The following is a 72,089-nucleotide window of genomic DNA, read 5'->3' on the forward strand; positions in this document are numbered from 1 at the left end:
AATAGTAGAAGAAAATCATTTAGGGTATTTAAATACCTTTAGTATACTAAAAATTACAATAAATTAAAAAATAATAGTAATAAATATTTCCGACTTCAAAATATTATTGTTGACTTAAAATCACATAAAAGTGCTACATATCCAATAATAAGAATATTTTAACCATTAAAATTCACCCAAAACCCTAAAATGGCAAAATGGTAATGTAAACTTAAATTCGCACACAAGGGGGAGTTAATAATACACCAATAATGCATTACATATAATTTCATCAGAGCATCATTTGGTTTTCAGACTCCCTTCAAAGATACTATAGTTGTCACCATGCAACACAAGATGAGGACATTTCAGGCTCCCACCCATTGAATCCTGAAGGGAAATAGTCCAACTAAGTATCGGAGGCGATACAAAAGGAAGACTGTACTTCTTACTCTCTTGTCTCTTGCTTCAAGGGATTTGTGTGCGACTCTCACGAGGTGGCAAATGGTAGCACTGGAGGCCTTGCTTCGAGAGCACAACCACATTGTTGTTGGGGGGGTGGGGGGGGGGGGGGTGGTTAGGGCCGCGAAAGATCGAGGAAGAGAAACAGTTGCTGCCTTCGGTGTGCGCGGTGGACGTGGGTCGATGGTTAAGCATTTGTTTCCCATTATGTTTAAGGAGCATTTTACATGTAAAATGCAAGGTGTCTACGGAGATACTTAGAAAAATAAATCGTTTATTATTAAGCAATGTTGCTTATTTATATATGAAAGATGCTTAACTATGCACCTCTTCTAAAGAAATAAGCATTGGTGCTTAAAAAAAACTCTGATTTATATTTGTAAGCATCTGTCTAAGCACCCCACATTGTACATGGTCAACTTGGCTGAGCCGGTGCTCAACACTCAGATCTTTAACCAGGCGTAAAGCTTATAGTATATCCTCTGCCATTTCATTGTTACTTTGAATAAAAATAATTGATAATGATGATAAAGTACTCTATCTTTTTTTTTTGAAAGATCCAACAAGCCCACGCTTTTGATTTATCAGCAGTGAAAACTTGTACAACAGCGGTCGCCCGAAGAAATGACAAAAAATCAGGGCGATGAGCCAGCCATCTTCATGGCACTGATTCGTCACCCCTTGAAGCACAACAACACACATGCCTCATGGCACCATGGTCGTAACTCGTTCGTAGGTCACCGCCTTGGCACAAACAACCGTTCGGGGCCGCCACCCTGACATCATTTGTCCTCGTTGGTGAAACTACGCTACACAACAACTAAGACTCCCACAAAACACAGAGGACTTCAAGGTGGTGCCTTTGAGAAGATAGATACATGAACGCCACCACGCCAACTCCAACGGAGTTTGGGTTTTGACCCGAATAAACCTTGCCCTTTGTGGTGTAGGAGTGGCAGATTTCACGATGATGCCTTCAGGAAGGAGTAGCGACGCCCGAAGGCGCCATCATCTTCAACAACAGCCCAAGGCCAGCGTGTGGCATTCGCCTGGAACATCAACACCCTATTGAACTCCCCGGGGAGTAAGATCCTCACTACCGACCACCAACTCAGGCAAAGACCACGGCAGCTGTGCCAAACCAGAGCACCTACGACACCACCGTTCCGGGGACGCCTCCCATAAGCAAAGATGATCTAGACACCAAAGACACAACACCTAAAGCATACCGTCTAAGATGTTTCGCTGAAATAAGAACGACACCAATTGCTACAAAATGGATGTTGATTCCCCCTGTTATTGCCAGACAGTGTGCCTTGCTTCCAGACCAGCCGTTTGAATCTAAGCTATTACTAATATATTTTGAGAAAACATGAAACTAAGTTAATATAAAAAAGCAGTGATGCTGAAAATATGAATATATGAAATAAGAACATGGCATTTCAAACTCGTGCATGATGATACTAAGAGGAATACAAATTCACGGATAATAGAAACCGTACTAGGAAACGATAACTCCAACCATAAGCTACTGACTGCGAAAGCAGATACGAGATACCAACTAAAAACTACAATAACAGGGCAAGACGTGCATGCCTTGAAGCTACTTATTACTGCTCCTGAGCCCTTCCATCAGGCTCTGCGGTTACTGCTAGCACACCGAATTATTGGCCGACAATGAAGCTGGCACCGGTGCAGGAACTCCTGAACCCTATACTCTGCTAGGTCAAATACTAGAAGCAAAGCTGCAAGCTAAGCCATTAGTCGTTCATGATCTTCAGGTCTGGATCGTAGCGGCTTTGGTTCCCGGAAAGGGACCAGCCCACAGGAGCATATGAAGCGTGAATGGGATGGCCTGCGTTGTTTAACGCGCTGCCGTTAGGACTAGGTCCCATGGGGCTCCCTGGGTCATCAGAGTGATCACTCGATGTTCCATCGGATGCAGGACTAGCAGCTGAGGCTGCTGCAACAAAGCCGGCTGTCTGCATCGGTGCTGACGTTGGCTCACGTTTCACTTGTTCTTCCTTGGGCTTTTTACCTTCAGCAATGAAGCTGCCCACCACAACCTGAAACACATGGAAACCTGTCAACGGAGGCCTCTTGTCATGCTGATTTCAAGGAAGATGCCAGTTGAAAACAAAGTGCAAAGAGGAGATGAATTCAAGAACCTGGACGAGCGTGGCAGCCATAAGCATTCCAGCAACACTGCCTCCTACAATACGTCCATCCCTTCCAGCCAGTGCCACGCTCAAACCACCGGTCCTGCTACGAGTGTCACCATCCTCGGCAAGCAGATATGAGCCCGACAGAGAGAGAATTTCATAGTGGCCCTGTGACAAATAACAGTACTGCAATTCATATGTTTTACATATTGAATTTGTATGATAGAAAACTGTAATTGCATTACAAAAATTCCAACAAAATATTTGTGATGTGACTTTGTATTCTGACCATATGGCCAATAAACTATCACAAGCTCTAGAATGAATACACCCCAAAACCTGATGCTCTTAAAATCATATTTAATCATTTGCAATGTATGAGAGAGCAAGGATATTAAAATTTGACATCCGTTTTCATGTTGCATGCCAAGCTGGGATGTAACATAGAACAACATATTAGCCATTTCTTTTTCTATTCTCGGAGACTACATTGTCAAAAAAACAGACGAGAAGTGAACGCACTCCATACTGGGTTCATAACGAGTAAGCAAACAGAGACACTTACTGGCAAACCAATGAAGTAGCAGACCACAATGGAAATAGAATATAACAAAAAATTTAAATCAATGCATATGTTTAACTTGGTATTTGGTACTACCAAATAACAAACAAACATTTTATAGACCATATGCAACGGCTCTCAACAGAGTAATGCAAAACCAGACTATGATGCTATGGTAGGTCTTTGAGCTTGAGCAGGTACATTACTATTTCACACAAAAATAAAAGGCAAAAACTAAACATTGCTCCAAGTTCTTGGCATGTGCCTGAATGTACCTCGTATGTTACTATCCCACCAGAGGTTGCTGGTTGACGGAGTGTTGCTGTGCACAGCGAACCAGTTGCTGAGATTATACATGTAGTGCGTGGACCTTGTTGCGAAAAGGACAATATTTTTGAAGCAACATCCTGAAAAGAAAATGAATTGATGCATAAATGCCAATGCGTGCTAGATAGTCTGGATTTCAGACATCAGGTACAAGCAAGGAATAGGCTCAAGAATTATCTACTATTAGTAGGTAGTAGATTGATGTTGCAATTGTTGACAATTAGAAAATATAAGACTAATGGTAGATGAATGAATCTATGAAGCTATAATTATTTATTCATGCGAATGAACAATCTCATAGATTTGTAAGTACATCCTGTAAGCATTTTTCCATGCATCCTACAGATCAGCAGTACTCCCTCCGTCTCAGATTAACAGGCACGCACGCAGTTTAAGACAAAGTTTGACCATAGATTTGATCAATAAAATATAAATTTTATGTCTATAAAATCTATATCATTAGATTCATATGCAAAAAAGTTTTCCAATGATATAATTTTTTTGACATATATTTTATATTTTATTGATCAAAATAATGGTCAAAGCAATTTCTTAAACTACGTGATGGAGGTAGTAAGTTGGATACTGTAAAAATAAATATGCAGTAATGGCATGGAGAACATAAGAGGACCAGCAACATTTAATTAGACTCTGTAACAAGAGAAAAAAATCAAGAGGATAAAATCATCAAAAGATGCTACTTCTGTTTTCTGTTTGTTCTAAGAGGCACATGGAAGTGATTTTTGTCATTTTGAACCCTATCAGGCATCCATCAACAAATGATTTGCGATTCACCAAGGGGTAGTCAAAGATTTTCAACATAAGGCAGCATGTTCATGAATATCTAGTTTTGTTCTGAACCAATACTGTAGCTAGCAGGGCAGTCTATTTAATTTTTCCACGGAATAATTCTCCAAGTGCAGCTTAAAAACAATCAGACCAGGCGAGCATATACATCATGGATGTAAGCAAAAAGACAGCAGAGAGGATACCTCATTTGGCTTCACGGTTATTATGTGAGGAGTAAATGATGTCCCGGAAGAACCTGCAAATCAGCAATTAGAATATCACAATGATCATTCCGCAGTCGCAAAAAAAAAATGGTTCGACAAAGGTAGCAAAATTAATTTGGTTCAAATAGGCTCATCAAATTATTATTTTTCATCAGATAGAAAGGCACCAAACAGCCTTCAAAACGTGTCTAATACGGCAAAGAGAAACTTTTTAAAAAACTGGGAAAGATAAACTTTAACCAATTGATACACCAAATCATTTAATGCCCTTTTATGCTGCAAAATGCAAAAGTTACAGCTTGAGGCAAGATAAAAATATGAGCAAAGTAATATATACATTCATAGAAAAATCTTATTACTAGAAAAAAAAAAGCAACATATCTACTGTCTAATATTAAAAGACCAAGCTCATGTTTGACTTCCACTTCTTATATTTAAAAGCTGCTCTGTGCATAACTAAGAAGTCTAAGATAAAGCATATGTGTACTTTTTAACTGCCTGCATTATTCTAACCTATTTAATTCGTTGAAAAATAATTTAAAATGTGGAGACACAATTCAAGCCTGTCCAAACATGACCTTTGAACATTAAAAAGAAAAAGACATGCCGCCTTATTGAGAAGGTTGACACTTGTGAATTCAGAGCAATGCGGATGCAGCCAAAATTACCTAAGGCGTCGAGTTGTTTCTTTTTCCCAGACCCAGGGGGGCGCCCTCTGCGCTTCCCGTCAGGATTCGAGTTCGACTTCGAACCTGCACCGCCGGACTGCCTGCCCGCCTCGGTGGCAGGTTTCGGCCCCATGCCGAGGGTCCCGTCCGGACCATACTTCCTCGGCCTCCCCCTCTTCTTCTTCACGAGCTCCCCGCCACTGCCGCTGATGACGATGGCGCCAGCGCCGCTGCCCGGATGCTGTTGTTGGATGCCCGGCTGGCCGGAATCGGGCCGGTACATGGCCACCGGCATTTCCGCCGGCTTCATCGCCGGCGAGGCGGTGGGCGACGCCATGGGGTTGAAGGCGAGCGGCATCCCTTGCATAACATTCGCGGAGCCCGGCGACATGGCCGGCGCGGGGCCGTAGGCGTTCTGCGGCATCATGACGCCCGCGGTCGCCGGCGGCGAGCCCAGGCGCGGCGGCTGCGGCGGCGGTGGCTGCTGCTGATCCCGTCCGTCCATCTCGCGGCGAAACCCTAGCTTCCCCCCGAATCCGACGCGCTCGTCGCCTGCCTTCGGTTGCTCCGGGCAGAGCGCGCGCGCGGTTACGGCGGTTGTACGTGAGCCTCCCTCGCTGCACGCAAAAACTAATCCGGGGAATCGAATAAAATACAGAGGAAATGGGGAAAGCGGAGGCGGATTTGTGCGTGCAAAGAAAAATCAAATCAATTTGGGAGATGAGTTACCTGCCTGCCTCAAGGGTCGGATCGGATCTGTAGGCCACACGAGGACTCGCGTAATAAATCTGCCCCCTCCTCGTGTGTGCTCTTTCGGTTGTGGATGGACAAAACTACCCCCAGCTTCCTTTTATACCGTCAAACTTTGCTTAGTCGGTGGAAAATAGATCAGGCATGGGCAGCCCGGCCCAGATGGCCCGAGTAAGCCCTGCCCAAAATACCTGGGCTGGGCCAGTCACGGGCTTACAATATGCGATATTTAGGCAAGGATTGGGCTAAGTGCGGGCTTACAAAATGCGATATTTAGGCAAGGATCAGGCCAAGCTGGGCTTTCTTCTCTTGCTTGGGCTGGGCTCGGGCCTGATTTATAGGCCCAATAGTGGGGTTGGGTATGTTTTTAGCATCGGGCTTTTCGTGCCATTTGGGCCGGGTGTACTGTAAAACTTTAACCATGATCATCCATGGTGATTTTTTTTCCCTCAAAAAAAAAATCCATGGTGATTTTCTTATTTATAAATATATATGTCTACCGAGAATAGGTCTTCATCTTCGTTGCCGATGGAACGTCGTGATGCTAGCTATGTCGCACATACTCCTCAGCCTTAGAGCCAAGGAGTCCTTATAATTAAAGCAGGGAAGTCCCCCGACGTTTCGTGGAGACGCCAGCCACGATGATCCGAAGCGCCGAATGGTGACCTATAGAAGAATAGAAGGCCCAACGAGGAGCCACATCAACACTGAAAAACATCGCCACATGAACTTATTGACGAGACCACCAACACAACCATGAACCCAACACGCACATCATGGGTGATCCACCCCCTTTGATTGATCAGGATTCTCACACACTCCACGTGCAACAGCGAAACCAACACTCTACAACACGGAAATTACCAGAGTTAATGTTTCCAGTGTGTTGCCGTCTCCACCACCTAAAAGAGCATCATCAAAACACTGAAACATAAGGACTCCCTTGAAGTGCCGAGAACCATGGTCATCCCCACCTCCCGCATGGAAAACGCATGTTGGGTGCGAGGGAGACTACTGGAATCAGCTAATGAAAAGATTTTATGAGCTAGGCTTTCTGAAGATGCATCTAGGATCGTGTGGGGTTTTGGATGATTAATCATAAGGAAATTGAGGTTTCATCGTCAAAAAATCATATGGAAATCGAGGATCTAATCATTTAATCATAAGGCAATACTTTTTATTATCAATTAATTCTAAGCATGTGAACAACCCACATTTTAGGGGAGTGTTAAAATGATGTGTTGCATCATCTCTATATTAGGATGTGATGCCCATTTAAATATGAGTCAAACACTACATAGAAGTTGCATTGCATATATCTTAGCTAGAACTTATTTTGTGTAAACATGTGGATGAAAAAGATGTCAAGTGAACACATGAATCCGGTCCATTTTTTAACATAAGAACAAACATTTAGATTTCTGCATACCATCAGCTTTATTAAATATTTTTGAAAATGCAAAAAATAAACATCCATTGCATTTACATATAATTTTCTTATATTATTTTCATTGTCAACCTCACATTCTAATATACTGTGTTACCTGACAACCACCATGGTTAAGTTGGGGATATAAGAGAACTTTTTCCAATTTTGCATGCATTGCTTAAAGAAGGAGCTAATGACCTAGAGAGTCCTTGTGTTCAATAATCAACACCGAGTCATTCATGCTGGGACTGGCTATCCTTTACCCGGGGTGGGACTGGCTATGCGCAAAAATACATACACGAAGTTATGTAACATTTTTATCTCAACAAATTAAAGTATGTTTAATATTTTCATTCTAGTTGATAGCGAGTAGACTTTTCAATTTTTTTGGGTGCAAATTAATAATTGTATGGCTTTCCATTTCTTTTTGGAAATGTGAAAGTGCATGGAGCCCCCATGTGTGGTTTTGGTAATTAATGACAATCCCTATGGACTAATGTTTGCGTTGAGTTATATTTGTAGGAGTTGTCCATAGGCAATGCTTGAACCATATGTTGGCTTCAAGGTTGCAATAAGAAGAAATTGATGAAGGATATCAAGTGTCAAGCATGTCTTCAAGATGGAGATGAAGAGTTGTCCATAGGCAATGCTTGAACCATATGTTGGCTTCAAGGTTGCAATAAGAAGAAATTGATGAAGGATATCAAGTGTCAAGTATGTCTTGAAGATGAAGATGAAGTGAGCCCTCAAGTTATCTCAAGACATCAACATGATGAAGAATGAAGAAATGAAGTGCAAGTTCAAGATGAGCCAACTCGAAGAGATCATATGCTTGAAGCTTGCCATCCATATGGTGTTCATGGATATGTGAAGATGCACCGAAGAAGTAGCTCTCCCATAGTGGAGTATGGGGGAGCATTTCGCATGACTTCATCAAGCAAGCACAATCAAGAAAGGCGTTCCATCTTGTTGCGGTCAAGACCGTCATCATCAAGCTCAAGTGGAATGCACAAGGTTAAGGTTTGCTCTTGATAGGGTTTCTTTCTCACCGGTCTCATGGTGTAGTTGGAGACCGGTTTATAGTTTAGTTGCCGTACTATCAAGGGGGCTCTCGAGTGAGTAACTTGATCGTATCCTTCGGAGAGCTCAAACCTTTGCATCCTTGCATCATCTTTCTTGGTTGTTATTTGGATCTTATCCATGTGATGTTTTAGAGCTTGTGATTATTCTCATGACAAGCTCTAGTTCATCAAGAATGGTTTTTGTTTGGGCAACTTGTTGCATTTTCGAGGTTGGAGGTTTTACCGGTATGTCTTTCTTAGATAGGTCAAACCTTTCATCATTTGTTTCTATACTCCTTTGCTGGACTATGATGGTTCCTGCATGATCTTGTAGAGCTTGTTACTAGCTTCGAAACGAGTCCAAGATCATCAAAATCGGAGTCCGGATACTCAAGTTATGCTTTCTCTAAGTTTGCCCAAAAAGAGGAGTTTGGGCTGAGCGGTAGTACCGCCCGAGCACGAGCGGTAGTACCGCCCGTGCACGAGCGGTAGTACCGCCCGAGGTACCGCCCGTGGTACCGGAAATAGGCCATGCCTCACAGTATGTTTCCAGGGTATTGGGACATGCGGCCGGTACCGCGACCGGTGGTACCGCTCCGGCCCGGCCGGAGGTAACGCTCAGCCACGGCCGGAGGTACCGCTCCCCCTCCGCGCGCTCAGCACACACGGGCGGTAGTACCGCCCCTTGCTGACCGGTACTACCGGCCCCAAGTCGACTGGCCAGCCCCAACGGGCAGATTTTGGGGTCTCCTTATTTAAGCCTTATTTCCTCTCTCTCTCTCTCTCTCTCTCTCTCTCTCTCTTGGCACTTCTTCTTCAACCTTTGGCTCTCCACCATTGTTGCATCTTGAGAGATCCTCCTCTCCCCCAATCCCTCCATGATTCTTGCTCAAATTTGAGGAAAAGAGAGAGGTGGTCTAGATCTATATTTGCACCAATCAAATTCCCCTCTTTGTGAGGGAATCTCTAGATCTAGATCTTGGAGAGAAATTTTGTGTTCCTCTTCTTATATTGTTCTTCCTCTCTTATTCCCACAATAGCTTTAGTAGCTTTGTTGGAATTTGAGAGTGGAGGATTTGGGCATCTTTGTGGTGTTCTTGCCATTGCATTTGGTGCATAGGTTTGAGTTCTCCACGGTGATTCGTGGAAGTGAAAGCAAGAAGGTTTTTACTCTTGGGTTCTTGGAACCCTAGACGGATTCTAGGCCTTTGTGGCGATTTGTTGGGAGCCTCCAATTAAGTTGTGGATGTGTGCCCCAACCTTTGTGTAAGGCCCGGTTTCCGCCTCGAAGGAAATCCCTTAGTGGAATCGTGACCTAGGCCTTTGTGGCGAGGGTCACCGGAGATTTAGGTGAGGCGCCTTCGTGGCGTTCGGTGTGTGGTGTGAGTACCGCATCTTGGGGTGAGGCCTTTGTGGCGTTGGTGTGCATCGAGCAACCACACCTCAAGGTGAGCCTCTTGTGGCGTTCGGGAGCACTAAGCAACCGCACCTCTCCACCGGAGATTAGCACTCGCAAGAGTGTGAACTCCGGGATAAATCATCGTCTCCCGCGTGCCTCGGTTATCTCTATACCCGAGCTCTTTACTTATGCACTTTACCTTGTGATAGCCATTGTGCTTGAAGTTATATATATCTTGCTATCACATACTTGCTTGTATTGCTTAGCATAAGTTGTTGGTGCACATAGGTGAACCTTTGCTTAGAATAAGTTGTTGGTGCACATAGGTGAACAATAGTATATAGGTTTTGGGCTTGACAAAGTAAACGCTAGTTTTATTCCGCATTTGTTAAGCCCATCTCGTAAAAGTTTTAAATCGCCTATTCACCCCCCCCTCTAGGCGACATCCATGTCCTTTCAATTGGTATCAGAGCAAGGTCTCTCATTCTTAGGCTTCACCGCCTTGAGAGTAAAGATGTCGGTTAGGGGATTAGCGCACAATAACTTGTTTATATTTGATGGCACAAATTATGATCTATGGAAAATTTATGTGCTTAATATTTTGCGTCGTATGTCCCCGGACATGGAGCGATTTCTTGACATGGGTTTTTCTTCTCCTAAGGATCCACAAAATTTATCTCTTGAGGAGGAGAAAAACTCTTGTCTCGATGCTCTTGCTTCTCATGTGTTTTCCATTGTTGTGAGCAATGTAGTTACTTCTTCAATCATGCCTTTTGGGAGCGCTCATGAATTATGGACAAAGCTTCAAGATAAATATGATGTGTCCACTATCATTGAGGATGATTGTTTTGCTTCCACTTCCGGCCGTGATGAGTTCTCATCTTCATCCACTTCACCAAAGTGTGGTAAGACACAAGGTAATGATATGGTGAGTGGTGATGAAAATTGCAATATTGATATTGAGCTTACTATTGATGATTCTTCATCTCTATCTCATTGCAATGCTTCATCTTTGGACTTAAACACATCTAGCACTAGAAATGATTTACATGCTTGTGTTGATAGTCCTTGCATATCATGTGTAAGTTGCTTGAAAAAATCTAATGATGATATGCTTGCATTGTCTTGTGGCCATGATAAAAATGATTATATTTCCTCTAGTTGTTGTGTGTCTAACAATGTAGAGGAAACCAAAGATTCTATTGGTCAAGACAAGATCTTGAAAGGAGCCTCAAGTAACTCCTCATCTTTATCTCACGGTCCTCATATATGCCTTATGGCCAAGGGTTCCACGGTACCTCCTACCATGAAACCTAATATTTCTCGTGGTGATAAGGATGAGGATGAATATGAAGAAGAGGATTGGGTTGCCTCTCTACGCGATAAAGGTGAGAGTGTATTCAAGGTTCTTTACAAAGATAAAATTGCTAGCTCTCACTTCTTTGAAATCTTGACTACCGCTATTGAGAGCCAAAAACTTATTTGGATGCATGAGAACACCATTGATAAAAAGGGTGCTCTTGAACGAGAGTATGCCGATGATGTAGCATCATTAAAGAATGAACTTGAAGAAGAACAACAGACCGTAGCCTCTCTTGAAGAGCAACTTGAAACCCTTGAAGTGTCTCAAAATGAAAAGTTCAAAGTTGGTGTTGGTCATGATAAACTTGTTAAGGATCTAGATGATCTAGACAAGGCCCACAAGGCCTTGGAGAGCGAACACTCTATCCTCACCAAGTCATATGAGCAACTACAAGCTTCATATTTAAAAGAGCATGCTATGTTACCCTCTCTTCTTGATATGTCTTGTGATGATGCTTGTGCTACTAACTCTACTTCTTGTGAAGCATCTATCTTGAAGGAGAATGTTGAGCTAAGGGCTCAACTTGATTTGCTAACTTGCAATTATGGGAAATTGGAAGAAAATCATGGAAAGCTTTCTAGCTCCCATGAGGATCTTCTAGCCTCTCATGATAGGCTAAAGTTAGCTCATGAGGCTATCATATCTAAGGCAACACCTTGTGAGCCTCATGTGGATACTAGCACTACTACTCAAAATGCTATATTGCCATGTGCTAGTCCTTGTAATTCATCCACTCATAGTATTGCTAAATCTTGTGATGAATTATCTTCCTTGCCTTGTTGCTCTAACAATGAAGGTTCTACTTCCTCTAGTACTTGTGTTGTTACTAACCATGTAGAGGAAATCAAAGAGCTCAAGGCCCAAGTCACTTCCTTGAAGACCGACTTGGTAAAGAGTCATGAAGGGAAATGCAAACTTGACACGATGTTAAGTGTGCAACAATCTCCCAATGACAAGAGTGGACTTGGATTCAAATCCAACAACAAGAACAAGTCCAACAACAACAACATGAACAACAAGAAGAAGGGCCAAGTACAAGCCAAAGACCCAGCCAAGATTGTTTGCTTCAAGTGCAAAATTGAAGGGCACCATGTTAGATCTTGCCCTTTGAATAAGAAGCAAAAAGGGAAGCGGCCTCAAGCTCAAACTTATATTCAACCTCAAGTTGAAGAAATTCCACTTCCCAAGAAGAATCAAGCCAATGCTCCCATTGTGGAGAAATCTAGTGAGAAGAAGGAGAAGAAAAGAACTTGCTACATATGCCGTGAGAAGGGCCACATCTCCTCCTTTTGCACTATTGGTACCTCATCCAACTCTATCACCATTGATGATGTTTATTCTCTTCGTAAGGATGAGGGTGGCAATGTGTTTGCCAAATTTGTTGGTGCCCAAAGTGGTGTCAAGAAAAGAACCATTTGGGTTGCCAAGCCTATTGTGACTAACCTCTTAGGACCCAACTTAGTTGGGGACCAACAATCCAAAACTTGATCAATAGGTGCTTGTTGGAGGGCATTGGAGACTTGGCTACATCATGAAGAATTAAGGGATCTTCATCATTTATTTTATCTCAAGCCAAGTCTTTTGGTTATCTTGCTTCTATCATATATTCAATGTTCCTCCTTGCGGTAACATGTTCTCAACTCATTTATATTGAAAGCTACTCGCCCCTTTGCATGTGTTAGTTTTTGTTCCTAACATGTTTGTATATGTTGTGTTTCCTATTTGCTTTTCTTGAGAAATCAAGTCTATGCATGTTGGGTTGCACACCATGTATTTGTGTTTGTGTTGGAGCCACTTTGCATCTTGTTGTATCTTATATGGCTCTTATGAGCGACTAATGGACTATCCCATTTTGGGGGAGTGATATTTCTTTGGGAATTTCATGATCCTAACAATGTGTGTACATGAGGAATATCACTTAGAATTGATATTGCAAGATTATCTAGTCTCTATGTGGTATGTCATCTTCATGAGAAATTCAAATTCTAATGTCCATTAATATCTTTGTGGATCTTATTTGTGAAAGTTTTTCTTGGCATGGTTTTTCACAACGTGTCCTTTCAACGTGTCCCTCAATACATTTTTGGAAAACCATGTGCTTCAAGTCATACTATTAATTGCTTTGCATGTTGGTATGAATACTATTAATTGCCTTGCATGTTGGTATGACTAAATGAAGCTATCAAGAAACTATCTTTGCATGATGGTTAACTCTTATCTTTTACCATATGCTTTGTTCGTTGTAAATATGATCTTATGTATACTTACAAACTACCACCGGGAAATATTTCCTAATACCTCTTGTCCTAGGACAATTGGTAATCATTATGAGGTAGATATTTATTGATCATATCTACATTGGCTCTTGTGTTTAAATTTCCTTATTTATTGCCATGAATTTATTGTGCTTTGACTCCCATGTGTCTTCCTTGCATCTTATGGATCTAAGTTGTCTATTCAAACTTTCTTAGCATTTTTAGAAAATATAGGTAGCGTGATGATCCTAGTTTTGTGCATTTTGTATTCATATAAAAAATCCTAGATAATGCACCAATCTTGGGGGAGCTCTTCTATATTTATTAGAATGCTTAACATCTCTTGATCTTTATCAAAAATTTGGTTTTGGGACATAAAATTTTCTTTTTGGTACTTTGTGCCATCATAAAAAGTTTTGAGGGTTTGGTTTATTTGTTGGAACATTGCTCTCTTAGGAGTTGGTTATCTCATTCCTTTGTGCTTAGGCTTAATTAGCTTCTTATTATGAAATAAGTCTTTGGAGTAAATCTTGTGTTGATTTGATTCTTTGATATAATTTGGGCAACCATTGTCTCTTGATTTATTTGGTGTTTTGTCCAAATTGTATCTTCCTTTGGTTCTTGAAAGTATTGTGCATGCATATTTAATATATGTATATCTTATGGCATGTGTTACTTTCTTTGATCCAATATATAGGGTAAACTCCATCAAATCCTAATTTGATTAAGATGTGCATGAAATTCAATTTCATATCTATATGCACATAGTATTGTGGAGTTTGTCCTATATGTTGTAGTGTGTCTAACTACTTCGGACCCAATTAGTTTGGAGACCATTTTGTACTTACCTTTGTGTTAGGTACAATGGATATGCATTGGATGCTTGTCTCACTCTTGGAAAGAAGTGGTGACTCAATGGTAACTTGAGGCAAGCTAGGATGGTCAACGAACATATATCTACTACATCCACACCAATGCTATCTTGGTAACAAGTATCTTTTCATGCATATTTTTCTAGCATCCAACCATGTGGTTGCATCTTGGCATGAATCTCTTGATTTGCAAATGTTGTGCTTCTTGCAAAAGTCTTAATGAAACCTCTTTACTGTGAATGTGAGTAATTTGAGATGAGTGCATTTGTTGGGAAGTATTTTAAATCATGCTCACGATTCATCCATCCCAACTATGCCTATCTAGCAATTTTATTGCATATCAATTCCTCAAGGCTCTCACATGTGCAATATAGATGAAAGTGCAAATTTAGTTACTTCTTTTGGTATCCTCGTTTGTGATACTTGTTGTCTTTTCTCAAATGCATCCCAACTATCTTCTATCCCTTGTTGATATTTGTGATGTATTTTAGTTGTTTGTGGTTGAAGTTCATGAATGTACAATAAGATAAAATTGAGCCTTTGGCCATGCTATTAAGCAAAAATTCTTATTGGTATATTTCATGACTTCGTCTTGGATATCATACTATATTTCTTGCGTATCTATTTTGTGTGTGCATGTTTCTTTGTGGATAAATATCTTTGTGATATTGCCCACTTAGAGAAACTTATACACATAAGAGATGATACATCTCCTTTTGATATCTTATTTATTTATTGCGTGTTGATTGGTCATGCTAAGCATATAATTCATTGAAGACTATGATGATGCTTTTTGCTCATCCTTGTAATAGTCTTATATTATGCTTTATCATGTCTTTCACATATCCTCTTGGTTGAGCCTTTTTATTATGGTGCCTCTTACTTGTTGCTCAACTATTTGTTTGTTGCAAGTGTTAAGCTTATTTGTTCTATCTATGATCTATTGCAAATGTTTGTGTTTTAAATGGTAATGAGGGAGTGAGGATTCCATGTTATGCATATTGTATTCAAATACAACATTTTAATTTATGCATGTACCTTGGGGAGCTTCCTCATTTGATTTAGAACACTATCTTTTGGTGATCATTAGAGTTTGATTCACTTGGTATCTTTTGTTTTTTTAATGATATTATGGGAGTGATGATTCCATGTTTGTGCACTTTACACTCCAATGCAAGTTGTCAGGTTTTGTGCACAAACCTTGGGGAGCTTCCTCATATTATTTAGAGTAATCTTCTTGATCTTATCATAATATCTATCTTTCTTTTGGTATCTTCTTTGTGGTTCATTTGGTTGCTTGCTTCATTTGTTGAAGCTTCTAGACTTTGTTATCGTTTTGCAATCTTTGATCCTATCTATAGTGTGATTCCTTCCGAATATTCGTCATTGGATACGTGCATTTGATTCCACTCAAATTATGAGAAATGCACACGCTATGGAGGAACTCTCACTATATTGACCTTCTAAATTTTTCACCCATTTCGGCAATTGGTGCCAATGGGGGAGAAGTTTGGAGGGTTTAAGGGAATTTGGTTATGTCTTTGCTTTGTGCTTAAGCATGTGCCTTTATTGCATTGCATCTTGTTGCTTTGCATAGTTGAATAGTTAGAGGAAACTCCACTAGGCTTTGAATGCCAATATATGCAATGAAAGTCAATATCATTCACACACGCATATATTATGGGAGAGTTTGCTCTATATATTCAACTTGCTTGCTACTTAAATTCCTTATATAAACCCTCTCAAAGAGATTGTCATCAATTACCAAAATGGGGGAGATTGAAAGTGCATGGAGCCCCCATGTGTGGTTTTGGTAATTAATGACAATCCCTATGGACTAATGTTTGCGTTGAGTTATATTTGTAGGAGTTGTCCATAGGCAATGCTTGAACCATATGTTGGCTTCAAGGTTGCAATAAGAAGAAATTGATGAAGGATATCAAGTGTCAAGCATGTCTTCAAGATGGAGATGAAGAGTTGTCCATAGGCAATGCTTGAACCATATGTTGGCTTCAAGGTTGCAATAAGAAGAAATTGATGAAGGATATCAAGTGTCAAGTATGTCTTGAAGATGAAGATGAAGTGAGCCCTCAAGTTATCTCAAGACATCAACATGATGAAGAATGAAGAAATGAAGTGCAAGTTCAAGATGAGCCAACTCGAAGAGATCATATGCTTGAAGCTTGCCATCCATATGGTGTTCATGGATATGTGAAGATGCACCGAAGAAGTAGCTCTCCCATAGTGGAGTATGGGGGAGCATTTCGCATGACTTCATCAAGCAAGCACAATCAAGAAAGGCGTTCCATCTTGTTGCGGTCAAGACCGTCATCATCAAGCTCAAGTGGAATGCACAAGGTTAAGGTTTGCTCTTGATAGGGTTTCTTTCTCACCGGTCTCATGGTGTAGTTGGAGACCGGTTTATAGTTTAGTTGCCGTACTATCAAGGGGGCTCTCGAGTGAGTAACTTGATCGTATCCTTCGGAGAGCTCAAACCTTTGCATCCTTGCATCATCTTTCTTGGTTGTTATTTGGATCTTATCCATGTGATGTTTTAGAGCTTGTGATTATTCTCATGACAAGCTCTAGTTCATCAAGAATGGTTTTTGTTTGGGCAACTTGTTGCATTTTCGAGGTTGGAGGTTTTACCGGTATGTCTTTCTTAGATAGGTCAAACCTTTCATCATTTGTTTCTATACTCCTTTGCTGGACTATGATGGTTCCTGCATGATCTTGTAGAGCTTGTTACTAGCTTCGAAACGAGTCCAAGATCATCAAAATCGGAGTCCGGATACTCAAGTTATGCTTTCTCTAAGTTTGCCCAAAAAGAGGAGTTTGGGCTGAGCGGTAGTACCGCCCGAGCACGAGCGGTAGTACCGCCCGTGCACGAGCGGTAGTACCGCCCGAGGTACCGCCCGTGGTACCGGAAATAGGCCATGCCTCACAGTATGTTTCCAGGGTATTGGGACATGCGGCCGGTACCGCGACCGGTGGTACCGCTCCGGCCCGGCCGGAGGTAACGCTCAGCCACGGCCGGAGGTACCGCTCCCCCTCCGCGCGCTCAGCACACACGGGCGGTAGTACCGCCCCTTGCTGACCAGTACTACCGGCCCCAAGTCGACTGGCCAGCCCCAACGGGCAGATTTTGGGGTCTCCTTATTTAAGCCTTATTTCCTCTCTCTCTCTCTCTCTCTCTCTCTCTCTCTCTCTCTCTCTCTCTCTCTCTCTCTCTTGGCACTTCTTCTTCAACCTTTGGCTCTCCACCATTGTTGCATCTTGAGAGATCCTCCTCTCCCCCAATCCCTCCATGATTCTTGCTCAAATTTGAGGAAAAGAGAGAGGTGGTCTAGATCTATATTTGCACCAATCAAATTCCCCTCTTTGTGAGGGAATCTCTAGATCTAGATCTTGGAGAGAAATTTTGTGTTCCTCTTCTTATATTGTTCTTCCTCTCTTATTCCCCCAATAGCTTTAGTAGCTTTGTTGGAATTTGAGAGTGGAGGATTTGGGCATCTTTGTGGTGTTCTTGCCATTGCATTTGGTGCATAGGTTTGAGTTCTCCACGGTGATTCGTGGAAGTGAAAGCAAGAAGGTTTTTACTCTTGGGTTCTTGGAACCCTAGACGGATTCTAGGCCTTTGTGGCGATTTGTTGGGAGCCTCCAATTAAGTTGTGGATGTGTGCCCCAACCTTTGTGTAAGGCCCGGTTTCCGCCTCGAAGGAAATCCCTTAGTGGAATCGTGACCTAGGCCTTTGTGGCGAGGGTCACCGGAGATTTAGGTGAGGCGCCTTCGTGGCGTTCGGTGTGTGGTGTGAGTACCGCATCTTGGGGTGAGGCCTTTGTGGCGTTGGTGTGCATCGAGCAACCACACCTCAAGGTGAGCCTCTTGTGGCGTTCGGGAGCACTAAGCAACCGCACCTCTCCACCGGAGATTAGCACTCGCAAGAGTGTGAACTCCGGGATAAATCATCGTCTCCCGCGTGCCTCGGTTATCTCTATACCCGAGCTCTTTACTTATGCACTTTACCTTGTGATAGCCATCGTGCTTGAAGTTATATATATCTTGCTATCACATACTTGCTTGTATTGCTTAGCATAAGTTGTTGGTGCACATAGGTGAACCTTTGCTTAGAATAAGTTGTTGGTGCACATAGGTGAACAATAGTATATAGGTTTTGGGCTTGACAAAGTAAACGCTAGTTTTATTCCGCATTTGTTAAGCCCATCTCGTAAAAGTTTTAAATCGCCTATTCACCCCCCCTCTAGGCGACATCCATGTCCTTTCAAAATGACATGTATTTTTTTGAGACGGATGCAAAAGCTTTAGCTCATGTCATTACAGATTAAGTACTTAGAAAGTTGTTACAACACCCAAACGAGCAAAAATTTAGCGGACACAAAAGCCTACTCTCACGGCATAATTGCACCCAAGTGCTTTGCACCTGCCCTACTCCACGACGCCCCCCTCTAGCTTAGATCTTGGAGAACACAATGGCCGGCATGGATGACGTCACCTTTGGTTTCAAATTTCCCAAGTGGTGAGCATGATAAGAGATGCCAAATATTTGTGCCTCGTGTGACGGACGTTGAAAACGGATTCCCACCACTCTTTGACAGAATCAAAGGTTGGGAAAATCGCCATGTCGATCGAGGAAAATCCAAGCCAACGGATGATCATGTTCCAAACTTGCTACAAGTAGAGGTGATGCGCTGTCTATCTCTGGTTATCTTTTGCATAGTTTATATATGCCATGGATGATGAAATCAGCCCCTCAAACTGGGCCCTATGGGCCGATGCCACCGAGTAAGTTCGGAAGTCGCTGAAATTTCAAACAATATCATCTTGACTGCCCTGAATAAGATGCACCTCGCTCATCTTCTTCCAAAGGTCAACAAACTCCATGATGCGGTGAGGAGGTAAACCGGAGGTGGTGATGATATTCGAGATCAATCATCTTGGAGGGCCTTGTTTTAAGAGTAACCCGGAGGTGGTGTTGGAGTACAAGGTGCCCATGTATAGCTTATACTGCATTTACATGCTCACATTCATTCGCCAACCTTTTCTAATTCAAAGCTCATTGTTGAGCACTCAAGCTCACTTTTTTTTGGTCTGAAACACGGAGTATTGGGGCATTATTGGGCCAAAGGTGTTCTTCCATTAACCAAACCCAATGGGAAATTGAGAAACATGTGATGCGTGCAATGATTTCCGATAGCCACATCATATGCATCCACATCCAATCCTAGAAGAAAGGCAGGGGCCATCACGTCGTGCACGGGAGTACTGGAAGTGGAAGGCGATGGAGACGCAGACAAAGCAAACACCACGGGCGCATGGGCCAACGACTCAGACAGGCTCACAGAGGCAGGTACGCACGGCGGCACGGGCGATCCGGCAAATCAGCATTTCCGCCGAGCGCGCGATCGCGGGATCGGAATCCAAATCCGTGCTGCGTCAGCGCGCCGCGACGACGCAAGCAGCCGGCGGCACGCACCGGGGCGCTGATCGAGATCGAAAACGAAATCGTGGTGTGTCACGGCGTTCTGGCTCTGTTGGTGCTGCTACTGTCCATGGGGTCAGGCCGAGCGGAGAAGACGGGGGACGAGCGAGGGGAAGGTGGTGAGATCCGCGCTCGGGGCTCACGCTCTCCCGTTGCGTGCACGCGCATGACGCACGCCAAATTTGTTTCCTCGGCCAACGCATAGACGAAACCAGTTACTCCTTTCATTTCTTCATTCATTTCTCGAAACAGGCTTTTTGTTTTACTATATTAATATAGCAACCATACGGTGCTTGAGCCTCAGCACAAGCAAGCTCAAACGAAAAGGAAAAAGGGGAAAAAAGAAAGGAATGTCAACAACATCAGATCGACGATGACCCGCCACCGTTGCGTCCTACGAATTCCCACCGTGATATTCTCATTCCGGGGCGCCGCATACCAAGCAACACAAAGGGATGTGATGATGACAACGATACTGCCCGGACTGATCCCAGGGTTTAGCCAGGTACGCGGAGGGGTGTGGTGAAGGGTACGTCCGGCGCCTTTCAAGAAGGAATGGCGACGCCCGCGGGCGTCACCGCGTCGGTGTCAGCCATCCGACATGGATTTGCCCCGACTCCTAAAAAACCATGACCCTCCATCGCGCTACACCAAACTCGTCGCCCACCAACTTGCGCCACCACGATCTTGGAATCACCACCCCGGTCTCACCGTGAACAAGACCGACGAGATTGAGAAGAGATAGTCGTGACCGGGATGCGACTAAACAATGGCCACGTGGGAGGGAAAAACCTCCTCCGCCAATGGAGGTAACCGACCTAACATAGCATCAGGCCCTCCGGGCCCAACCAAGTCCGAGCAGGCTCATGAAGCTCCCTCCATCGCGTTGCAGTAGGTGCGCCGCCGTTCAAGCCACCCCCAACCGAAGTCATGCCTCCGACCACTAAAGATGGCGTCGGCGCGCCCAGGGCAGACCCTCCCAAACCTAGATGGGGCCCAAAGGGCCCAGATCTAGGCCGGTAGCATGCCACCACCACAGCCACCGCGCCATCCCGCCGCCAAGTAGTAGCTTCTCGGCCATCCTGCCACCCATAACGCCGCCAACCTAAGCACACCGGCACTGGCCGAGGACAGCCCCGCGCATCCCTCCAAGTGCACGGGTAAGGGCAGGTTGCCTCTGCCGGCACCGCGCGGGCTTTATCCAGCGGCCTGCGTCGACAGATGTGACAGGGAGAGGAGGAGGAGGAAGGGGTTGCTGGGAGCTAGGTTTTTCGTCGCCCCGACCCTGCCCACGGGGAATGGGACGGGAACGCACCGTTTTTTCTCTTCTCCTTGCTTGTTTCATTCCTGATAGAAATATTTCAAAATCAATCCCTGCTTCGACGTCATTAAGAATGAGGTCAAATTTATACATGTAGGCACCAATTCAACACGACGCCAAAACACGTAGATGCCAAGCCACATGGCACTGAAGTCGGTCGGCACCACCAAGGGCAATGGCGCCGAACCGGTAAGAGTGCTTGTGTGCTGTTATTCCTTGACGCCGACCTACACCATTCGGGCTTAATTTTCCCTGCAAAAAAATCCCGCTTCATTTCCAATGCCTCCATTCTTAGAGGTCATGTTTGCAAACATGCGAGACAAGGAATTAATTTGGCCGGGTAAGAATTGTCAAAAAAAAAAAAAAAACTGTTTACGCATGCGCCTAGGGTTGGGTAAAAGACGCGTGATCACTCACTCGTAGTGTTGGCCCAATACAAGAGTTTGGGCTATAGTCGCCTAAGTGCCCGAGGACCAAAGTTCGGACCCAGCAGGTTACTAGGCCCGTTAGTCACAGAGTTCGGGCGAAAGCAGATGGGCTTATGAAAAAAAACTTTCCAGCATAAATTTTCAGCATTTCCGTCTGCCGTCATCATAAAACGCTGTCAAAAAGCACTTTGATGATCATATCATCGACTTTTGAACCGTCAACGTTTTCGTCTAGGCACATCAAGTATACGCAAATTTATCTACCTCTCTGCAAGTTGACCCGGCGGCCAGCGGTCAATCGCAGCAGCAACCCAACCACTTCGGGAAACATTGTTGCCGAACCACGAGTTTGGATTGACAAAACCTGCGGCTTGTCGTCACTTCGAGTCGAAACACCTACGCGAAGTATACTTCCCAACCCGTTTCTGGACCGTTTTTTCTCAACCATCAGCTAGTGAACCACCTCCAACAAATCTCCACCTGAACCTTCTTCCTCCTGGAGCCGCGCACATTAACCCCCGATCGAACCCCACGTATCAGCGCAGTGCCCAGCATTTGCTAGTACTCCAGCTAACAGCAGACAATTCATTGAGGTCTTAGGTCCAGCATAGCAGAGTCACTCCCGGCCATGGGAGAGACCAAGGAGGAGGAGAAGAAGTTCGAGCTGAAGACGGCCGTGTACAAGGTGCACGTCCACTGCGGGCAGTGCGCGCGCGACATCGAGACACAGTTCACCGAGTTCCACGGTGCGTGCCCGTGCTTCCCAGTGTCTGTAGTACCATTCTCTGCACTGTATTTTTTGTTTGCCTGACACGGGCTGGCGTACTGCAGGTGTTCAGGAGGTGAAATTGGACGCCGGGTCAGGGAAGGTGACGGTGAGGGGCGTCGGGTTCGACGTCGAGAAGCTCAGGGTGAAAGTCTCGGACGGCTGCCGGAAACATGTTGAGTTCATTCCTCCCCCAGAAGATTTGATCACCGAGATCAAGACCAAGGAGGAGGTAACGCACTCTCTCTGAAAACCACCTCTTATAAAATGTAACACGTTACCTTCATAAACATGTCGTTCTTCTACAGTTGCCCTGAATCTGAAACTAATGTTACCTGAATGTCGATACAATATACCAACAATTTCTGTCCCTTCCCTTCATAATGCTGCAGGAGCTGACGATCATCACTCTAAAGGTTGGATTGCATTGCCCTGACTGCGCAGTCAGGGTCAGAGAGATCCTACTTGAGCACACGAGTAATTTCTCCCTCCCTCTTAACACAGTCAATATGCTATTTCGTACATGCTGTGCTCTAGCTAGCCTGAATGCCTGATCCCAACACTAATATGCCCGTGTGCTAATAATCAATGTAGGTATTTACGCCGCGAAGACCGACTTCGGCAAGAGCTCGTGCGTCGTCGAGGGCGTCATCGAGGAGACCAAGCTCACCGAGTACATCTACCAGCGGACGCGCAAGCACTGCACCATCGAGAAAGTGGAGAAGACGGTGAGGATCATAGAGGAGAAGGTCGAAGTGAAGAAGGAGGATAAGGTGGAGGAGGTCGTGGAAGTGGTCGAGGAGGTCATCGAGGAGAAGATCAAGGAGGTAGTTGCCCCCTACTTCATCCCCTGCACGCACCCGCACTTCATCGACTACTCGCACCCTTCCTACCGCGGCGGCGGCTGCGGACGCCGGCGCTCCCCGTGCGGCGGTGGCGGTTACGGTTATGGTTACGGTGGTGGTGGATATGGCTATGGTTGCGATGACGGCTTTGGTGACGGCTATGGATCGTACACGCACTCTGAGCTCAGCGGGTACCAGGAGACATCCTTCTTGCATTGCTCGCACCCTGTTGATTTCCTCAGCTACGAGGACCCGAATGCATGCTCCGTGATGTAGAATCTTTGTATTTTGTAGCTAGGCAAATTTACGGCGAATACTGTTGAAGTTTTAAATAAGAACAGTAGTACTAATTAAGTACGTAACGTTTTTACGTGCTTGAGTTCAGATTTTATAATGGTTGCCTTGTAGACCGGTACTTCAAATGCAACGAATCTGAAGTCGAATGTATAGTGTACAACCTACACCTACAAGAACACCTTGACCAAATGTCACGAGGAACCAAGGGATCACGCCATCACGGAATGCTTGAAGAGCTGGTAACTATTAGTCATTCCTGGTGATGTACTCGGAAGTTGAATGGGATGATATTAAAAATTGACTTTTAAAAAATCTATAATAAGGTTAAGTGGTCTTTCCTCCATCAAACTCTTGGAATGAAAGACTTTTCTGATAAGGGACGTGCTTTAATTCATAACTTTGTTTCGGAAGGAAGTGTTGCCATCAAAGTCAATCATACCCATTGGTAATTACTTTCAGACTAAGAAGAGGCTCAGGCAAGGCGACCCATTATCATTACTGCTATTTAACATAGTGGCTGATATGTTTGTTGTCATAATTGAACGCACAAAGTCCGATGGCCAAATTGATAGTGTGATTTGTCATCTTGTTGACGGTGGATGGAACATGACATCAAACAAAGCAAGAAACGTGAAGTTACTTTTGGCGTTCGAGCAATTTTCGAGTCTGGAGATACACTTCCATATGAGTGAGTTGTTTTGTTTCGATGAGGCTCGGGCGCGCAGATATGCTGAATTATATATTTGGCTGCAGGTAAGACCGGTTTCCTATTAGGTATTTGGAAATTTCAATTCATTATTGGAGACTTACAAACGCTGAATAGAAAATGGTGGAGGAACGACTAGAAACTATATTAAGTAGCTGGAAATGTAAATCCATGGAAGGAAGGTTGGTTCTCATTAATTCAGTACTAAGAAATATGGTACTTGATGACTCACAAGTATAGGGGGTGTATCGTAGTACTTTCGATAAATAAGAGTGTCGAACCCAACGAGGAGCAGAAGGTGTTGACAAGCAGTTTCGTTGAAGGATTCACTGTAAATGCTCACAGACAAGTATTTAGGGGGTTTTGATATAGCAGATAAATAAAATACAAGTAAGTAAAATACGAGAGTAATAATTGCAGCGAGTGGCCCAATCCTTTTTAGCACAAAGGACAAGCCGGTTTGTTTACTTATGATGACCAAACGTTCTTGAGGACACACGGGAATTTAGTCTAGTGCTTTCGCTTCATATAGTTGATTAATCTTCATTGTTTTGATAAGTGGTGTGTGGGTGAACCTATGCTAATGCACCACCCTTCCTAGGACTAATACATACTTGTGATTAAACCCCTTGCAAGCATCCGCAAATACAAGAAAGTAATTAAGATAAATCTAACCACAGCCTTAAACTTTGAGATCCTGCTATCCCTCATGCATCGATATACCAACGGGAGTTCAGGTTGCTGTCACTCCGGCAACCCCACAATTAGCAAACGAATACAAGATGCATTCCCCTAGGCCCATAAAGGTGAAGTATCATGTAGTCGACGTTCACATGACACCACTAGAAGAATAACACCACAACTTAAATATCAAACCATTAAATATTACTCAACATAGTTCACTACTAACATTTAGACTTCACCCATGTCCTCAAGAACTAAACGAACTACTCACAAGACATCATATGGAACATGATCAGAGGTGATATGATGATGGATAACAATCTGAACATAAACCTTAATTCAACGGTTTCACTCAATAGCATCAATAACAAAGAGTAATCAACACCGGGAGAGTTTCCCCTATGAAATAATCAAGATTCAACCCTAGATGTTACAGCGGAGACGAGGTGCAGCGGTGGAGATGACGGTGTCGGTGGTGGAGATGATGATGATGATCCCAATGAAGTCCAGCTCGATGACGGTGATGATGGCGACGATTTCCCCCTCCGGGAGGGAGTTTCCCCGGCGGATTTCAGCCTGTCGGAGAGCTCTTTTATCTCTGGTGTTTTCCGCCCCGCAGAGGCGGCTGTGTCTATTCTCGATCCTCCTCCGCACCTTAGGGTTTTGGGTAGATGAAGTACGCGAAGGGGATATGGCCGAGGGGGGTCGTGGGCCCCCTCCCCACGTGGCGGCGCGCCTGGCCTGGTGGCCGCGCCGGCCTATGGGGAGGGCCCACGGCGGCCCTCCTCGGCCTCTCCTTTTGGCTGGCTCCTTCTTCTGGAAAAATAAGAACTTCGGTATATTTTCCGTCAATTGTTGATCTTCAGAAATATTGTATCCTTACGGTGCTTTTTCCAGCAGAATCTTGACTCCGGTGAGTAATTCTTCAATAATCATGAAACATGCAAAATAGGTGAAATAACATAAGTATCATCTCTAAATATGAAATATATCAATGAATAACAGTAAATTATGATATAAAATAGTGATGCAAAATGGACGTATCAACTCCCCCCAAGCTTAGACCTCGCTTGTCCCCAAGCGAAACTGAACTCAGTAAACAAGACCACATGTTTGTGGAGTGACAAGGTATCAACTTGTCAATGCCTATGGATTGTAGGCTAGGGTTTAGTTGGAAGTAGAGGGCAAGTAGATCTCGAAGGTTTCAGCCGAAAAGTACTCGACGATTATGAAGACTAGGGTTTGTAACAATGATTCGATGATCTCTTCGTCCCTCGACTCCCCCTTTATATAGGAGGCGGAGCCGAGGGTTTCGTTTTGTACAAGTTACAGAGTCCGGGACGGTTTCTAACTCATCCCGCCAGATTACAAATAACACTTCCTATTACAACTCTATCTTTCCTTAATATATCTTGGGCTCCCGAATCTTCTTATTCTTCGGGTAGTGGGCCTTCAGTAAACCCCGGGTACTATCTTCGGCAGGCCCATTTGGGATGCCTATGTTAGTAGCCCCCGAGATTTTGCTTGAATCGTAGAGTCAAGGAAAATCTCCACTGTTTATTTTTATTCGAGAGCTTTAACTTTTTTATATTTCTTCACATAAAATTCTATATTGTACAGGGATAATGGTAGTTGGGGCTAGTTCATCTGACGGATCAGGTACTAGTTAACTGCTCTAGTGGCAATCCGCAAAAACCTACTTCAAGATCACGTCCCTGGACATGATCTCGGGATACTGGTGTAAACTTCGACAGGCGCCGCTTAAGGTCTTACCATTCTGTCGAGTCCCAGTAAAATTTATCGGGTACCTAACGCGTCCGTTATGATTTTTCTTCGTATCTGTTGATACGGATAAAAGTAGCAGAGCGCAGTCTTCGGCGATGCCACGCCCAGCAGAACGGATCTGGGGTCTTACCTTCGCAAATTTGCGGCATTCAGAAATTGATCGCAACTTTGGCGTTCTGAGAATATATTGTCGAGTGCTTTTTCGGCTGTTGGAATGGCACATTTTATCGAGTCAAAGATGACTTATATTGCTCTCCCGATGGGAGTATATGTAGAGTTAATTATAACTCGAAATATACTCTTTTACTTTTCTATCTTTTTTTTAATTTCATCGGGCACGCGAACAGCGTTCCCGATGGGAGTAGCCCCCGAGGCTGCAGCCAAGGACTTGTGCTTGGTTGTAGGCTCAACATTTTAGTCCACCTTGTCGCTATATTGTCATTATTTCCCGATATGATCTTCTTTTCATCTCTCGGGTGCGCGAACAGCGCTCCCGATGGGAGTAGCCCCCGAGCATTTGGGCAAAAACTTGTATTTGATCAAAGGCTCCCGAAGTATTCAATAACTTCTCCTGTCGCCAATCTTCTTTTATTTTCCTTGTCGGCATACTTCCCTTAGTCAAATTTACTTCATCTCTGTTAATAGTCGTGATTTTTCTGCCTTGTGGGCCCATTGTTTCCACCATATTGACACGTCGTGCAAGTGGGGGACACACGTCCTCCGCTTTTCCTGGCGCACGTACTGTAACGCCTGTTCTATTCCATCTCAGTAAAAATACCTTTTTACCCTTTATCTACAAGATCTTTTTTCACCACACGATTTCTTCATCCAACGGTTCATTGCTTCGCCCAATTCCTATATAAACCTTTCTTCAACCTCCGTTCGCACCTTCGTTTGCGCCGCACATCTGTTCCTCTTTGCAAAAACTTCCACTGCGCCCAACTCTCTTTGATCCTACCCACGCACGAACTCTGCTTTTCCAGTGCCGTTGATGCCACCGCGCACGCGACTCACTCGCCACAGTACTCCAGAGTCCAAGATGGCCGCTGAAGATCTTGAGTGGGAGAGATCTAAAATCTCTAACCAAGACGTCAACATGCTGAAGAGGCTTGGCCTGATGAAGAAAGAGGACGCCATCCGCTTTCCCAGCGAAGAAAGCTACCCAAACCCTCCAATGGAGTACCGGGTTAGTTTCGTTGATCACCTCATCCGCGGCCTTTCTGCCCCAATTCACGATTTCCTCCGCGGCCTTCTTTTTGTTTATGGGATTCAGCTGCACCAGTTGACCCCCAATTCCATCCTCCATGTCTCCATTTTTATCACGCTGTGCGAATGCTTCCTTGGAATCCCTCCTAACTGGGCTCTGTGGAAACGCATTTTCTGCCTCCGCCGCAATGGCTCCCACAACGCCACCTATAACATAGGCGGTGTTGTTATCTGTGTCCGAACTGACGTTGATTACTTCGACGTCAAATTTCCTGATTCTGTCCAAGGGTGGCGCAAAAGGTGGCTCTACATACACGAAGAAAGTGCCAATTCTATTGAGCACAACATAGTCCCTTTCGACGGAAGTGCCAAAATTCAGCGCCGCCGCTCCTGGGATGCTGAAGCTTCCGAAGAAGAGAAAAAGGCAACAGAAGCACTTATGTCTCGTATTCATCAGCTTCAAAATACTCGAGGCAAAGAGCTGTCTGGTGTTCAAATCACTGCCTACTTTCTTAGGATTAGAGTGCAGCCTCTTCAGGCTCGCAAAAATCCCCTTTGGACGTATCTTTCGGGTGAAAATGACGCCAATAGGCTCTCCAATGATCTTTCTGTAAAGGACTTGGAGAAGCTGATTCGAAGAATTTCCTCGCTGAACAAGAAGGATCCTATTCCCTCCTCTTGCCGCGTGGAACCATACAGCTCCGCCAATCCTCTCCCTGAGGTATTTTGTCTTCTCGAATTTTTGTCTTATTCCGAACTTTCCCTGCATCTCATTGTATTGATATCTCTCTAATTTTTCTTTTGTCGCTATTTTCCTGCAGAACCATCCTACTATGGCTTCCCTTCCTCCTCTTCCTGAGGATGGAGAAGTCGAAGAACAGGCTATCGTTGCTGAAGACAACCAAGGTTCTTCTCTTCCTGAAAGTGAAGTCGCAGGTTCTCACAAATCTGCGGCTTCCCATGAAAAAGAAGTTGAATCGACGCCGCCGAAGTCGACGCAATCCCTTTCTCCTGCTGTTTCCCCAAGGAACAAAAGGAAAAGGAATGACGCCGAGGATTCTGGCACTTCTAAAGCCGAAAAAGTTGTTCCTTCTCATCCGAAGGCAGCTTATGATCCTTATATTGAATCCCTCGTCAGCTCGTAAGTCATTTTTATTTCTCCTTATTTCTGTACTCGAAATGTTTATCTTGTCTTGCTTTTTATGCTGTCGATTTTTAATCAACAGTGATGACGAGGAAGAAGTACCAACTGTTGACGTGGCTCCTCGAACAAGCACGTCACATACTGTACTTGCCTCAGACACGCTAGTTGAAGGAGAAGAATCCTCGCCTCCTCAACAAAACGTCGTCACCACAACTCCGCCAGCAAGCCCCCTTGCTCCTTCACCAAAAAGGACAAGGATTGAAACAATTCTTGAACCTGCCCCTCAATTGGGCAGCTCTTCGACCCTGCTCTTGGATGATGTAAGTTTGTCGATATCTATATTTCCTCTATTTTGCTTTTTCACGCCTTCACTCTTTTTTCATGCCGATGTCTCTCTTGCTGTGTTCTTCTTTGACAGCCCATGATCAAAGATCTTATCCGCATCGGATCCCAATTCATTGGGTACCGTGAGTATGCTAGCAGAACTGAAGGTAACAACTTTTATACTTGCCGTTCTTTCTGACTTTTTGCTCCTGTTGTTTGTCGCGATTTTTGATCTTTCTTCTTTTTTTGTTTTTTTTTGTTTTTTTGTTTATCTCGACAGAGAAACTTGCAGAGGCCAACAAACGTGCCGACGCACTTTCTCAAAAACTTGAGCAAAGTGAGGCGGCTCGCAAGAAAGCCGAACTTGTTGCTAGCGAAGCCAAAGCCGAGGCTGATGAAGCCAAAGCAAAAGCTGCTAGTGTCGAGGAACTGCAGAAAAAACTTGAGGATGCTGAATCTGCTTTAAACGAGCATAAAGCTGCACAAGCTGCTCGTGAACAGGGGATCCTCAAGCGCCTGAAATCACAAAGTCGACGCACTCACAGTAATATTATTGATCCCTTCTATTTTTATGAGAACCGCTGTTTCTTGTTGTTGACCAACGTTTTGTTTCCTGTGGCAGACCAAACAAACCAAGATTTTGATCTGGAGAATCCCGTCAATGACCCTCTCCTTGACGCACTTTCTTATCTGGAGCTTCATGGGTCCGAAATTCGTGAAGGCGTGGCAAATGCTAGTGCAGGATTGTCGACGCTGTTCCCCTACTTCTTCCCGAAGAAAGAGGAGCCCCCGACTTTCCTTGCCCTTGCCAAGAGCTTCAATTCATCAGAGGACCTTGGACTGAAGATGCGTCAGGAAAACATGAAGATTGCTGTCGAAAGCACTGTTGCCCTGGTTGCTGACAGCCAACAGACTGTTGATTGGATGAAAGTTGGCGACACCGATCAGATAGAGCAGTCAAGATGGAGGTCACTGATTAAGGCAGCCAAGCCCAACACGAAGAAAATCTTGGCCTATCTCGGGATCAAACCAGCTTCGACTCCTAGCTCATCAAGGCCGGAGGTCTAGTTGCATGCCTCTTTGTTTTTCTTTCTCTGTTTCTTTTGCTCTTGTCGCCAAAGTAGTTATTTGGCGACACGTACTTCATTAGCTCCACTGTAAGGCCTTTGTAATTATTCTGAAAGATTAATGAAAACTCTATCTTTGCTTGTTGATTGATGTTGTCTTGTTTTATTAAATTTCAGTTGGTATTTGATAACTATACTCCATCTTCCGCTCCTTCCAATGTCTCGCCTTCTTCTTCTCGCTCAAGGAGAACTCTTGCTGATGCTACACCTGTCGAAGATTCCTTGCCGCGAGAATTGGATGAACTTCGGCAGCAACTTCAGTATGCAAAGAAGCAAACACTTGTGATGATGGAAAAGTCTCGTAAGTCATCGGAAGCCGAAAAAATTGCACTCCAGCAAGCTCGCGAGGCCGTGGCTGCTAAGGAAATCGCTGCTTCCGAGGCTGAAAAGGCGACTACTCGAGAAAATTTCATGCTCGAGTTAATGAATGAAGCCAGTGCGGATATGTCGGGTATGCTTGTTTCATCCTCCGATATCTTCCGTCTTCATGCTACGTCTCTTAAAGTTTTCTGCTTCGTTGTTTTAATAGGTTCCTTTACTGATGCTGTTGCCGAAGAAGAGAGGGTAAATACTAGGACAAACCTCCTTGTTAACCTTTCCCTTGACCATGGTTCTCTGTTTTGGGCTACCCCAGAGAGGACCCGCTAGATTGTCAGATTTCAGGATCGCACCTCTCAAACTCGCGACTTCCTTGACTTCTGTACCAGGACCCTGTCTATGGTTTATAACTCCATGTTTCCTCGGAACGTTCAACCAAAAACTCTTCCCGAGTTAATGGAGAAATTTAAGGATGCCCACAAGATCCATGATTTTGTCAGAGCTCAACTGGTAGCTGGCGCCAGGTTTGCTCTTATCATGCTTCAGATCTGCCACTCAAATCTTGACCTGACCCAAGTTGTTGCGAAAGTTCATGAGAAGGTAAAGCGCCGAAGAGTTGGTGTCGACCGAATTAACACGAAGGTTTCGCCTATAGCCGAAGAAATGATTGAAGACCTTCTTCGGATGGATGCCGACTTTTTTGCAGATGGTCATTATGCTGATTTTCTTGGCACTGCTCCTGAAGAAAACAGAATTACCCTTGATGACATATTGAATCATGACTAATTATTTTCCTTTGGTAGATAACTCTTCTTTGTAACCCATGATTGTGATTATATTGTGAAGCAATCATCATATTTCTATATTTGTCTAGCCCCCGAGTGTTTCGGTGGCTATTTATTGTATTTGTGTATTGCGAGGTTTTGAACCAAGGCATTTATTTAATATGTAGTTTTGGCGAATATCAGCCCCCGAGCTTCTTTGTTGAGTACTATTTTGTATTTTTATTGACTCACGAGGTGTTTTAATACCAAGGCAAGGCTTTTCTTTTTTCGAGGGACTATATTGAAATTCGTCGGGTCGGAGACTTTGAGCATGTCGATAAAGAAAAGTTATATTGACACTATCTTTATTATATTGCAGCACCGCGAGCCCGCCTCATTAAAAACCTTTCCCGGCCCCACTCGGTGCCCCGAAAAAGGAAAAGAGTGCGTCTGAAAACTCGCAGGCGTTTCAGTACATTGAAGTTTTACAAGGACTATATTTTAACTCTAGGCATAGAACCGCCTGAGTTGCGCCGCGTTCCAGGGGTTTTGCTCCTCTACCCCTGTCTTCTTGTCCTTTATCCTGTATGCTCCTCCTTCGATTACTTCCATGACAATGTAAGGGCCAAGCCATGGTGACTCGAGTTTTTCATGACTTTTTTGCGTGAGCCGAAGAACTAGGTCTCCCACCTGAAAAGATCTTGGCCGCAAACGTCGACTGTGGTAATTCTTCAAGTCCTGTTGGTATTTGGTTACCCGAGACAGTACTTCATCTCTAGCTTCATCAAGTGCATCGACGTCATCTTCTAGCGCTTTTCTCGACACCTCTTCATCATATTCTACGACTCGTGGAGAGTCATGCTCTATCTCGATTGGCAATACTGCTTCTGCTCCATGAACCAAGAAGAACGGAGTTTCTTGTGTTGCTGTGTTTGGTGTTGTTCGTATGCTCCATAATACACTGGGCAACTCCTCTGGCCAGGTGTGTCGAGCTTTCTCCAGTGGCGCTAATAAGCGTTTCTTAATGCCGTTGCAGATGATTCCATTAGCTTTCTCGACTTGGCCGTTGGTCTGCGGGTGCGCAACTGACGCAAAGTGTAACTTGATACCCACTTCTTTGCAATAATCTTTGAATTCGTGGGATGTGAAGTTGCTGCCATTGTCTGTGACGATGCTATGGGGCACTCCAAATCTGAAGACGAGGCCTTTTATGAATTTTACTGCGGATGCTCCGTCTGGTGAGTTTATCGGCTTCGCTTCTATCCACTTTGTAAATTTGTCGACAGCTACTAGCATGTACTCCTTTCCTCCTGGCCAGGATTTGTGTAACTTGCCCACCATATCAAGTCCCCATTGGGCAAAGGGCCACGACAATGGTATTGGTGTTAGTTCTGCTGCTGGAGAATGAGGTTTCGCGGCAAACCTTTGACACGCGTCACAAGTTTTTACTATTTCCTTGGCGTCCTCTATTGCTGTCAACCAGTAGAATCCTGCCCGAAAAACCTTGGCTGCAATAGCTCGACTACTTGCGTGGTGGCCACATATTCCTTCGTGTACATCCTTCAGAATTATTCTTCCTTCTTCGGGTGTGACACACCTTTGCAAGACGCCCGAAATACTTCGCTTGTACAGTTCTCCTTTGATCACCGTGAAAGCTTTAGAGCGTCGAATTACTCGCCTTGCCTCAACTGGATCATCGGGTATTTCTTTCCTGAGGATGTATGATATATATGCTTGCATCCAAGGAACTTGTACCATCATGACCAGGTCCTGATCTTCTTCTTCCTCTTGCTCTTCCTTGGTAGCCCCCGAGGGTTTCTTCTCCTTCTTTTTTGATTTTGTCGATTTTGTAGATCTCTCTGTTATCTCTTCCCAAAATACACCTGGCGGAACTGCAAGGCATTGCGACCCGACGTTTGCAAGAACGTCGGCTTCGTCATTGCTCAATCTGCTAATATGATTTACTTCGCATCCATCAAACAACTTTTCGAGCTCGTTGTACACCTCCTTGTATGCCATCATGCTATCATTGACTGCGTCACATTGGTTCATAACTTGCTGAGCCACCAATTGTGAGTCGCCAAAGATTTTTAGTCGAGTTGCACCGCAAGCTTTTGCCATCTTCATCCCGTGTATGAGAGCTTCATATTCTGCTTCGTTATTGGATGCGTTAGGGAACGTCATCCGAAGGACATATTTCAACTTGTCGCCTTCAGGTGATATGAGTACTACTCCTGCGCCAGCTCCTTCTAGTCTTTTGGACCCATCAAAGTTCATGGTCCAGGTTCTCGACAAGTCTGGGGGTCCTGTGTTTTGCAACTCCATCCACTCTACGATGAAGTCCGGCAGAACTTGCGACTTGATTGCTTTTCTTTTTTCATACGTGATGTCCCGAGGGGAAAGTTCTATTCCCCAAAGGGAGACACGACCCGTAGCTTCTGGATTGTTTAGTATATTTGACAAGGGAGCTTCATTGACCACTATGATCGGGTGTGCTGAAAAATAGTGGCGCAATTTTCGTGCTGTTGTGAACACTCCATATGCTAGCTTTTGGTACTGAGGGTACCTTTGTTTTGATGGCGATAAAACTTCGCTGACGAAGTATACTGGCCTCTGTACTCCGTGGAGTTTTCCTTCTTCTTCTCTTTCGACAACTAGCACCGTGCTCACCACTTGGGGCGTGGCTGCAATATACAGCAGGAGAGGTTCCTTTTCCTTCGGCGCCACCAAAATTGGTGGTGTCGAGATTGTGCGCTTCAAATCCTCGAAGGCTCTGTCGGCCTCTTCGTTCCACTGGAATTTATCTCCTTGCTTTATCAGAGCGTAGAATGGTAACGCTTTTTCTCCTAGCCTGGCGACGAATCTGCTCAAAGCTGCGACTCGCCCAGTTAGCTGTTGTATTTCTTTCAACTTTGTTGGCTTTCTCATTGTTACGATAGCTTGTATTTTATCGGGATTTGCTTCAATCCCTCTTGCTGAGACTAGAAACCCTAGAAGTTCTCCTGCTGGGACGCCAAAAGAACACTTCGTCGGGTTCAACTTCAGGAAGAATTTGTCGAGGTTGTCAAAAGTTTCCTTGAGATCCTCGATCAGTGTTGTCCCCTTTTTTGACGTTATGACGACATCGTCGATGTATACTTGCACATTTTTCCTAATCTGTGTCGCCAAACACTTCTGCATCATCCTCTGATATGTTGCTCCCGCATTTTTTAGACCAAAGGGCATTGTTCTGTAGCAAAACACGCCGTAAGGTGTAATAAAGGCGGTCTTTACTTCATCTTCTTCTTTCAATCTGATCTGGTTATAACCAGAATATGCGTCCAGGAAGGAAAGACGTTCACATCCAGCCGTGGAGTTGATAATTTGATCTATCCTCGGGAGGGGAAAGTGATCCTTTGGACAATGTTTATTGAGACACGTAAAGTCGACGCACATGCGAACGACCTTAGTGTTTTTCTTCGGCACCAACACAGGATTTGCTACCCATGTGGCTTCTGTGAATATCTCTTTGATAAAACCAGCTTCTCGTAGTCGATTGATTTCTGACAGCATAGCTTTGCGGTTTGGTTCTGAAAAATGCCACAAAGGTTGTTTGATTGGTCTCGCTAATGGATCCAAGTTTAGGTGGTGCTCGGCAAGTTCCCTGGGTACTCCTGGCATGTCAGCTGGACACCATGCGAAGATTTTCCAGTTCTCATGGAGGAACTCGACGAGCGCGCTTTACTATGCGATATCCATGTCGTTTGCGATAGATGTCGTCTTTTTCGGGTCTGTCGGGTGAATTTGCACCTCCTTAGAATTTTTCTCGGTATTGAAAGTTGATTCTTTATTTGGCCTTCCAACGTCTGGCAACACGTCGTAGTCAGTCATACTTTTTGACGCCAAATACTCAGCTTGCATCCCGAAAGTTTCTGATAGCCGGTGAAAATCCTTATCACACTTATCGGCTAAGGCAAAGCTTCCTTTGACTGTGATTGGTCCCTTTGGTCCAGGCAACCTCCACAACAGGTATGTATAGTGTGGCACCGCCATAAATCTAGCATATGCTGGTCGTCCCAACAGAGCGTGGTATTACGATGGAAAATCCACGACTTCAAATTCCAGCCTCTCGATTCTATAATTTTCTCGGGTCCCAAACTGAACGTCGAGATTGATCTTCCCTAATGGATAACTTGGTTTCTCCGGTGTGATGCCGTGGAACCTTGTGTCTGTTGGCTTCAAGTTTGCTAAGGATATGTTCATCTTCCTCAATGTATCTGCATACATAAGGTTTAGGCTGCTGCCGCCGTCTATGAACACTCGAGAGACATCAAATCCCGCGATAATCGCCGGCGTAATAAGTGCTGACTGCCCTGGTCGAGGAACTTGCTGCGGATGATCTGCTATGGTGAAGCCAATATCTTGTCCTGACCAATTAAGATACTCAACTGTTGGTGGAGGCATTTTTTCTGCCATAAACACCTGTCGTGAGATTACTTTCTGAGCTCTATTGGACGGCCTTCCCTTCTGAATCATCGACACCGCTCCGTTGGAGTTAGGATCAACATAAGGTGGTGGTGGAGGTGCTGCCGCTATTCTGAGCTGATGCCGATTGTCGTCTGTAATCGCGGGAGGAGGCGGCAAGTGAATCTCGCTTCTAGGTTCTCGAGGATTTCTCTGTGTTGCCCGCGCATTAGCGTGCTCTGCATACCTTAGCATTGCCTAAAAATTTCGACAGTCTTTCTGCAGGTGCCCTGACTGTCTTTTACCGTTGCTGTCGAGGAAAAAGTGCATTTGACACGGCCCATTCATCATCTCTTCAGGGGACACGAAAGGCCTTGGGAACCTAGGCCCGCTATTTTGCCTGTTGTTGCGAGAATCATCCCTGTTATCACCTCGCTGTTCACTGCTTCTCTGATAATCATCTCTGTTGTTTCCTCCTGTGTTTGCCCGAAAACCTGCCGAAATTTGCCCTGGACCGTCATAGTTCGGGTACTGCCGAGGAAATCGTTGCCTCGGTTGATAGTTTCTACCACGGTCCTCCTCTGGCGACCTGTGCCGTTTGTTGTGGACATCGTCTTCTCCATCTGCCCATCTGTTTGCTATCTCCATTAACGCGGATACTGTCTTTGGATTGGTCCTTCCCAAGTCCTCGACAAAATCTCCACGCCTGATTCCTGCGACAAACGCATCTATTGCTCTCTCGTCAGATATATTTTCTGCCGAGTTTTTGATGATATTCCACCTTTGGATGTACTTTCTCATTGGCTCATCTGGTTTTTGTCGACATGCTCTCAACTCCTCTAACGACGCAGGTTTTTTGCACGTGGATCTGAAGTTCTTGACGAACACGTCCTCGAAACTTTCCCAACTGTCGATAGATCCTGGAGTGAGTTTCTTTATCCAAGATCGTGCGGCTCCACTCAAATGCACCTGGATGCTTTGCATAGCTGTTGCCCTGGTTCCTCCTGTGAGCTTCACTATCTCGAGATAATCAACTAGCCAATCCTCTGGATCTTGAAGGCCGTCGAACTTCTTGAAGTTGTCGGGTAACTTGAATCCTGAGGGGACTCGAGTTTTTTGGACTCTCCTCGTGAAGCATGGTAAGCCGCACATATCCTCGTCGTTAAGCTCCGGGGATTGCCGATGATCCCTTCTGGTTTGCCGCGCTCTGTCGACCCTTGCTTGTGCTGCTGTGTCTCTTGCTCCACTTGGTCCTTCAGGTGCTGCCGCTGTTGCGGCTGCAGGTCGTGGACTATTTTGCCTTGCTGCTCCTTCGGGAGGCGTTGATACAAACGCTGTCCCCATAGCTCCAACTCCTGCTACCGCCATATTGTATAGTGTTTCCCTTGGATCACCTGGAGGTGGTTTAGATGCGAGGATAAAAGCATGTGTCGCCATATACCCAGCCTCTGGTGTCTTAGGGATGATGTTTCCTCTTGTATCTATCGACATGAAGGACATGTCGAGGTTTTGGACCAAGTGCTCTCTTTCTGCCTCGGGTATATGTTGCAACCTTGATCTTGCTCTGTTCCGCGCCTCCCTGTGGCTATCACCCGAAGTTCTAGATTGTCGACTTAGATCTGCCCTTCTCCTGCTAGATGCAGAAGCTGCCTCCTTTCTTCTGTTTAACTCAGCTGTCTGTTTTTCCAATTCTCTTGCAGCTCGTGCCAGCCTATATTGATATGCTTGCAATTCCTCTGGTGTGGCTGTGGTGGCCATTGGTTCTGAACCGTTCATAGCTCTCGCGGCTCTATCCCACGCTGCTTGCGAAAGCTGAACTCTGTCTCGCGGCTGCGGCCCGACGTATTTATTGCCCAGGCCTTGTCGCAGATTGGAGGGATCGACGTATGGATTCCCCAGATCGTCGAAAGCCTCAGATGTTTCCTCTTGATCTTCAATGGCATAAATCTGATGATACTTTGTACTTAGATCTATGTTGGGTTTGGTGACATCATCGTTGAGATTGATGAAGACCTTGCCCACTGTGATAGATTTGTCGATGAAGTCGGAACTGTCGACATCGCTTGAGCCATCGCTTATATATGAGTCCGCAGATGACTCAAACGACATGTCGTTGAAGATCTTGGCGAGTTTCTCTCTTGCTCTGGTGCTGACGTAGCGTGTCGACGAAGTTTCTTCTTCTCCTGACTCGGTTGACGATGTATAGCTTGAAAAATCGGAATCGACCGCCGACGATCCCGACGAAATCGGAATTTCGACACGATACGATCCTTCCTTCTCGACGCGAAAGTGAAACCTTCCGAACGTCATCTCCATGGGCTCCGCCAGATACGCATATGCATCCAAACGGGAGGGTGGGTGAGGAACAAAATCGACAGGACCAGCAGCGATCTGTTTACCTTGATCCATTGCGTTGCTTGCGGTTGACGATGTCGAAGATCTTGAGCGTGCCATCGAGATCAGATCCTTACGCCTCTAGTTCCCACAGACGGCGCCAATTGACAAGGTATCAACTTGTCAATGCCTATGGATTGTAGGCTAGGGTTTAGTTGGAAGTAGAGGGCAAGTAGATCTCGAAGGTTTCAGCCGAAAAGTACTCGACGATTATGAAGACTAGGGTTTGTAACAATGATTCGATGATCTCTTCGTCCCTCGACACCCCCTTTATATAGGAGGCGGAGCCGAGGGTTTCGTTTTGTACAAGTTACAGAGTCCGGGACGGTTTCTAACTCATCCCGCCAGATTACAAATAACACTTCCTATTACAACTCTAACTTTCCTTAATATATCTTGGGCTCCCGAATCTTCTTATTCTTCGGGTAGTGGGCCTTCAGTAAACCCCGGGTACTATCTTCGGCAGGTCCATTTGGGATGCCTATGTCATGGAGCGAAGAGTCCAATGAAATACAGACAAGAAGCATCACATTAATTCACACAAGACATTCTAGTGAACAACTTCCTCATATAACTCAACTTGAAACAAGTAGAGGGAAATCACAAATAAAGGTGCATAGGAAATCATAATTGGTGATGGCAAACTTCGTTCTTGGTCAAAGAACAATTAATAGATTGTACTTATCTTTCGAGTAGAGCCTTTATATTAGAGCTTATATGGCAGAACTTACGCGCTCAATCGTGACAATCTCCTCATAATCATTGATAACCTTCAAAGTCATATTCATTCAGATAAAATTTGTACTAAACAAGGAAGAATAAAAGACATGATTAAATAGATCACAGTATAAATGGTTGGATCACAACAACTCAATTGCTTGCTTAAGATAGAGGGAAATAGGTTTACTGACTCAACATAAAGTAAAGATAGGCCCTTCGCAGAGGGAAGCAGGGATTAAATCATGTGCTAGAGCTTTTTAAGTTTTGAAATCATATAGAGAGCATAAAAGTATAGTTTTGAGAGGTGTTTGTTGTTGTCAACGAATGGTAGTGGGCACTCTAACCCCCTTGTCAAATAGACTTTCAAAGAGCGGCTCCCATGAAGGACATTATCTCTACCAGCAAGGTAGATAATCCCTTTTCACTTTTGTTTACACATGTACTTTAGTTTTATTTATGGATGACACTCCTCCCAACCTTTGCTTACACAAGCCATGGCAAACCTAATCCTCGGGTGCCTTCCAACATTTCACATGCCATGGAGGAGTGTCTATTGCAAAGTTAAGTTGCTTACTGATGAATCAGGGCAAAACATGTGCAGAGAATTATTAATGAAATTTGATTAATTGGGGTTGGGAACCCCGTTGCCAGCTCTTTTTGCAAAATTATTGGATAAGTGGATGTGCCACTAGTCCATTGGTGAAAGTCTGCCCAACAAGATTGAAAGATAAAACACCACATACTTCCTCATGAGCTATAAAACATTGACACAAATAAGAGATACTAACTTTTTGAATTGTTTAAAGGTAGAACATGAAGTATTTACTTGGAATGGCAGAGAAATACCACACAGTAGGTAGTTATGGTGGACACACATGGCATAGGTTTGGTTTAAAGTTTTGGATGCACGAGAAGCATTCCCTCTCAGTACAGGTCTTTGGCTAGCAAGGTTGGTTAGCAAGCATAAGAGTTGAGGGAAACAAACGAATATACATTTGATAGAAACAATCATGCATCTTCCTTGTAGGCACAAATAATTTTAACATCAGAATACTAAACTTATTAGCTAACAAGAAAGAAAGATAAAGAAATAATATATCTACATGTATTTCCCTATTTTCTACTTAAGCCCCAAAGTATTGTTGCTGTTGACCAATGCTAAGTTTGCCAAAACCAAATAGATTTACTTGATGCTCCCAAAGTGATACCAATACTAACAACAAGATCAATCATAGAACAAAAATTGCAAACTAAAATAAGGTGTGCAAAATGTAAATGATAAAACTTGTCGTTAATATTCCATAACGATAACTCACACCAAGGGATACATAGATAACCAACTAAAAGAGAGATACTTCCACACTGCAACCATCTTATATGATAACTTCCCTACTCATGATATGACACTACTTGATAGCAAAAAGGTAAAAGATAGTGATGATGTGATACCGTGGCACTCCCCCCAAGCTTGGAACAAACCAAGGGGGTGCCAATACCAATGATGAATTACTCCTTCGGTGGTGCTGGTGGAACGACACTGATGGGAGTGAGGAATTGCTATAGCATTCTGCGAAGTCAGTTTTTCTCCTCTTCAAGTATCTCCACCCCCCTTCTCAGAACACGGTATTGATCACAAAACTCATTGGTAATCCAAAGAGCTTCCTCCACAGTAGGGGAAGAGTCGAGGCTAGAAACATGTGGTAAAGGTCCCTGCAAGTTATGAGAAAAAGAACGTCGAGTGTTAACCGATCCCACCAAGATTGGCTTACTCCCCACAGCTTGCCGCTCTCTTTTTATTGACGACATCTTCTTCACTTCCTCCTTGACCCTATCATCCATCTCTTTCCGTCTTATCGCGATCCTTTCCTCTTCCGCCCATCCAACAAAAGTTCCTTGATCTAGATCTTGGAGGAGCTCACGGTTGCGACGCATTGCATAATCTTCTGAGGATGAACCTTGCGACGACATCTGAACAGAAACAGGTCGAAACAAAACATGACGAGAAGACGATATACAGACCTCGGGGAGTCCGGGGGATTATATAGCAAAAAATTTCACGACAGAAGGAAAGTACCAGGTCGAACCTGAGTGGGTGAGGGACTCCGAGGAGCCGTCCCCATAGGGCGGCGCGGCCAGGGTGGGGCCCATGCCACCACGTGGGGACGCGCCCTCGTGCGTCTCCTCCGCTCCGATTCAATCTCGTAATTTTTCATATTTTCTAAAAATAGCAAAAACATTGTTCGGAAAGTTAAACGCGGACTTTTTATTACCAGAACTGTTACCTATTCGAAGTCGAACTCTGCAGAACTATCAATTTGATTTTTGATGAAAGCTTCCGGAGTCATCACTTGAATAACATCAACATCTTCATTATAAGAATCTCCAGAAATATAATGCTTGAGTCTTTGTCCATTCACCACTTGTGTGGCATCACCTTTCAGAGAACCAATTTTTATTGCCCCCGAACGATACACCTCCACAATGACATATGGTCCTTCCCATTTTGAGATTAATTTCCCTGCAAAAAATCTGAGACGAGACCGATACAATAGGACTTTATCTCCAACATTAAATTCTCTTTTGATAATTCTTCTATCATGCCATTTCTTAACTTTCTCCTTAAAAAGTTTAGCATTTTCATAAGCTTCACTTCTCCACTCATCTAAAGAACTCAATTGTAGCAACCTTTTCTTACCGGCAAGTTTAGGATCTTTATTAAGTTCTCTTACAGCCCAATAAGCTTTGTGCTCTAGTTCTAAATGTAAATGACAAGCTTTTCCATAAACCATTTTATAAGGAGACATACCCATAGAATTTTTATAAGCAGTTCTATAAGCCCATAGTGCTTCCTTCAACTTACTAGCCCAATTTTTTCTAGATTTATTAACAGTTTTTTGCAAGATAGATTTAATTTCTCTATTTGATAATTCTACTTGTCCACTAGTTTGAGGATGATAAGGGGAAGCAATCCTATGATTAATACCATATTTAGCAAGAGTTTTTCTAAAACCACCATGAAAAAATGAGAACCTCCATCAATCATAAGATATCTAGGTACTCCAAATCTAGGAAAAATAACATCTAAAAGCATTTTTAAAGAGGTCTCACCATCAGCACTTTTTGTGGGTATGGCTTCCACCCATTTAGTAACATAATCAACAGCAACAAGTATATGAGTGTTATCTTCTGAAGAAGGGAAAGGACCCATGAAGTCAAATCCCCAACAATCAAATGGCTCAATAACAAGAGTATAATTCATAGGCATTTCATTGCGTCTAGAGATATTACCAACTCTTTGACATTCATCACAAGATAAAATAAATTTTCTTGCATCTTTAAAGAGAGTTGGCCAATAAAAACCTGATTGTAGAACCTTTTGCGCGGTTCTGTCTCCGGCGTGATGTCCTCCATAAACACTACCATGCCACTTACTCAATATCTCTTGTTGTTCATATTCGGGAACACATGTTCGCATAATACCATCCACTCCTTCTTTATATAAGCGTGGGTCATCCCAAAAATAATGCCTCAAGTCATAAAAGAATTTCCTCCTTTGCTGAGCTGAAAAGGTTGGAGGCAAGTACTTCGAAACAATAAAGTTAGCATAATCAGCATACCAAGGACTATCTCGCGAGCTCACCTTTATTACCGCCAATTGTTCATTTGGAAAACTATCATTAACAGGAACAGGATCATAAACAATATTTTCCAATCTAGACAAATTATCAGCAACAGGATTATCAGCACCTTTCCTATCTATAATATGTAAATCAAATTCGTGCAAAAGAAGCACCCATCTAATAAGCCTTGGCTTAGCATCTTTCTTTTCCATAAGGTACCTAATTGCAGCATGATCAGTATGAATTGTGACTTTTGAATCAACAATATAAGGTCTAAACTTGTCGCAAGCAAAAACCACATCTAATAATTCTTTTTCAGTTGTAGCATAATTTCTTTGAGCAACATCAAGAGTTTTACTAGCATAATGAATAACATTCAATTTTTTATCTACTCGCTATCCAAGAACAACACATACAGCAAAATCACTAGGATCACACATAATTTCAAAAGGTAAATTCCAATCAGGAGGTTCAACTACGGGAGCAGTTGTTAAGGCTTTATTTAGAGTTTCAAAAGCTTCCTTACAATCATCATCAAAAACAAAAGGTACATCTTTTTGAAGAAGATTAGTAAGAGGCTTTGAAATTTTAGAGAAATCTTTAATAAATCTCCTATAAAAACCAGCATGACCAAGAACACTACGAATACCTTTAACATCCCTCGGATAGGGCATCTTCTCAATCGCTTCAACCTTAGCTCTATCAACTTCAATACCTCTCTCAGAAATTTTATGTCCCAATACAATCCCTTCATTAACCATCAAGTGGCATTTCTCCCAATTAAGAACAATGTTAGTTTCTTCACATCTCTGGAAAACTTTATCAAGGTTTCGCAAAAAATTATCAAAAGAATTCCCATAGACAGAAAAATCATCCATGAATACATCTACAATCTTTTCACAAAAGCCATGAAAAATAGCAGACATGCATCTTTGAAAAGTAGCAGGAGCATTACACAAACCAAAAGGCATACGCCTATAAGCATAAGTTCCATAGGGACAAGTGAAAGTGGTTTTCTTTCGATCTTTAGTTTTAACAGCAATTTGTGAAAACCCAGAATAACCATCAAGAAAAAAGAAATGAGTATTTTTATATAACCTTTCTAGCATTTGATCAATAAAAGGTAAAGGGTAATGATCTTTCTTAGTAACTTTATTAACTTTTCGATAATCAATGCACATTCTATACCCTACAACTACTCTTTGAGGGATGAGCTCATCATTATCATTAGGTACAACAGTTATTCCTCCTTTCTTAGGAACACAATGCACGGGACTAACCCATCTACTATCAGCAATAGGATATATAATAACAGCTTCAAGAAGTTTTAATACCTCATTCTTACCACATCCTTCATCTTAGGAATTAGACGACGCTGATGGTCAACAACAGGCTTTGCATCATCTTCCATGTTGATGGCATGTTGGCAAATAGAGGGAGAAATCCCCTTCAAGTCATCGAGAGTGTAGCCAATAGCTCCTCGGTGTTTCTTCAATATTTCCAATAACCTTTCTTCCTCAAAATCTGAAAGCTTAGCACTAATAATAACATGATATGTTTTCTTATCATCAATATAAGCATACTTAAGATTATCAGGCAACGATTTCAAATCAAAAACAGGATCTTCCTTTGGTGGTGGTGTTGTACCTAGATCTTCAACCGGTAAGTCATGTTTAAGAATAGGTTGACGAAGGAAAATTTCATCAAGCTCATTCCTTTCTTCCCTAAAGACTTCACTCTCATGATCCTCCAAATGTTGCTGCAAAGGATTATTAGGAGCAAGAGCAATAGATGCAAGCTGTTCAACTCTAAAATCATTATTGGGCAATTCAGCTTCATAAGGAACTTTGAAAAATTTAGAGAAATTAAACTCATAAGATTCACCAGCAAATTTAGTCACAATTTTCTCTTTCTTGCAATCTATAGTAGCTCCACAAGTATTTAGAAAAGGTCTACCAAAAATGATAGGACAAGTCTTACTAGCAGCAGAACCAAGTACCAAAAAGTCAGCAGGATATTTAATCTTACCACATAGAACTTCCACATCTCGAACACTACCAATAGGAGAGATAGTTTCTCTATTAGCTAGCCGAATAACCACATCAATATCTTCAAGTTCACAAGAACCAATTTCATGCATGATTTCCTTGTAAAGCTCATAAGGAATGGCACTAATACTTGCACCAATATCGCATAAACCATAATAACAATGATCACCAATTCTAACAGACAGCATAGGAACACTGGCTTTCCTAGATTTATTAGGATGTGAAACAATATTAGAAGCATCTTCACAGAAAATGATGTGACTATCTTCTACATTTTCAGTCACAAGGTCTTTAACTATTGCAACAGCAGGTTCAACATTTATTTGTTCCTCAGGTTCTATAGGTTTCTTTGCACTTTTGTTAACCACACTAGTTATAACGGAATACTCCTTCATTCTAGCAGTAAAAGGGATTTTCTCAATATAAGCTTCAGGAAGAATGTGATCAACAGTTTTAACTTCAATACATTTACCTATATGTGAATTGGTTTTATCTTTGTAGGGTTCATGATACTTATTAAAATTCTTCCTAGGCAATTCAAAATGAGAGGCAAAAGCTTTATAAAAGTTTGCAACAACTTGAGAGTCAAGACCATAAGTAGCACTCATATTACGAAATTTATCAGTATCCATAAAAGTTTCAATGCATTCATAATCATAATTTATACATGACTCTCTACCTTTGTCATTCTCCCGTCCTTCAGTATTCTCCTGAATCTGATCAAGAAGGTCCCATTTAAACTCTTATTTGTTGCGTGTGAATGATCCAGAACAAGTAGTATCCAGCAAGGTTTTATCTTGAAAAGAAAGTCTTGCATAGAAATTATCAATGATGATATTACCAGGAAGATCATGAATGGGGCATTTGAGCATTAAAGATTTCAATCTCCCCCATGCTTGGGCAATACTCTCTTCATCATGAGGCTAGAAATTATATATGCGGTTTCGGTCTTTATAAATTTCACTTGGAGGATAGAATCTATCTATTATATATTAAAAGTGCATTACGGGCTCACCAGAAATTAGAGAAATCGTTAGAAAATCCCACAAAAATTAGAAACATCTGGCCACCAGTTTAACTAATAGGACAATTACAGCCGATGGATCTTTAGAAAAACTACTAGACATGCGAGATAAAAAGAATTTACCCACCATTGCCATTGATAAGTGGTTCTCGTACCCTTTCAATACATCCTAACGAGCGAATTAGGTCACGTACACTTCCGTCACAAGCAAAAGAACGATAGGTCCCTACACGGCCTCGCCGCCGCCATATTCTTCTCGGTACCCTCGGTCAGCCGACCTGCTCCATATGCATGCAGATGAGTTTTGGTTGATAGTCGATGATTTCAGTTTCATTTAGCAGCCAATGGTTTCTGTTTTGATTGACCATCGATGGTTTCAATTTTGGCTGCATCACGCCCAAACAGCCTGCAAGATCGATTGAATATTTACCTCCGAGTGAAGACCAGAGCTTCTTCCAGATTGATGGGGCTGCTGCCATGGATCCTAATCTTTTCATCCCAGCCCAACGACCATGTCAACAAGCTCGAAAACTTCCGCCGGACACGGCCGGACGTACCGCTCAATTTTTAATTATGGCAAGGGGCTGCAAGCCTGCAACTTTTGACGTCGAGCCATGGATGTGTCGGTTCCTCAAAGAAAATTCTTGCATGCACGTGAGTTGCCTTTCCCACAATTAGCTAATTTTTAGATCTCTAATCATGTATACTTTGATATGAAGTCTGAGTGTCTGATGGGGTGGAATCTGAGGTTGCCGCTCTTTCTATCTACTGAAATTGATCTAAAGAAAAGAGAGCAATGTACTGAAGTTTGAAGTTTTGAAGCTCGAGACTTGATCTGGAAGAGCTAGCAGTAAGAAGTTGCTCGCAATGGGTATCAAAAAGTAGCATCCTTGGAGCTGTGTGTTCCTTGATAATACCCGTACGAGAGGAACGATACACATGTACATAAAGGTTTGTCCGTCTAGGTTTGGTTATCAGTTAACCTAAATGCATTGTTAATCATTCTGCTGATCAAATTTATCAGTGCTGTTAGTAACTGTCTTTTTTCGCAACCATAGCTCTGCAATTTATGTTAGTTTGATTTCAATACAGAACGATAGCAGGAGGACTGAGCAGCCTGGTATCAGCGCCTCGGTGACCAACGTTCCTGTCGTTCCTAACGGAAGAGCCAGTTCGCGTCGCTCCAGTATGCACCAGCAGATATTATTGAACTACAGTCGAGGAAACTTCAGTGTTTCGGTTTCAGGCTTTCAACATATTCTCAGCGACTGGCCGGAACGCGCAAGGCAAAAGGGATTAACATGTAATAGCATATTGGCACGTACCCCTTTGCCGCAGTTTAAAATCTTGCCTTGCACATCCTACTGTCATTGCATGCATCGGTTTTTATACTAATAATTATGGTTTTTCTGTATGAAAAAATTCAGTATTGCCTTTTTTTTTTCTGTATTATCGTTTGAAAGTAACAATTATGTTTTCTTTGTATTGCTATTGTAAGTGCCCGCAGGATAATGCTGAGGAATTATTTCAACAGCGGCAAGCTTATTTTCGAACCGTTAGCCAGACATTGTCACCTTGCAGCAGAGAGCCAAATGGTGGCACAGCCGACAAGCTGCCTGCTACTATTTTTTTGTAATGTCAATTTTTTCTTATATTCTACTAGACTTCCAAAGACATAAAATTTATTTACGGTTGCAAAGGCACCCGGTGCAAGTCAAATAGCGTGACTATATATATACCAAATGTCTAACATTATAGTGAATTATAGAATAAATCAGTGATTGATCCATTCATGCTTAAATAGCAAAAAAAATCTGTTAGTAATTGTCTTTTTTTTCAACCATAGAATAAATTGGTTAATGTTAAGTTAATTAATAAAAAAGGTTATTAACCGATATGCTTTTCAAAAACCTATAGTTAATTTATCAATGAATCACTGGTAGAAAAATGGCCTTCCGTCCAGCCCCATTAGTCGCCAAAATATAGGAACCGCGACTAATGGGGTCTTTAGTCGCGGTTCGGGTGGCGAACCGCGACTAAAGAGCTGGGTCCAGCGCGCTCGCTGGCCAGCTGGTGGACGGGAGGGGCTTTAGTCGCGGTTGGCCAGGCCAACCGCGACTAAAGGTCCTCAGGCCTGGCCCGAAGGCCTTTAATCGCGGTTGGCCAGGCCAACCGGGACTAAAGGCCCATCCCTATAAAAGGGCCTCAGCTCACAGCACTTAGCCATTTGGTGCCACTTCTCTTCAAAAGCTTCACAAGGGGGCGTAGGTTTGCTTTTGGTTCCTCTTATGCACACAAGGTGTTTGATAAAATGCCCCAAGAGCATGAAACAAACATGATATGAAGTGTTGGAGCCACACTTGAGCTTCCTCATTTATTTTTTCCTCCTCGATCGCGGTTAGCAACTTGAACCTTTCATGCATGTGTGTCATTGATAAAATATGCATGTGTGTAGTTCATTGTTTAATTTCTATTGTTTATAGCTAGTTAGTTTAACAAATGCATGATGGTTAATTATATATTTTATATTATAATAATGCAGATGAATCGGCAATGGATGTACGGTAACCGACTCTCCGGCGAGTTCACTACGGGTTTGAAAGATTTCCTCGTAGTGGCTAATGCGAACAAGCAGAAGGGTTTTGTTATCTGTCCATGTGTTGACTGTAAGAATCAGAAGGGTTACTCTTCCTCAAAAGAAGTTCACCTGCACCTGCTTCGGCACGGTTTCATGCCAAGCTATAATTGTTGGACCAAGCATGGAGAAAGAGGGGTTATAATGGAAGAAGATGAAGAAGGGGATGATTTCATCGATGAAAGCTATCTTGCTCATTTCGGTGATACTTTCATGGAGGATGCTGAAGGTGAAGGGGAAGGTGAAGGGAAAGGTGAAGAAGAGGCACGTGATGAGCCCGTTGATGATCTTGGTCGGACCATTGCTGATGCACGGAGACGCTGCGAAACTGAAAAGGAGAGGGAGAATTTGGATCGCATGTTAGAGGATCATAGAAAGTCGCTGTACCCCGGATGCGATAATGGTCTGAAAAAGCTGGGCTGCACACTGGATTTTCTGAAATGGAAGGCACAGGCAGGTGTAGCTAACTCGGCATTTGAAAACTTGCTGAAAATGTTGAAGAATATGTTTCCAAAGAATAACGAGTTGCCCGCCAGTACGTACGAAGCAAAGAAGGTTGTCTGCCTTCTAGGTTTAGAGGTTCTGAAGATACATGCATGCATCAACGACTGCATCCTCTACCGCGGTGAATACGAGAATTTGAATGAATGTCTGGTATGCACTGCATTGCGTTATAAGATCAGAGGCGATGACCCTGGTGACGTGTTGAGGGCGAGAAACCCAGGAAGAGGGTTCCCGCCAAGGTGATGTGGTATGCTCCTATAATACCACGGTTGAAACGTCTGTTCAGGAACAAAGAGCATGCCAAGTTGTTGCGATGGCACAAAGAGGACCGTAAGTCGGACGGGGAGTTGAGACACCCCGCAGATGGAACGCAATGGAGAAAGATCGACAGAGAGTTCAAAGATTTTGCAGCTGACGCAAGGAACATAAGATTTGGTCTAAAGTACAGATGGCATGAATCCTTTTGGCGAGCAGAGCTCCAGCCATAGCACCTGGCCCGTGACTCTATGCATCTACAACCTTCATCCTTGGTTGTGCATGAAGCGGAAGTTCATTATGATGCCAGTGCTCATCCAAGGTCCGAAGCAACCCGGCAACGACATCGATGTGTACCTAAGGCCATTAGTTGATGAACTTTTACAGCTGTGGGGCAGACCTGGTGTCCGTGTGTGGGATGAGCACAAAGAAGAGGAATTTGACCTACGAGCGTTGCTTTTCGTAACCATCAACGATTGGCCTGCTCTTAGTAACCTTTCGGGACTGTCAAATAAGGGATACAATGCATGCACGCACTGCTTACATGAGACTGAAAGTGTACATTTGCCAAATTGTAAGAAGAACGTGTACCTTGGGCATCGTCGATTTCTTCCGAAAATTCATCCAGTAAGAAAGAAAGGCAAGCATTACAACGGCAAGGCAGATCACCGGCCGAAGCCTGCGGAACGCACTGGTGCTGAGGTATTTGATATGGTCAAGGATTTGAAAGTCATCTTTGGAAAGGGTCCTGGCGGACAATCAGTTCCGAAGGGAGCTGACGGGCACGCAGCCATGTGGAAGAAGAAATCTATATTCTGGGAGCTAGAATATTGAAAAGTCCTAGATGTCTGCTCTACAATCGACGTGATGCACGTTACGAAGAATATTTGCGTGAACCTCCTAAGCTTCTTGGGCGTGTATGGGAAGGCAAATGATACAAAGGAAGCACGGCAGGACCAGCAACGTTTGAAAGACCCTGATGACCGGCATCCGGAATGGTTTCAAGGTCGTGCCAGCTACGCTCTGACCAAAGAAGAGAATGTCATCTTTTTTGAATGCCTGAGCAGTATGAAGGTCCCGTCTGGATTCTCGTCCAATATAAAGGGAATAATAAACATGGCGGACAAAAAGTTCCAAAACCTGAAGTCTCACGACTGCCACGTGATTATGACGCAATTGCTTCCGATTGCTTTGAGGGGGCTCCTGCCGGAAAATGTTCGAGTAGCCATTGTGAAGCTATGTGCATTCCTCAATGCAATCTCTCAGAAGGTAATCAATCCAGAAGTTCTACCACGGTTCTGTAACGATGTGGTCCAATGTCTTGTCAGTTTCGAGTTGGTGTTCCCGCCATCCTTCTTCAATATTATGACGCACCTCCTGGTTCACCTAGTCGAAGAGATTTCCATTCTCGGTCCTGTATTTCTACACAATATGTTCCCCTTCGAGAGGTTCATGGGAGTATTAAAGAAATATGTTCGTAACCGTGCTAGGCCAGAAGGAAGCATCGCCAAGGGCTATGGAAATGAGGAGGTAATTGAGTTTTGTGTTGACTTTGTTCCTGACCTTAAGCCGATTGGTCTTCCTCGATCGCGGCACGAGGGGAGACTAAGTGGAAAAGGCACGATTGGAAGGAAATCAACGACATGTATGGACGGCCATTCTCTGACTGAAGCACACCACACAGTTCTGACCAATTCCAGCTTGGTGGCTCCGTACTTTAAGAAACACAAGAATATTTTACGCTCGGACAACCCGGGGAAGCCTGAATCCTGGATTAGGAAGGCCCACATGGAGACTTTCGACAGTTGGTTGAGAAAACATTTAATGAATGACGATCATGTTGTAGATCAGCTGTACATGTTGGCCAAGACACCATCTTCGACTATAACGACTTTCCAAGGGTACGAGATAAATGGGAATACATTTTACACGATCGCCCAAGATAAAAAGAGCACCAACCAAAACAGTAGTGTCCGCTTTGATGCAGCAACCGAGAATGGGCAAAAGGTCACATATTATGGTTACATAGAGGAGATATGGGAACTTGACTATGGACCCTCCTTTAAGGTCCCTTTGTTCCGGTGCAAATGGTTCAAGCTAACAGGAGGTGGGGTAAAGGTGGACCAGCAATACGGAATGACAATGGTGGATTTCAACAATCTTGGTTACCTTGACGAACCATTCGTCCTAGCGAAAGATGTCGCTCAGGTTTTCTATGTCAAGGACATGAGTAGCAAACCGAGGAAATGGAAAGATAAGAAAACGATCAGTACATCATGCGATGATCCAAAGTGCCACGTTGTTCTTTCAGGGAAAAGAAACATCGTGGGAGTGGAGGACAAGACAGACATGTCAGAAGATTATAATATGTTTGCTGAAATTCCGCCCTTCAAAGTGAACACCGACCCAAGCATTAAGTTAAATGATGAGGATGCTCCATGGATACGGCACAATCGTAAGCAAGCAGGGACACAAGGGAAGAAATGATGTGTAATAATTTATTGTACCAAACTTTGTTGAATGGATCATGTGAATTATATTACCCGTGATGTGTTTGGTGTCCATTTTCGAATGATTCGAGATACCACTGATGATACATGAAATTTGGAGTGATTTAGTCATACTCCTGCCTAGGCGTATAATATGCATACTCGTAGTCTTCATAGCCGCCGCCGTTGTACTGGTAGTCGTCGCCTTCTAAGTTGCCGCCGTCGTCGTCGCTGCTGTCGTCGGGCGGCGCTCGTGGCTCGAACTGAGGGTAGCGCAGGCGGGGGATATCGCCGGCCGTGATGTAGTCCATGACGCTCTACAGAGTCCGGCCGTACCACCATAGCCGACGGCCGGCCTCGTGGAAGTTCCCAGGAGGCAGACCGTCCTCCTCATACCTGGCGAGCGCCCTCTCACGCCGATTGATGAAGAAGGTGTCCTAAGTATGCTGGTTATCGGGATGCCAGCGGGGATTCATCCGCTGCTCCGGCGTGAGGTCGAGGTAGTAGTGGTTCGTGATGGCCGCCCGGCGCGCAGTACCCTGAGGGACGGGAGGGACTGGCACGCCGCCGGCGCTTAGGCTCCAGCCGGCGGGAACGCGGTAGCCCGGTGGGCAAGGGTAGTTCGAGGCGCAAAGCTCCTCCACCTGCTGGTAGGTTAGAGTGGGTGCGGTGGTAGCCATGAGAGAGTGATGAGAGATTGTAGAGATGTGATAATGCTGGCCAAGCCGGGCTACATATATGTAGTGACAAATGGCGGGAAAATGGGAGCGGGAAGACAGGAGGCGGGAAGAAAGTGGCGGGAAGAAAGAGGCGGGAAGAAAGTGGCGGGAAGAAAGTGGCGGGAAGAAAGTGGCGGGAAGAAAGAGGCGGGAAGAAAGAGGCGGGAAAGAACTGGCGGGAAGACAGGCAGGGGAGAACTTATGGGAAGACAGAGGTGGCCGGGAAGAACTGGTGGGAAGCGGGGGGCAGGAAGACAGATGAGGGAAGAAATTGGTTTTTCTGATTTTTTGATAAATTATTTGTATTTTTAACATTTTGAATTGAATTAGGTTTATTTTTCTGATTTTTTTGTTATACTATTTGTGTTTTTAACATTTTGAATTGAATTAGTTTTATTTTTCTGATTTTTTGATATATCATTTGTATTTTTAACATTTTGAATTGAATTATTTTTACTTTTCTTAATTTTTTGATATACTATTTGTATTTTTAACATTTTGAATTGAATTAGTTTTATTTTTCTGATTTTTTTGATATATTATTTATATTTTTAACATTTTTAATTGAATTAGTTTTACTTTTCTTAATTTTTTGATATACTATTTGTAATTTTAACATTTTGAATTGAATAAGTTTTATTTTTCTGAATTTTTTGATATATTATTTGTATTTTTAACATTTTGAATTGAATTAGTTTTATTTTTCTGAATTTTTTGATATATTATTTGTATTTTATGATTTTGAAATGAATTAGTTTTATTTTTATGAATTTATTGATATATTATATGTATTTTAAACATTTTGAATTGAATTAGTTTTATTTTTCTGAATTTTTTGATATATTATTTGTATTTTATGATTTTGAAATGAATTAGTTTTATTTTTCTGAGTTTTTCTATATTTTTAACAATTTGAAAAACAAAAAGTAATTTGAAAAATACCTTTAGTCGCGGTTGGCCTCGCCAACCGCGACTAAAGTTCTGTCTTGTGAGGAACGAAAAACCGGCGAAAAAAAGCCTTTAGTCGCGGTTGGTCCGGCCAACCGCGACTAAAAAACACCCTTTAGTCGCGGGTCTCCTCCCCAACCGCGACTAAGGGGGGGCTATAAATACTTTGGCCCGAACCGTCGCCTCCACATCGTCTTCTTCGCCTCCACATCGTCGCCTCCGTCTCTCTGCCGAGCCTCGCCGCACTCGCCGCACTCGCCGCAGACGCACCTCGCCGCGCCTCGCCGTCGCCGCAGACGTCGTCGCCGCCGCCCTCTCGTCGCGCCGTCCCGTACGTCGCCGCCCCGCCCCACACGTACCGTCTTGTCGCGCGCGCGCGCGCCGGCCCGTACACGCGCACGTCGCCGGCCCCTCGTCGTCACCGGCGCCGCCGCCGCTCGCAGAGAAAGAGAGGAGAGGGGCAGGCTCTGCTCCCCCCGGCGCCGCTCTGCTCGCGTGAGAGAGAGAGGCCGACGGCCGCCGCGTGTGGCCGCGCGGTGTGCATGAGAGAGAGAGAGGGGAGGAGCAGATCGAGCCTCTGCCCCTGCCTTTTTTTTCTTTGTTTTTTAGTTTTTGTTCTTGTTAATTTTGAAATTAAAAATAACTAAAGTTTGAGTTTAAAGTTTGTGTAAAAGAAGAACTACAATTTGACTTAAAAAAACAAATAATTGAGACTTAAAATTTTGTCTCAAAAAGAACTACAATTTGACTTAAAAAAGATTGTGTAAAAAAAAACTAAAATTTGACTTAAAAAAACTTAAAATTGACTTAAAATTTTTGTCTCAAAAAAGAACTAAAATTTGACTTAAAAAAACTAAAAATTGACTAAAAAAACCACCGTACGTGCTCGACATGCGGACCCGCCGTGCTCGTCGACTTTTCGTCCCCGTACCGTTGTCCTTCCCCACCGGCGCCGGCGCCACCGCGCGCGCGCCACACAGACAGGGGGAGAGGGAGGCCGGCGGCCGGCCGGGGGCGCGCGCGCGCCACACACGCACACATGCAGTAGCTAGGGCGGCGCCCGTCGGCGCCCGTCGGCGCCCCGGCCCCTCCAATCTCTCCCGGCGCACACACGCGCTCTTCCGCGACACCCTATCCCACCCCTTCCAGCTCGCCCCCTCCTTTTGGCACCGCCCTTTCGCCACCGCCACCGCCCCCCTTCTTCACTTAATTAATTTGTTTTTACTACATGTTTTCAGGACTGACATATGGCGGACGATAGAGCTGACCCGATTATGGCCAGCTATGATCCGGACGCTGAAGACCATATGTTCGGCATCATAAACGGCGATATTCTATATGTGCCGACCGAACAAGAAGAAGATGATATCTCTTCCTATCTGAACATTGATGGTGAAGATGAAGGCCGTCAGCAAGATGATGCCGAACAAACATCGATAAATGACGATCTTCAATTGGAAGTAGCAACCAACTCCGGCGCCGAGGTATATATATATACATTGAGCCTCTGGTGATACAAACTAACTGATTTGAATAAATATGTGTGTACTAACGCGCGCGACACTCTTTCTTATTTTAGCCCTCGGCCGGATCGTCGAAACAATCGAGTACGTCGTCAAAGTGTGGTGCAACCAAGACGATGAAACAAGGAGAAACATGCACCATCGAGGTTGTCGACAGTGCAACCGGCAGGCCGCTGGAGCCCCGCAAGAACGCCACCAAGTTTATCAACCAATGCGGAGCCGTTGTTAGAGACAACGTCTCGATCACCGTCCAGGAGTGGAATGAGCCAAAGAAGGCACGAATTGGTTCCACTTTTGTCGATAAGAGAACAAAAAAAGATTGCTCCAAAAAGCTTATGGAACATTTCGTTCTACCTCCGGAATACAACAAATTCGATGAGGACGGTAACAAGATTGAGGAAAACAAGGAGAGGAGGAGGCTAGTCAAACAGTTCGCTCTTCATAAGATGGCCGACGCATTCCGGAAATTCAAGCAAAATCTAGCCCATGACTTTGTCAAGGAGAACAAGACTCCGGATTTCAAAGGACAATATGAGAAACTGAAACATGATTGGCCAGAATTTGTGAAGCAAAATAAATCGGAGCAGTTCATTCAAATATCGAAAAAAATAAGGAAAATGCGGCTAAGAAGGAGTACAATCATATTATGGGGCCAGGAGGGTATCGCCTTTGGGAGCCTAGGTGGGAGAAGATGGAGAACGAGCTGAGGGCGCGAGGAATCCGTCCAGGTGCAGAGGGATGGGACCCAAGGGCCAAAAACTGGTGGTACGGGCATGGGGGAACGCTGAACCCGGAGACAGGGGAGTGTGTTTACCGGGGCAAAATAATTAAACCCACCCAAGCCCTTATTGACGCAATGAGGGATGCTCAAGAGGGGAAGATCAAGTTCAACAGAGAGAACGACGCGCTGACAAAAGCCCTCGGGAATCCTGAACACGGAGGACGTGTACGAGGCATGGGGCACATTCCGTGGAAAATAGGGTTCTCCCAGAACGATGACCCGTACGGTTACAGAAGCCGTAAGAGAAAGATAGATCGGGAAGCAGATGTTGTGGCGCGGTTGGCATCGGAAATGGATGTGATGAGGAAAACCGTGAGTGTACTAGTAGCCGAAAGAGATGCAGCTCGGGCGCAGCATGAAGATCATCCATTGGATCTCGGAAGCCAGCAGCGGAGAAGCAGCGTGGCTTCCACGGAGGCCCCATCGGCTGGTGCACCGACGATCGAAATTACTGCACCGGAGCCTCCGGCGATGGAAATGTAGGATAACGTTGCATAGAAAACAAAAAATTTCCTACCGCGAACACGCAATCCAAGCCAAGATGCAATCTAGAAGACGGTAGCAATGAGGGGTTTATCGAGTCTCACCCTTGAAGAGATTCCAAAGCCTACAAGAGGAGGCTCTTGTTGCTGCGGTAGATGTTCACTTGCCGGTTGCAAAAGCGCGTAGAAGATCTTGATCACGATCGGTTCCGGCGCCACGAACGGGCAGCACCTCCGTACTCGGTCACACGTTCGGTTGTTGATGAAGACGACGTCCACCTCCCCGTTCCAGCGGGCAGCGGAAGTAGTAGCTCCTCTTGAATCCGACAGCACGACGGCGTGGTGTCGGTGGTGGTGGAGAAGTCCGGCGGAGCTTCGCTAAGCGTGCGGGAAGTGGAGGAGCGGGGCGGCTAGGGTTTGGGGAGAGGGGGGCGCCGGCCACTATGGGGTGCGGCCACCTTGGTGGTGATTGAGGTGGCCGGCCCCCTCCCCCTTGGCCCTCTATATATAGGTGGAACCCCAAGAGTTGGTCTCCAAGTCTTCGAATAAGACCCGAACCAAAAACCTTCCATATGGAGGGGAAACCTAGCCAAGCTAGGACTCCCACTAGAGGTGAGAGTTCCACCTCCCATATGGGGGGTGGCCGGCCCCCTAAGGGGGAGTCCACTTGGGACTCCTCCCCCACTAGGGTTGGCCGGCCATGGAGGTGGAGTCCCATGTGGACTACACCTTCCTTGGTGGTTTCTTCCGGACTTTTCTAGAACCTTCCATAGAACCTTCCGCGACATTTTAATTCACATAAAATGACATCCTATATATGAATCTTATTCTCCGGACCATTCCGGAACTCCTCGTGATGTCCGGGATCTCATCCGGGACTCCGAACAAATATTCGAACTCCATTCCATATTCAAGTACTACCATTTCAACATCCAACTTTAAGTGTGTCACCCTACGGTTCGTGAACTATGCGGACATGGATGAGTACTCACTCCGACCAATAACCAATAGCGGGATCTGGAGATCCATAATGGCTCCCACATATTCAACGATGACTTTAGTGATCGAATGAACCATTCACATACAATACCAATTCCCTTTGTCACGCGATATTTTACTTGTCCGAGGTTTGATCTTCGGTATCACTCTATACCTTGTTCAACCTCGTCTCCTGACAAGTACTCTTTACTCGTACCGTGGTATGTGGTCTCTTATGAACTCATTCACATGCTTGCAAGACATTAGACGACATTCCACCGAGAGGGCCCAGAGTATATCTATCCGTCATCAGGATGGACGAATCCCACTGTTGATCCATATGCCTCAACTCATACTTTCCGGATACTTAATCCCATCTTTATAGCCACCCATTTACGCAGTGGTGTTTGGTGTAATCAAAGTACCTTTCCGGTATAAGTGATTTACATGATCTCATGGTCATAAGGACTAGGTAACTATGTATCGAAAGCTTATAGCAAATAACTTAATGACGAGATCTTATGCTACGCTTAATTGGGTGTGTCCATTACATCATTCATACAATGACATAACCTTGTTATTAATAACATCCAATGTTCATGATTATGAAACTAATCATCCATTAATCAACAAGCTAGTTTAAGAGGCATACTAGGGACTTCTTGTTGTCTACATATCACACATGTACTAATGTTTCGGTTAATACAATTATAGCATGATATATAAACATTTATCATAAACATAAAGATATAAATAATAACCACTTTATTATTGCCTCTAGGGCATATCTCCTTCAGTCTCCCACTTGCACTAGAGTCAATAATCTAGATTACATTGTAATATACCTAACACCCATGGCATTCTAGTGTTGGTCATGCTTTGCCCTAGGGAGAGCTTTAGTCAACGGATCTGCTACATTTAGATCAGTATGTACTTTGCAAATCTTTACTTCTCCATCTTCGATGTACTCGCGAATCGAGTGGTAACGCAGCTTGATATGCTTCAGCCTCTTGTGTGACCTTGGTTCTTGTGCATTGGCGATGGCACCCATGTTATCACAGTAAATGATTAATGGGTCCAATGCACTAGGAACCACACCGAGCTCTACAATGAACCTCTTCATCCATACCGCTTCTGATGAAGCCTCTGAAGCCGCTATGTACTCTGATTCTGTTGAAGACTTCCCCACCGTGCACTGCTTCGAGCTTGCCCAGCTTACTGCAGCACCATTCAATATAAACACGAACCCAGATTGTGACTTAGAGTCATCAGGATCAGTGTTCCAACTTGCATCGGTGTAACCACTTACAACGAGCTCTTGGTCACCTCCATAACAAAGAAACATATCCTTAGTTCTTTTCAAGTACTTCAGGATATTCTTGACCGCTGTCCAGTGTTCCATTCCTGGATCACTTTGATATCTGCTAGTCAAACTAACAGCATGTGCTATATCCGGTCTAGTACATAGCATGGCATACATGATAGATCCTACTGCCGAGGCATAGGGGATTTTACTCATCCTTTCTCTTTCTTCTGCCGTAGCCGGTCCTTGAGTTTTACTCAAGACTTTGCCTGGTAACATAGGTAAGAACCCTTTCTTACTCTCGTCCATTCTAAACTTCTTTAGAATCTTGTCCAGATATGTACTCTGTGATAGCCCTATTAGGCGTCTTTGATCTATCTCTATAAATTTTGATGCCTAATATATACGATGCTTCACCAAGGTCTTTCATTGAAAAACTATTATTCAAATAACTTTTAACACTGCTTAATAGTTCTATATCATTCCCGATCAACAATATGTCATCTACATATAATATCAGGAATGCTACAGAGCTCCCACTCACTTTCTTGTAAATACAGGCCTCTCCATGACACTGTATAAACCCGAAGTCTTTGATCACCTTATCAAAGCGTCGGTTCCAACTTCTTGATGCTTGCTTCAGTCCATAGATTGAACGCTGAAGTTTGCATACTTTGTCAGCATTTTTAGGATCAACAAAACCTTTGGGTTGTACCATATACAACTCTTCCTCAATGTCTCCATTAAGGAACGCCGTTTTGACATCCATCTGCCAAATCTCATAATCGAAAAATGCAGCTATTGCTAACAAAATCCTCACAGATTTTAGCTTCGCTACAGGTGGGAAAGTCTCATCATAGTCAACTCCTTGAATTTGTCGGAAACCCTTTGCGACAAGTCGAGCTTTATAGACAGTAATATTACCATCAGCATCTGTTTTTCTCTTGAAAATCCATTTATTCTCGACAGCCTTTCGGCTATCAGGTAAGTCTACCAAAGTCCATACTTTGTTATCATACATGGATCCCATTTCGGATTTCATGGCTTCTTGCCATTTGTTGGAATCTGGGCTCATCATCGCTTCTTCATACGTCGCAGGGTCCTCATCATTGTTATCCACAATCATGACATTTAGACAAGGATCATACCAATCAGGAGTGGTACGTTCCCTTGTCGATCTGCGAGGTTCGGTAGTTTCCTCGTTCGAAGTTTCATGATCATTATCATTAGCTTCCTCTGTTGCCGGTGTAGGCGGTACAGGTACAATTTCCGGTACTGCGCTACTCTGATCAACGAGTATAGATTCATCAATCTCATCGAGTTCTACTTTTCTTCCAGTCACTTCTTTAGTGAGAAATTCTTTCTCAAGAAAGGTTCCGTTCTTAGCAACAAAGATTTTGCCTTCGGATTTGTGATAGAAAGTATACCCTATAGTTTCCTTAGGGTATCCTATGAAGACGCATTTCTCCGCTTTGGGTTCTAGCTTGTCCGGTTGTAACTTCTTTACATAGGCTTCGCAACCCCAAACTTTCAGGAACGACAGCTTAGGTTTCTTATTAAACCATAATTCATACGGTGTCGTTTCTACGGATTTTGATGGTGCTCTATTTAAAGTGAATGCGGCTGTCTCTAATGCAATACTCCAAAATGATAACGGCAAATCAGTAAGAGACATCATAGAACGAACCATATCTAAGAGAGTTCGATTACGACGTTCGGACACACCGTTACGTTGAGGTGTTCCCGGCGGTGTCAATTGTGAAAGTATTCCGCATTTCTTTAAATGCATGCCAAACTCATAACTCAGATATTCACCTCCACGATCAGATCGTAGAAATTTGATCTTCTTGTTACGTTGATTTTCTACTTCACTTTGGAATTCCTTAAACTTCTCGAAAGTTTCGGATTTATGTTTCATGAAATAGATATACCCATATCTACTTAGATCATCTGTGAAGGTTAGAACATAACGATAACCACCGCGCGATGCTACGCTCATTGGTCCACATACATCGGTATGTATGATTTCCAATAAGTCAGTAGCTCGCTCCATCATACCAGAAAATGGAGTCTTTGCCATTTTTCCCATTAGACATGCTTCGCATCTATCAAGTGACTCAAAGTCAAGTGATTCAAGTAATCCATCAGTATGGAGTTTCTTCATGCGTTTCACTCCAATATGACCAAGGCAGCGAGTGCCACATATAAGTAGAATTATCATTTAATTTAATTCGCTTAGCATCTATGTTATGTATATGCGTATCACTACTATCGAGATCTAACAGAAATAAGCCATTCTTTTGTGGTGCTCGACCATAAAATATATTATTCATAAAAATAGAACAACCATTATTCTCAGACTTGAATGAATAACCGTCTTGCATTAAACAAGATCCAGATATAATGTTCATGCTCAACGCGGGTACAAAATAACAATTATTTAGACTTAAAACTAATCCCGAAGGTAGATGTAGAGGAAGTGTGCCGACAGCGATCACATCGACTTTGGATCCATTTCCAACGCGCATCGTCACTTCATCTTTCAGTAGTCTTCGTTTATTCTTTAGTTCCTATTTCGAGTTACAAATATGAGCAACCGAACCAGTATCAAATACCCAGGTACTAGAACGAGAACCAGTAAGATAAACATCTATAACATGTATATCAGATATACCTTCTTTCTTCTTCTTGACAAGGCCGCTCTTCAGATCAGCCAGATACTTGGAGCAATTACGCTTCCAGTGTCCCTTCTCCTTGCAGTAATAGCACTCAGCATCAGGCTTAGGGCTGTTCTTAGGTTTCACAGGAGGCGTGGCAGCTTTCTTGCCACCCTTCTTGAATTTTCCCTTAGACTTGCCCTGTTTCTTGAAACTGGTGGTCTTGTTGACCATCAACACTTGGTGCTCTTTCTTGATCTCAATCTCAGCAGCTTTAAGTATGCCAAAGAGTTCAGGTAACTCCTTGTTCATGTTCTGCATATTGTAGATCATCACAAAGTTCTTGTAACTTGGTGGCAGTGATTGAAGGACACGATTAATCCCCAGTCTGTTAGGAATCACTATTCCCAAGTCACTGAGTTTCTTCGCATGCCCGGTCATGGCGAGCATGTGCTCACTAACGGAGCTGCCTTCTTCCATCATGCAGCTGAAGAATTGTTTCGATGCTTCATAGCATTCCACGGCTGCATGAGTCTCAAAAATAGCTTTCAGCTCTTTCATCAACTCATGAGGATCGTGGTGCTCAAAACGTTTTTGAAGATCGGATTCCAGACTGCATAGGATGGCACACTGAACTTGAGAGTACCGTATTTTCCGAGTCTCGTAAACAGCTTTTACTTCATCGGTTTCAGTTTCTGCAGGAGGGTCACCTAGCGGTGCATCAAGCACATATTGCAGATTTCCGCCAGAGAGGAAGATCCTCACATGACGGAACCAGTCGGTGAAGTTGCTACCGTTGCTCTTAAGTTTCTCTTTCTCTAGGAACTGATTAAAATTGATTGGGGACGCCATCTCTACAACATATATTTGCAAAAGTTTAGACTAAGTTTATGACAAATTGAGTTCAAATTTTAATTCAACATAATTAAAAATCTAGGTGAACTCCCACTCAAAACAATATCCCTCGCATTGTCTTAGTGATCACACGAACCAAATCCACCGCACCTATGTCCGATCATCACGAGACAAGGTGTGATTTCAATGGCGAACACTCAAAGTGTTCATCATATCAACCATATGATTCATGCTCTACCTTTCGGTATCACGTGTTCCGAGACCATGTCTGTACATGCTAGGCTCGTCAAGGCCACCTTAGTATCCGCATGTGCAAAACTGTCTTGCACCCGTTGTATGCACTTGTTGATTCTATCACACCCGATCATCACGAGATGCTTCGAAACGACAAGTCTTGGCAACAGTGCTACTAAGGATGAACACTTTATTATCTTGAGATTTTAGTGAGGGATCATCTTATAATGCTACCGCCGCGATCTAAGCAAAATAAGATGCATAAAAGGATTAACATCACATGTAGTTCATATGTGATATGATATGGCCCTTTTGTCTTCGCGCCTTTGATCTTCATCTCCAAAGCACGGACATGATCTCCATCATCTTCGGGCATGATCTCCATCATTGTCGGCGTAGCGTCAAGGTCAATGCCACCGTCTTCATGATTGTCCTCCATGTAGCAACTATTACAACTACTTTGAAATACTACTCAACATGAAATTTAAAGACAACCATAAGGCTCCTGCCGGTTGCCACAATACAATAATGATCATCTCATACATATTCATCATCACATTATGGCCATATCACATCACCAAACCCTGCAAAAACAAGTTAGACGTCTCTAATTTGGTTTGCATATTTTACGTGGTTTAGGGTTTTCGAGAGAGATCTAATCTACCTACGAACATGAACCACAACGTTGATACTAATGTTTTCAATAGAAGAGTAAATTGAATCTTCACTATAGTAGGAGAGACAGACACCCGCAAAGCCTCTTATGCAATACAAGTTGCATGTCGAACGAGGAACAAGTCTCATGAACGCGGTCATGTAAAGTTAGTCCGAGCCGCTTCATCCCACTATGCCACAAAGATGCAAAGTACTCAAACTAAAGATAACAAGAGCATCAACGCCCACAAAACCATTGTGTTCTACTCGTGCAACCATCTATGCATAGACACGGCTCTGATACCACTGTAGGATAATGTTGCATAGAAAACAAAAAATTTCCTACCGCGAACACGCAATCCAAGTCAAGATGCAATCTAGAAGACGGTAGCAACGAGGAGTTTATCGAGTCTCACCCTTGAAGAGATTCCAAAGCCTACAAGAGGAGGCTCTTGTTGCTGCGGTAGATGTTCACTTGCCGCTTGCAAAAGCGCGTAGAAGATCTTGATCACGATCGGTTCCGGCGCCACGAACGTGCAGCACCTCCGTACTCGGTCACACGTTCGGTTGTTGATGAAGACGACGTCCACCTCCCCGTTCCAGCGGGCAGCGGAAGTAGTAGCTCCTCTTGAATCCGACAGCATGACGGCGTGGTGTCGGTGGTGGTGGAGAAGTCCGGCGGAGCTTCGCTAAGCGTGCGGGAAGTGGAGGAGCGGGGCGGCTAGGGTTTGGGGAGAGGGGGCGCCGGCCACTATGGGGTGCGGCCACCTTGGTGGTGATTGAGGTGGCCGGCCCCCTCCCCCTTGGCCCTCTATATATAGGTGGAACCCCAAGAGTTGGTCTCCAAGTCTTCGAATAAGACCCGAACCAAAAACCTTCCATATGGAGGGGAAACCTAGCCAAGCTAGGACTCCCACTAGAGGTGGGAGTTGCACCTCCCATATGGGGGGGTGGCCGGCCCCCTAAGGGGGAGTCCACTTGGGACTCCTCCCCCACTAGGGTTGGCCGGCCATGGAGGTGGAGTCCCATGTGGACTCCACCTTCCTTGGTGGTTTCTTCCGGACTTTTCTAGAACCTTCTAGAACCTTCCATAGAACCTTCCGCGACATTTTAATTCACATAAAATGACATCCTATATATGAATCTTATTCTCCGGACCATTCCGGAACTCCTCGTGATGTCCGGGATCTCATCCGGGACTCCGAACAAATATTCGAACTCCATTCCATATTCAAGTACTACCATTTCAACATCCAACTTTAAGTGTGTCACCCTACGGTTCGTGAACTATGCGGACATGGATGAGTACTCACTCCGACCAATAACCAATAGCGGGATCTGGAGATCCATAATGGCTCCCACATATTCAACGATGACTTTAGTGATCGAATGAACCATTCACATACAATACCAATTCCCTTTGTCACGCGATATTTTACTTGTCCGAGGTTTGATCTTCGGTATCACTCTATACCTTGTTCAACCTCGTCTCCTGACAAGTACTCTTTACTCGTACCGTGGTATGTGGTCTCTTATGAACTCATTCATATGCTTGCAAGACATTAGACGACATTCCACCGAGAGGGCCCAGAGTATATCTATCCGTCATCAGGATGGACAAATCCCACTGTTGATCCATATGCCTCAACTCATACTTTCCGGATACTTAATCCCACCTTTATAGCCACCCATTTACGCAGTGGTGTTTGGTGTAATCAAAGTACCTTCCCGGTATAAGTGATTTACATGATCTCATGGTCATAAGGACTAGGTAACTATGTATCGAAAGCTTATAGCAAATAACTTAATGACGAGATCTTATGCTACGCTTAATTGGGTGTGTCCATTACATCATTCATACAATGACATAACCTTGTTATTAATAACATCCAATGTTCATGATTATGAAACTAATCATCCATTAATCAACAAGCTAGTTTAAGAGGCATACTAGGGACTTCTTGTTGTCTACATATCACACATGTACTAATGTTTCGGTTAATACAATTATAGCATGATATATAAACATTTAACATAAACATAAAGATATAAATAATAACCACTTTATTATTGCCTCTAGGGCATATCTCCTTCAGGAAATTACTGCACCGGAGCCTCCTCGCTACCCCGTGGACGATGTAAAGGAGATGAAAGAATGTCATCTGTATTATCCAATGGGGAACATGTCCATGAAGGTAGTCATCGGCAGTGCTTTACCATGTGAACCTGGAGCACTCCACCACAACAAGCCCATTCAAGATGGCTATGCTCGTGTCACGGTGGAGGACATAGTCCAAGGGTTTGAGGACCTGGAGATTGACATTGCTACACCTGAAGGGGCGAGAAGACTTGGAGATGTCAAGCGCCATATCATTCTTTGGCAAAAGAAGTTTATCAAGTTTCCAGGCGAGGCGCCAAGAATGCCAACAAGTCCACCCCCCTACGGTGGTGGTGGCGGTGGTGGTGGTGGTGGTGCTTCACCTACACCTCCTTCACGTCAGCCGACGCCACCCCCCAATTCACCTCCGACGGGTAAGCAGCCGCCGCCCCCTAGTCCTCCCCGGGCGGGTAAGCAGACGCCGCCCCCCAATCCACCTCCGGCGAAGAAGCAGAAGCAGCAGTCCTGGAGTATTAACCCGGACCCTTATGTACCTAAGATAACAAAGGTATCGGAGCCATCACTGAAGCCTCTCCCCACGAGGCCTTGGGAACGTAGTGCCGAGGAAGTCGACGCGGCCGCGACTGCTGATTATGAGAAATGGAAGGTGGACTGCAAGAAGAAAAGAGAGCCCGAGCCCAAGCCAGTATTTTCTGATGAGCAAAAGAAGTGGGCTAAGTCATTTTTGAACACACCGTCCCAAGCCGCGAAGAATCTGCCTGACGACTATGCACGTGAACTTCGTAAGAAGACACTCATGTTCAAGGAGAAGAAAGAGGAGGCCGAGAAAGCGGAATTAGAAAGTGAAAAAAGAGGGAAACGAGTTGCCCAGCTCGGGGAACAAAGTAAACAATCGATTGCCCCGCTTATAGTGACAGCCGCCGGTCCGGATGCCCCCGATATCATAGAAGCTGCGGCAGCACAGGGATTGACTGTAACGGGTGCCAGAGAACAAGCGGCCAACTTAGGTATGACTCTTCGTGAACTGTTAGGCCTTGATGAGGCGCCAGTGAAGGAGGTAGTAATTACATATGTGAAGAATGGGCCTCTCGTCGAGCCTGCGCAGGAAGAGGATCTACCTCCACAAATGACAAGTCTGCTGAAATGGTACAAGGGTTACATAAAAAATAAAAACGCCAAAGAATATATTTATGCGGAAGTTAGACATGAGCATCACTTCAAACATTACTATGTACAAATTCATCTGAGTGAATTGTTCCAGCTTTTCAATCTGCGCGAGCTCGACAAATCTATCATCAGTTGCTACGTTTTGTAAGTGATTTATTTCTACCCCATCTCGTTCATATTGCCTGCACTATATATATATGTCCTAACTATATTGTTGTGTCCGCTATTATACATGCAGAATGAAGATTAAGGAATGCAAAGTAAGGAACATCCATGATGTTCGGTTCATTGACCCACACATCGTTAATGGATATGTGTTAGAGCATCACCCCGCCGACGTGGAGGCAGACCTGTGGCAGTTTCTTACAAAGCAGGAACTCAAAAGTGATATTCTATTTCCTTACCATTTTGGGTGAGTGTTTCTGTCATGAGCACATTCTCTTTTGTTTACTCCATGCATGGTATGTGGCCGGCTAATCGATGAGTTATGCATGACGTACTGTGCATGTATCGTGTCCGCAGGTTCCACTGGATTCTGCTAGTAATTAAAGTTGACACCTCCACAGTTCTCGTCCACGACTCTCTGACTCTGGATTCAAATCTTTGGGGCGGCATGAGAAGAATGCTGCAGAAGTAATTATTTTCATTCATTTGCGCTCTATATCGATCGGCCTATTTCGTTCATTTTCTAAGCTTCAAGTAACTAATAACTCTCTTGTCCATTTAATTTTCTTTGCCTCGTAGGGTTTGGAGACGGTTCTCAGATCAAAAGGTCGGTGATTTCAAAAAAGAGCTAGAATTCAAAAGGTCAAAGGCTAAGAATGGTGGCGATATTCAGCCACCGGGGACCAATCTATGTGGATACTATGTCTGTGAGATGATCCGAAGATACACCTCTGAGCGGGTTCCGAGTGATACCAATGCTCAGAGGAATAACCTCCGGATGATGCTTAGTCTAGAAGCTCGCTTCCGACCACTTCAAGAGGAACTAGCTGGATGGTTCACGAGGGAAGTCCTCCATCCTAAAGGAGAACACCATTACGAGGACGTAGAACTATACATCCATTAAATTATGTATGGAAACTTGTTCAAAATTGTATATGGTCATCCGATGATATTGAATATATATTGTATATTCCTCTTGAATTCTTTTTGGTTCTAATTTCAAATTTGTTTGAAATTGTACATTCATATGCATGTATGTAGTACCGTAGAATATGTGAAACTCCTTCAAAATTAAAATAAAGCACAAAAGAAATAAAACAATACAAATTAAAAAGAAAACAGGTTTGGGGGGGGGGGGGCAGGTTTAGGGGGAGGGGGGCTAAAACCCTAAACCTGCGGCGGCCTTTAGTCGCGGTTGGCCAGAAGAACCGCGACTAAAGGTCCTCCGCCCCGACGGTCGCCTGGCGCCCACGTGGATGGGCCTTTAGTCGCGGTTCTTAAGCAACCGCGACTAAAGGGGGGGGGGGGCTTTAGTCGCGCTTATTTGGTCGCGGTTGCGCAACCGCGACTAATGGCAATTGCAAACCGCGACCAAAGGCCCTTTTTCCACCAGTGAATTATGTTACAACATTCTGTTTTAGACCCGGTGTGAATCACTCGCGAGCTTACTTGCACACATGGTTTCCGTACATCACCTTATTAATTAGATGTTTACCACCTTTACTTGGTACATCTATAAGAGTATGTATAGTGCATTGATGACCAACTTATACATGGATAGAGATTGAAATAGTTTATGGATTCAGCTATTGTAAGTTCTAATTCTATTGAAATCACATGTACTAAATAACCCCACAATAATATATACCAGAGCTGATTAGCCACTGAATTTTTTAGATTAAGAAAGAGCACAGTTGCTTAGCACATGTATATATCAGAGTTTCCTACAGTTGGTACGGACATTTAATTGTTCTAATATAATGCAATGTACTTTGTTAGCCAGATGAATTTAAGGATGAATATTTCTTTAATATTTTAAATTATAAAGCCATGTGAACATTATAAAGGTACGACATCTTAGTAAGAACCCTATGTTCGGAAATATTATGAAAATTACGATCTTTCGGTTTTAGATACAATTTTTTTATATGGAGATAGAGAAGGTATGACACTTAAGGTATGAGCTCTGGTTTAGAAAGATTGTGAGCATCACATATCTGTTTATAGTTTAAACACTACTCAAATGAAATGATTATATAGTTTACAGTTTGCTTCAATGAAGCAGAAGATGCCAGGTTGCAACATTTATAATCATGCACATATGAGTATCAACATTGTCATATTGGTACAGGGAGATATGATACCTTGATGTGTATCATTGATGCTTATCGATTATTGGCTTGATATCAACATTTAAGACTTTGAACAACAGTGATTTCGTGTTTTATAAGATTATTATTGATTGTGTCTCGATGATACATGCTTATGTTCTATGCCTACAAAGTAGAATTGCATACATTATATGTTTCTCTAAATGAGACAATACAAAACTTCCAATTTTTTTTGGAGAAAGTTCAGGACAATAAATATGTTGCCTGCGCATGTGCGCGGGCCAATTTGCTAGTTTAGAATAAAATAGAGGCACAATATCCTTCCAATCAAGAGAATTCCCATTCTTCAGCAATTTATACCAATGCGCCGCTTTACCAGACAGCGACATAGATAATAGTTTCTTCCTAACTTCATCCATAGAAATACCTGCACACTTGAATAACCTGCATAATTCATGTAAAAACAGTAAATGATCTCCAGGATGGACAGTTCCATCCCCTTCATAGCGGTTATCCACAACACGTTCAATAATTTTCATAGGTATTTTATATGGAACCTCTTTCTCACCTGCCGCCTCATCCACTACCTTTGCAGTAGTAGTAGATTTTCCAAATAGGAATTCAAGAGAAGATCCCTCCATAATGAATTATGGTAGCAGGCAGAAATTTAAACAGCACGTACAGTAAAAGTTTTCCTTACCAATTCCACTTACCAATAGCGCTTCACTCTCCGGCAACGGCGCCAGAAAATAGTCTTGATGACCCACAAGTATAGGGGGTGTATCGTAGTACTTTCGATAAATAAGAGTGTCGAACCCAATGAGGAGCAGAAGGTGTTGACAAGCAGTTTCGATGAAGGATTCACTGTAAATGCTCACAGACAAGTATTTAGGGGGTTTTGATATAGTAGATAAATAAAATACAAGTAAGTAAAATGCGAGAGTAATAATTGCAGCGAGTGGCCCAATCCTTTTTAGCACAAAGGACAAGCCGGTTTGTTTACTTATGATGACCAAACATTCTTGAGGACACACGGGAATTTAGTCTAGTGCTTTCGCTTCATATAGTTGATTAATGTTCATTGTTTTGATAAGTGTTGTGTGGGTGAACCTATGCTAATGCACCGCCCTTCCTAGGACTAATACATACTTGTGATTAAACCCCTTGCAAGCATCCGCAAATACAAGAAAGTAATTAAGATAAATCTAACCACAGCCTTAAACTCTAAGATCCTGCTATCCCTCATGCATCGATATACCAACGGGGGTTCAGGTTGCTGTCACTCCGGCAACCCCACAATTAGCAAACGAATACAAGATGCATTCCCCTAGGCCCATAAAGGTGAAGTATCATGTAGTCGACGTTCACATGACACCACTAGAAGAATAACACCACAACTTAAATATCAAACCATTAAATATTACTCAACATAGTTCACTACTAACATTTAGACTTCACCCATGTCCTCAAGAACTAAACGAACTACTCACAAGACATCATATGGAACATGATCAGAGGTGATATGATGATGGATAACAATCTGAACATAAAGCTTAATTCAACGGTTTCACTCTATAGCATCAATAACAAAGAGTAATCAACACCGGGAGAGTTTCCCCTATGAAATAATCAAGATTCAACCCTAGATGTTACAGCGGAGACGAGGTGCAGCGGTGGAGATGACAGTGTCGGTGGCAGAGATGATGATGATGATCCCAATGAATTCCAGCTCGATGACGGTGACGATGGCGATGATTTCCCCCTCGGGAGAGAATTTCCCCGGCGGATTTCAGCCTGCCGGAGAGCTCTTTTCTCTCTGGTGTTTTCCGCCCCGCAGAGGCAGTTGTGTCTATTCTCGATCCTCCTCCGCACCTTAGGGTTTTAGGTAGATGAAGTACGCGAAGGGGAGATGGCCGAGGGGGGTCGTGGGCCCCCTCCCCACGTGGCGACGCGCCTGGCCTGGTGGCCGTGCCGGCCTATGGGGAGGGCCCACGGCGGCCCTCCTCGGCCTCTCCTTTTGGCTGGCTCCTTCTTCTGGAAAAATAAGAACTTCGGTATATTTTCCGTCAATTGTTGATCTTCAGAAATATTGTATCCTGACGGTGATTTTCCAGCAGAATCCTGACTCCGGTGAGTAATTCTCCAATAATCATGAAACATGCAAAATAGGTGAAATAACATAAGTATCATCTCTAACTATGAAATATATCAATGAATAATAGTAAATTATGATATAAAATAGTGATGCAAAATGGACGTAGCAGTACTGTATATGATATTATACTTCCAACTTTCAAAAGGGTCTTGAAAAGATTGGATCATTTCCGATCAAGATTCTTCTGGCAAGGCGATAGTGAGAAAAAGAAATATCGACTGGTTAAATGGAGTATGGTCTACCGCCCAAAAGATTTGGGAGGTATTGGGGTTCAAGACATTGAGGTCAACAACACGGGCCTCCTTGGTAAATGGATTTAAAGCTACTTACCGAGCTTACCGAGAATGGAATTTGGCAATCCCTCCTTAGGAAAAAGTACGTTGGCCAAAACGTGTTGTCTGAGGTTTCTCGGAAACTTGGGGTTCTCTTTTTTTGACTCGCATTATGGATACGAAGAAATTCCTTCCCATATGGATCTTTATCTATTAGGGATGGATTGGAGATTAGATTCTCGGAGGGTAAGTGGCTTGGCAATGTCACACTCCATGAACAATATCCGACATTGTAGAATATTGTGGAACATAAGAGTGACACGCTCGCTAAGGTGTTGGAAACCTCCCTACCGAATGTATCGTTCAGAAGAAGTCTCATTGGTCCTAGACAAGCATCGTGGAAGGCTTTGTTACAGTGTATGGATTCAGTCCATTTGACGCATGAATCCGATGTATTTCGTTGGAATCTTATTGAGAATGGCATATTGTCGGTGGTTTTTGTGTATAATGCCTATTCGATAATAATAATAAAATTTGGAAGATGAAAATTCTGCTTAAACTAAGGTGTTTGCGTTGTATCTTGGTCGAGGGGTAATTCTTACCAAAGGTAACCTTGCGTGTGTCTTTTTTCATCATGACGAGACTGTAAAGCACTTACTACTAGGAAAATGTTTAGTAGTGGCGCACCAATTTTGGCTATCAGTGGTGCACCACTACTAGAGCGCCACTACTAACAACTAGTAGTGGCGCACTGCTGCTTGTGACGGTAAAGCACACGTCCGTTGGGAACCCCAAGAGGAAGGTGTGATGCGTACAGCGGCAAATTTTCCCTCAGTAAGAAACCAAGGTTATCGAACCATTAGGAGCCAAGAAGCACGTTGAAGGTTGATGGTGGTGCAGTGTAGTGCGGCGCAACACCAGGGATTCCGGCGCCAACGTGGAACCTGCACAACACAACCAAGATACTTTGCCCCAACTTAACAATGAGGTTGTCAATCTCACCGGCTTGGTGTAACAAAAGATTAGATGTATAGTGTGGATGATGATGTTTGCAGAAAACAGTAGAACGAGTATTGCAGTAGATTGTATTCGATGTAAAGAATGGACCGGGGTCCACAATTCACTAGTGGTGTCTCTCCGTAAGATAAATAGCATGTTGGGTGAACAAATTACAGTTGGGCAATTGACAAATAAAGATGGCATGACAATGCACATATATGTTATGATGAGTAGTGTGAAATTCAATTGGGCATTACGACAAAGTACATAGACCGCTATCTAGCATGCATCTATGCCTAAAAAGTCCACCTTCAGGT

At 43.8% G+C, this 72,089-nt stretch overlaps 2 protein-coding genes across 3 annotated transcripts; one reads left to right on the top strand and one right to left on the bottom strand.

Annotated features, from left to right (window-relative positions):
* Nucleotides 1–1,841: 1,841 nt before the first annotated feature.
* LOC127336564 (AT-hook motif nuclear-localized protein 10) lies at nucleotides 1,842–6,003 on the bottom strand. 2 transcript variants are annotated; one of them, XM_051363391.1, is made up of 6 exons: nucleotides 5,903–6,003; nucleotides 5,174–5,803; nucleotides 4,485–4,537; nucleotides 3,441–3,572; nucleotides 2,610–2,771; nucleotides 1,842–2,507 (listed from the first exon to the last, which is right to left on the bottom strand). In XM_051363391.1, the coding sequence occupies exons 2-6, from the start codon at nucleotides 5,676–5,678 to the stop codon at nucleotides 2,202–2,204; spliced, it is 1,158 nt and encodes a 385-aa protein (XP_051219351.1). In that variant the 5' UTR covers nucleotides 5,679–5,803; nucleotides 5,903–6,003; the 3' UTR covers nucleotides 1,842–2,201. The 2 variants fall into 2 exon arrangements, with proteins under 2 accessions (XP_051219351.1, XP_051219352.1); XM_051363392.2 differs by having other exon boundaries at nucleotides 5,907–5,987.
* Nucleotides 6,004–22,030: 16,027 nt separating this feature from the next.
* LOC127330737 (heavy metal-associated isoprenylated plant protein 4) lies at nucleotides 22,031–23,703 on the top strand. Its single transcript, XM_051356852.2, has 4 exons — nucleotides 22,031–22,298; nucleotides 22,384–22,550; nucleotides 22,711–22,795; nucleotides 22,913–23,703. Exons 1-4 carry the CDS (start codon nucleotides 22,181–22,183, stop codon nucleotides 23,437–23,439), a joined length of 897 nt encoding a protein of 298 aa, XP_051212812.1. The 5' UTR covers nucleotides 22,031–22,180; the 3' UTR covers nucleotides 23,440–23,703.
* The last annotated feature ends 48,386 nt before the right edge of the window (nucleotides 23,704–72,089 follow it).

Source organism: Lolium perenne, chromosome 2 (assembly GCF_019359855.2).
Source record: "Lolium perenne isolate Kyuss_39 chromosome 2, Kyuss_2.0, whole genome shotgun sequence".
Taxonomy (NCBI): Eukaryota; Viridiplantae; Streptophyta; class Magnoliopsida; order Poales; family Poaceae; genus Lolium; species Lolium perenne.

Bases quoted from the DNA above. Each gene is read 5' to 3' on its own strand.
- LOC127336564 (XM_051363391.1), bottom strand. From the start codon at position 5,678: ATGGACGGACGGGATCAGCAGCAGCCACCGCCGCCGCAGCCGCCGCGC. The intron at 2,772-3,440 runs GTACATTCAGGC...TATTTGTCACAG, and splicing joins GTGGGATAGTAACATACGAG to GGCCACTATGAAATTCTCTC. The intron at 2,508-2,609 runs GTTCTTGAATTC...CATGTGTTTCAG, and splicing joins TGGCTGCCACGCTCGTCCAG to GTTGTGGTGGGCAGCTTCAT.
- LOC127330737 (XM_051356852.2), top strand. From the start codon at position 22,181: ATGGGAGAGACCAAGGAGGAGGAGAAGAAGTTCGAGCTGAAGACGGCC. The intron at 22,299-22,383 runs GTGCGTGCCCGT...GGCGTACTGCAG, and splicing joins ACAGTTCACCGAGTTCCACG to GTGTTCAGGAGGTGAAATTG. The intron at 22,551-22,710 runs GTAACGCACTCT...ATAATGCTGCAG, and splicing joins AGATCAAGACCAAGGAGGAG to GAGCTGACGATCATCACTCT.